Source organism: Fundulus heteroclitus, unplaced genomic scaffold, assembly GCF_011125445.2.
Source record: "Fundulus heteroclitus isolate FHET01 unplaced genomic scaffold, MU-UCD_Fhet_4.1 scaffold_39, whole genome shotgun sequence".
In the NCBI taxonomy this organism is placed as follows: domain Eukaryota; kingdom Metazoa; phylum Chordata; class Actinopteri; order Cyprinodontiformes; family Fundulidae; genus Fundulus; species Fundulus heteroclitus.
In genome coordinates, this window is record NW_023396803.1 from 2,158,325 (window position 1) to 2,230,413 (window position 72,089).

General features: G+C 41.5%; 2 protein-coding genes and 2 long non-coding RNA genes across 6 annotated transcripts; 1 reads left to right on the forward strand and 3 right to left on the reverse strand.

Moving 5' to 3' along the window:
- Positions 1 to 7,171: 7,171 nt before the first annotated feature.
- On the reverse strand, positions 7,172 to 9,005 carry LOC118560114. The gene is made up of 2 exons (XR_004929076.1): positions 8,696 to 9,005; positions 7,172 to 7,265 (listed from the first exon to the last, which is right to left on the reverse strand). It is a non-coding gene; the product is annotated as an uncharacterized LOC118560114 (long non-coding RNA).
- A 12,544-nt stretch (positions 9,006 to 21,549) lies between these two features.
- On the reverse strand, positions 21,550 to 24,448 carry LOC118560116. Its single transcript, XR_004929079.1, has 3 exons — positions 23,144 to 24,448; positions 21,762 to 21,852; positions 21,550 to 21,687 (listed from the first exon to the last, which is right to left on the reverse strand). It is a non-coding gene; the product is annotated as an uncharacterized LOC118560116 (long non-coding RNA).
- A 41,734-nt stretch (positions 24,449 to 66,182) lies between these two features.
- On the forward strand, positions 66,183 to 67,539 carry LOC118560137 (protein ALP1-like). The gene is made up of 2 exons (XM_036130884.1): positions 66,183 to 66,290; positions 66,464 to 67,539. The coding sequence occupies exon 2, from the start codon at positions 66,465 to 66,467 to the stop codon at positions 67,434 to 67,436; it is 972 nt and encodes a 323-aa protein (XP_035986777.1). The 5' UTR covers positions 66,183 to 66,290; position 66,464; the 3' UTR covers positions 67,437 to 67,539.
- A 49-nt stretch (positions 67,540 to 67,588) lies between these two features.
- LOC110367666 (ras-interacting protein RIP3-like) lies at positions 67,589 to 70,976 on the reverse strand. 3 transcript variants are annotated; one of them, XR_004929109.1, is made up of 4 exons: positions 68,608 to 69,025; positions 68,442 to 68,504; positions 67,872 to 68,149; positions 67,589 to 67,783 (listed from the first exon to the last, which is right to left on the reverse strand). XR_004929109.1 is itself a non-coding variant. In XM_036130885.1 (4 exons), the coding sequence occupies exons 1-4, from the start codon at positions 70,135 to 70,137 to the stop codon at positions 67,622 to 67,624; spliced, it is 507 nt and encodes a 168-aa protein (XP_035986778.1). In that variant the 5' UTR covers positions 70,138 to 70,976; the 3' UTR covers positions 67,589 to 67,621. The 3 variants fall into 3 exon arrangements, 2 of the variants coding, with proteins under 2 accessions (XP_035986778.1, XP_035986779.1); XM_036130885.1 differs by lacking the exon at positions 68,608 to 69,025 and adding an exon at positions 70,134 to 70,976; XM_036130886.1 differs by having other exon boundaries at positions 67,872 to 67,969.
- Positions 70,977 to 72,089: the final 1,113 nt, after the last annotated feature.

The window sequence follows — 72,089 nt, forward strand, 5'->3', positions numbered from 1 at the left end:
TCTTATACTTTTTTTAGCCAGAGCGATTTGTTCGGGATCATTTTCAAAGAGGATTTCTGAAATTTCATAAAAATGTCCTTTAGATCATAATTTTTACGCCTTTATTAAACTTTTTCCAGCAAAAACCGATAGCAGTCTTCTTCCCCTATCCTTTACGAAATAAACACAGAAAATTACGTCTCTACCATTTACGGTTCCGGAGAAATCGTGCGTTGTTCGAGGCAAAGTTCTCCATTATATCCAATAGGCAGACTTGGACACCAAGTGTCTGCACTTCTTTTAGACTGGCCCGCTGCAGCTGTGTCAGTGAGTTTCCATGACGACGGAACTCTGAGGGCCAGTGGAGACGTTCCATTGAGATACAATGGCAACTTCATCGCTCACTGCAGTGTGCTGTGATTAATGTAGAAATCTGAAATTCGCACAGTCACTTCCTCTTAACATTTTAAATTTTCATGTGACTTTTCATCATGTGTCAGTTTTCTGTGCCATTTTTGGATTTCCATGCTTTCCTATTGGCCTTTGCTTCTAACAGGACCTGGCATGATGCCCAGACATGACCAATTGGCCAATACAGCACCACCCACATGTGGGAAATGGCACTACACACCATTTTGGTCAAATGTTGAGTTCTGGGCCCAGATGTGGTGAGGCTGAGTTTCTAAAGGAGGCCAATCTGTCCCATGAACTTTTGTCACGTTTGGTGACATTAAGTATTGGCACCCCCTATTTGAGCACTTCCCAGTACAGGATTTGGACAAAACTGAGAGAGTACAATCACCTGGTGATACTGAACACATTTTGTTAGCGGCTAACAGTTAGCATGTTGCTAACCGAAGTAGCTTTAGAGTCTCTTCACCAACTTCTGCTTCACAGAGTCTGTTCTTCCTTTAGAGAGAAAGCTCCACAAGAAATTTGGCTACGTTGCATAAAGCATCTCCAAGCTATGAGGTGTCAAACATCCAATTTTTTTCAATGGGGGACCAAACCCCTTATGGTCCCAATACTGCATGACTTATATGGCGCTACAGTATAGCTCAGATGGAAAGTTCAGGCTTTGCATGCAAGAGGTCGTGGGTTCGAAACCCGGCGTAAGTGACTAAGATTTTTGTGTTATAATTCACACAGTGTGTATTTAAAACATGTATGCTGATCCCATGAAGTATTTTTTTGTACTACCCGCCATTTTGAGTTACCATGGCAACATTATAAATGACGTATTTTCTCCCTATTTGAGGCTCATCCCAGTACAGGATTTGGACCAAACTAACAGAGTACACTAACCCAGTGATACCAAACACCACCATGTAAGCGGCTAACGGTTAGCATGTTGCTAACCGGAAGTAGCTCTAGGAAGCCTGTACAAACTTCTGCTTGACAGATTTGGTGAATTTTAGGATTGTCTCCCATTTTAGGCATTTCTCAGTACAGGATTTCAACCAAACTAACAGAGTAACACCACCCCCAGCTGATACTGAACAACCATGCTAGCGGCTAACCGTTAGCATGTTGCTAACCAGAAGTAGCTTTAGGAAGGTCCTACCAACCAACTTCTGCTTAGCCAGGGTTCTTCTCTTCTGCTTTACAGACAGAGGAGGCTGCAGCTGTCAGTGAGTCTCCATGACAACGCTGCTAGCAAGAGGCTCCTAGGAGGTCCATTGACTTACCATGGCACCTTTCAACGGCCTCTGCGAGGGCTGTGAAGACCGTAGGAACCTGAAATTCGCAGTGTTACTTCCTGTTAGTATTTTTGACGGTACGCTACGCACCAAGAGGCAGGCGCCTTGCTAAATTTCTTCAAGAAATTTTTCTCTAGTTATTCTTTATTTTCTTCCTGCACGATTAATACGGCCAAAACTTAGCGTGCACCCCCAAAATATAGGCATCAAAACCTGTGGCTCGATCTCGAGATGTGTGCTACTACTTTGATTGGGATTTCGAGTTACCATGGCCAACAAAATTAGCGAAAAACCAACCCCCAAAAAACCCATGATAATCAATGGAGTCGGGTAGAAAGAAAGCCTCAAAAAAGCCTCAAAATGACCATTTCAAAGCTGTACTGTGTCGCCATGCTTTCACCTAGGAAACACCGTTTAACTTCCAGTTTGTAGATATATCTGTGACCTACTCAGAAGTGAAAAAACGGGAATGTGGATATCTTTTATATCGTCTCTCTTCACAGTTACTCCTCAAAGCTCATGTCCAAAAATCAGCGAAATCATCGTTTACAATGAAAGTCAATGACGGAATTCTCCAACTGCTAAGAGTGGGGCCACTCTAGCTTTTTTAAAGATTTCAAAACTCCCGAACAACTTGACCTTACTCGCTCATTTTCACTCTACGTAGACAAATTATACATCAAAACGTAGGTATTTTTGTCAGGATTCGGGAAATGTAACCCTCTTGGTGTGGCATTTATAGATTTTTCGCAAATCAACCTCAGAGCGACACAAACCCGAAACCATCCCCCATTCATTTCCTATGGAGCGGTTTTGAAAAATGACGTCTAAAAATCCAAAACATCACATGTTTTCGCATCGTCGCTACTCCTAAACCGTTTTATGTACAGACATGAGACTTTCACACATGAATGTCCCAACCCTTCTGGCACTCACAAAAAAGGAATTTTGTGGATAACTGTTACGGTTTTTCCACAGGAACAATTTGTTCGGGAAGTAGCGAATGTGCAAAATCCTGAAATCACTTTGGAGCTGCATTTTCCCACATCATCCACTTTTTTACATCGTCGCTGTGCCCTACACCGATTTTTGTAAAAATATGAAAATGAGCTACATGGTCCTCAAAAGCCTGCTGATACTCACAGTGAAAGAATTATTTTGATATCTCTTATACTTTTTTAGCCAGAGCGATTTGTTCGGGACCATTTCAGAGGATTTCTGTAATTTCATAAAAATGTCCTTAAGATCATAATTTTTACGCCTTTATTAAACTTTTTCCAGCAAAAACCGATAGCAAGTCTTCTTCCCCTATCCGTTACGAAATAAACACAGAAAAAAATTACGTCTCTACCATTTACGGTTCCGGAGAAATCGTGCGTTGTTCGAGGCAAAGTTCTCCATTATAATCCAATGGGACTTATTGTGACCAAAGTGTCTGCACTTCGGCCGCTGCAGGTGTGTGAGTGAGTTTCCATGACGACGGAACTCTGAGGGCCAGAGCTAGACGCTCCATTGAGATACAATGGCAAACTTTCATCGCTCACTGCAGTGGCTGTGATTAATGTAGAAATCTGAAATTCGCACAGTCACTTCCTCTTAACATTTTAAAATTTCCATGTGACTTTCAGCCATGTGTCAGTTTTCTGTGCCATTTTGGATCAAACCACTTATGTTTCCAATAATGCATGCCCATATATGGCGCTACAGTGTAGCACAGATGGAAAGTGCAGGCTTTGCATGCAAGAGGTCGTGGGATCGATTCCCGGTATGGAAAACTTGGAGTTTTGTACTATAATCCTCACAGTGTGAATATCAAAACATGTGTGCTGATCCCATGAAGTATTTTTTGTACCACTCGCCATTTTGAGTTACCATGGCAACGTTATAAATGAAGTTTTTTCTCCCTATTTGAGGCACATCCCAGTACAGGATTTGGACCAAACTGACAGAGTACACTCACCCAGTGATACCATACACAACCATGTTAGCGGCTAACGGTTAGCATGTTGCTAACCGGAATTAGCTCTAGGAAGCCTGTACAAACTTCTGCTTGACAGATTTGGTGAATTTTAGGATTTTCTCCCTTTTTAGGCACTTCTCAGTACAGGATTTCAACCAAACTAACAGAGTAACATCACCCGGTGATACTGAACACAGCCATGCTAGCGGCTAACCGTTAGCATGTTGCTAACCGGAAATAGCTTTAGGAAGGTCCCTACCAACAGCTGCTTAGCCAGAGTTCTTCAACCTTTACAGACAGAGAGGGCTGTAGCTGTCAGTGAGTCTCCATGACAACGCTGCTAGCAAGAGGCTCCTAGGAGGTCCATTGACTTAACATGGCACCTTTCAACAGCCGCTGCGAGGGCTGTGAAGACCGTAGGAACCTGAAATTCGCAGTGTTACTATCCTGTTGCTATTTCTGACGGTACGGTACGCACCAAGAGGCAGGCGCCTTGCTAAATTTCTTCAGAAATTTTTCTAGTTGCTTTTTATTCTTCTGTCACCGTTAATACAGCCCGAACCGTAGGCTGTACCCCCACAAACTATATATCAAAACGTGCGTCTCGACGGTGCGAAGTGTGCTATTTGTACTTGACGCCATTTAAAGTTACCGTGGGTGACAAAATTCACCAAAAACTACTTCTCAAAACCACTTCCTACACACAGTTGACCTCACAAAAATGCAGAGCTCAGCATGGCACTTTTTTCGGTACAGTGGGTTTAGGTGTTGGGCTGGTGCACCAAAGGTCGCAGGTTCGCAACCCGCCGAGGGTACCCAATATTTTTTTTTTTTTTTTACAAGTAACAAATAAATAATTTGAACAACTGATATAAATGAATGAATGATGAAAAAATTGCAACAGCAAGAACTACCCCCCGGCCAATACAGCACCACTCACCTGTGGGAAATGGCACTACACACCTAACCTGACAACAGCCAGCTGCATGTATCGCTCCGCCTAGCTCCACTCACATACATCTGGGACATGGCTCATTGAAAGTGATTTCCCCAACCAAATTTTTGGTCTGGCCAATCAGGACGCAGGGCGGGTGTTTCATGGATGTGACGTAGTGGAGAAGCCACCGTGAGATTCCAACAACAATGGCGGCTCGCATCGAGGAAGCAAGCGTTAGCATTGATGCTGCTATTTCTTCCGTGTTGTCCAATCTATCTGATATTGTTTCATTAAAAGAACATCAGAGAACGCCTCTGAAGGCTTTTGTTGGTTTTCCCCGACCGGATTTGGCAAGTTTTGTTTTCCGGGGCGCGGACGCGCAACGCGGACGCGCCCCGGAGCGGTTAGCGGTTAGCGCGAACCATATTGGGGAGGCCTTTAGTCCTCGACGCGGTCGGCCCGGGATTGACTCCGACCTGCGGCGCTTTGCCGCCTGTGTTCCCCCCCTCTTCCTGTCAGCTCACTGTCAATAAAAGGTGTGCCACTACAGTGTTTCCCGCAGGAATTTGCTTATGCGAGGCGGACCGGCTCGCGGAGCTGGGGGGGGGGGTGGACGACACGTTTACGCGGAGCGGGGGGGGGGGGGGGTGTGGTGGACGACATTTTTTCCGCGGAGCGGGGGGGTGGACGACATGTTTTCCGCGGACCGGCTCGCGGGGGGTGGGGGGGGGGGGGGGGGGGGGGGGGGGGGGACAACGTTTTCCGCGGCCGCCTCGCCAAGATTGCGCTGCGGGAAACCCTGCACTAGAGCCGCAAACACATAAAAAAAAAAAAAAAAAAAAAAAAAAAAAAATGTTTTTTTTTTCCTGCGTCGGTCTCATCTGCGTCACGGGTTAGAGTGGTTGAAATAGCACGTCGGTAAAGATGACAGACAAGTGGCTTATCCAATCATATGCAAGGAGTTTTGATAAGGCCCAGCCTTCAGTAAAGGCAATTGCTATGGAGAGGTCCCAGATGTATGTGAGTGGAGCTAGGCGGAGCGATACATGCAGCTGGCTGTTGTCAGGTTACTACACACCATTAGCAGGCCTAATATGGACTTTTCAGCTCTGCAATGTCTCACATCAAAAAACGACAGTTTTCCTGAACGGTAGGTTTTGATGAAAACAAATCCTATACATATCACGCACATTGTGTCATAAACAGCTGCTGACCCTCGTATCTGGCTGATCGGTGCAGCATCTCTCCAGCACTTGTTATTTAGAAGTTTTTTTTAATTTATTTTTCACCAAACTTTTTCTTCCAAAACTGCACCGCGTTGCTGATATACTAAAAGTGTGGAGAGGCACATTCCTGCTTTACACTTGATTTTTGTTGTTTAAATATTAATAAATATGTAAAAATAAATGAAACCATTACTGTCCCCGTTTCCTAATTTCATCTTGATGAGATGTATTGATTTTTATCCATGAGCAAGAAATGTCCCCAGATTTGATTTTAGAAATCTGGTCACCTTAGTATATGGAGCAGCAGCTAAAACAAATTTAATGAAAATAGAAAGAGTAATTAATAAAGCAATGAGAATTTGTACTGGTTCAATAAGATCAACACCAACTAAAGCAATGCAGGTAGAGTTAGGAGAAGTGCCTTTAGATTTAAAGTTCAAATAGAAAGGAGTGCGTCTAGAGCAGTTTTATCGTGTATGATGGTAGTTTATCATTTTTTTAAATATATGTGGCCGGTCAAAATCGCGCTAAAAATTTTCCAAGTAATAAAAATCGACAGAGTTTTACAGTATGCTGGGCGCCTCCAGGATCCGGGAGTCCAGTTACGTGACGAAAAACAGCTGTGACGTCACAGTGGTCAAACGTCTTTGATCGGCTGTCAAGAACCACTATTTCACGCACTGCTAAGTACTCTGAAAGGATTGTTAAAAAGTCATTAAAATAATCTATTGTACTGCTGCCAAGTGTCAAAACGGCTTTGGATCAGGAAAAGGAATGTTTAGTTATCCGAAGGACCCAGTTTTGTGTCAAATATGGATCTGGAAAGTAAATAGATTAGACAAACATCAACCGGACAATCTGTGCCGTCCAAGCCGATACAGCAAACTATGTTCTGATCACTTCACGGCAGATTCTTCTGTCATCAATCCTGCTCTCGCAGCATCAGTTGGATTCAATATACCAAAGTTACAGCTTAAGCCAGATGCCATACCTACCCTGAATATGGGGAAACCCGAGCACACGGGCATGTTGAAAAAAAGGTTGAACGTCGGCCTATGACAAATGTCAACGTGTTCAAGTAAAAATTGAAATATATAACTTTTAAAATTAAAAATATATAAAAATCAAAACTAAATTAAATATATTAACATTAATATAGCTACCAAAAATGTATTTGTTGAATCTTTTTTTTCCATCAAGTCTCTACACCTGCTTTTCCATGCTAAAGAGAAAGAGGGGTACATCCTAGAAAGGTTGCTAGTTCATCACAGGGAGAAATGCACACAAACACAATTTAGAGTAACCCGTTTATTTGGACATATGGGAAGAGTCAGGAGTATATGATTCATTTTTATATTTATTATTTTTATTTTTTTGTCCTCTAGTTCTCCAGTTTTCTTGAACGTAACATTGCTGGTCAAGGACTGTAGGGTCTTCAGAGGCTCCAGGTCCACAGACTGTTTCTGTAGAAACAGAGGGTTAAGATGTCAATTCATGTTTGCACTGCTAAATAAAGACAGACTTTTAAAAATCAAATCCTTTCCAAAGTAAACCGATTTAATTCACATGTTAGAAGTGAGGACATTTATAAATCAGACAAAGACATTTTTATTTCAATATCTGCTTATAGAGCTGCCCATAGACATAATATAAGAGTAGACGCGTCATTGGGCGGGTTCTGCCTATGCTGCGATGCGTCAGAGCGTCCGCCATCTTAAATGTGGCAAATCTGCAGTTACTCAGTCACTTAAACAATATCAGAGGGACTTTAATCTCTGAATATACTTTGTATTCGTAGTATTTTTTTGTAATATTACAAGTTTATTTTCGTATCCCTTTAGCTTCATTCTCCTGAATTTATTCTCCTAAAGAATAAAAGTATTTAAAATAATCTAACCTGGCACTGTAATTTCCAGGAGTGAAATAATTCTGCAAACTGTGACTATTCTGGAAATGTTCCCTCTTAATTCTCATAATATGACGTTTTTCTCATAACATTATATGACATAACATTTACTTTATTGACCTAGGACTTTTTTTCTCTTATTATTAATTTTACCTCTTTAATACTCCCCCAAACAGTCTGTTCCTAAAGGTTCACATGTGACACGGTTTTATGAAATGATATATAATATATATATATATATATATATATATATATATATATATATATAATATATATATATACACACACATATATATATATATATATATATATATATAGAAGGCAGATACAAGTAGTGAAATCAGCCAGAATACACTTTCATGCAGCACAGGAATGAGGCATCTTTTCTGATCCACGTTCACAATAACAGAACTCTCAACATTTTTCTGCCACATACAATATGGCGGTGACGTTGACGTGCGAACCTGCGCACTATGACGCGTCTACGTATATATGTCTGTGGATCTGCCCCCATGTATTTGTCCTTATTTTTGTACAAAAATAGTTTTATATTCTTTACAAATATCAAGCCTTTGACTCGAAATTTTTTTAAATAAAAACTGACTGAATTGATAAAAAATGAAATAGTTAACAGCCAGCGTGTGTGTGTGTGTGTGTGTGTGTTTATACACACACACACACACACACACGTTTTTGTGCAGCACTTGCATTCATGATCACAAGTTGCCACATTTGCACCTGTAAAATATAAACAATCCCAATTCATAATAGCTCACTAAAAAATCTGAATTAGTAATGGTGAAATGGCTAATTTTAGTTTGTCTACTACAGTACGAGGTTGCTTAAAATTTAAAATCAAAAACACAAAAGAAGTAGCTTAGCGTTAGTTTAAATTTAATTTGACATAAATCCAATTCTATCGACATCACTCTTAGATGGGTCACTACTTGCAAGTAAAAAAAAAAATCGTAGAATCAAAAAACATACCGGTCAGTATTTGTTAGTCGTTGGGAATGGTCGTCAACATCCTCTTCACTTGCGGCCTGCTGGCGGCCTGCTAGCGTGGTCATCATCGCTACTCCTCCCCTCTCCACTTTCCTCGGTGTTGTCCCGGAATTTACGCCTAATTATCGGCTCAAAAGCATATGGCTGGACACAGCACTCTTCGTTTTTAACATCCAATTGGCTAGCTTCGTATTGCTCGTTTAAGGTTAAAACCTCCTTCACATTGTTGAATGAATATCGACTCGCTATGTAAAAAGACCGCTTCCTGACTACGCTGACGTCACGGCATCCTTCTTCTTCTTATTCTTTATGTTTTTTTTCTGGCGGTTGGCACGCAACGAAACGGTGCATTACCGCCACCAACTGGTTTGGAGTGTGGATCAGAATGACTTATTTATACTACCTGAAATAAATTAAACCAAACTACCAAAACAAAACAAACACCCAAAAAAAAAAAAAAAAAATTAAATCCTATCAATTAAATTACTTAGTCTAAGATAATGAAACACAATCCCATAACACTCATCTCTTGAATAACTTCTAAGCATTTCTATTAAATCAAATTTTTATTCTTTTCCTTTTTAAATTTTTAACCATTTCCCTTCTTTCTTCTTCTAATTTCTTACAGTATGTCATAATATGTTCAACTGTTTCTTGTTCCCCACAATACTCACATCTTCCAGTGTTATGCTTCCCTATTTTGAATAATGTTCCATTTAATCCTGTGTGCCCAAATCTAAGTCTTGATATGATTGTTTCTTCCCTTCTGCTCCTCCCTGCACAACTCATTTCTCCCACTCTCCTCTGAATCATGTACAGCCACCGTCCTTTCCTCTCTTCCTCCCATTGCTTTTGCCACCTTTCCTTCATCTTCTGTTTAATAATGCTCTTTACTTCCACGGCATCCTACAGCGCCTCCCCGTAACTAAGACAGCGGGTCACGTGACTGAAAGAGAAATTTTGCATAGTCTGCTATTTAAGTGAGTTACTTTGTGCTATAAACAACAAATTTGTTTTTTTTATCACTTGTGATATATTTAATTTTGTACATACTATCAAATGAGAAACTATAAGTATGTGGTTTTCTATTTGAACTTTAAGGAAAGATCAGCTCATGGTTACATATTGGTGTCGTTTATATGGATGTGGAAATGAAAATATAGCAAAAAGTGTTATTAAGGAATGTTGGGAATATAATAATTTTAAAGGTAAGGGTTTTGTATGGATAATAAAAGATAAAACAGAAGAATATAAAATTGAAAATACATGGTTTAACTCACCTACACCTATAAGTAATATCCCTATTTGGTTATTTCCAAATGTTGAGATAGATTTTGATATAAGGGAATTAAAAAAAGAGTGGGTAGACAGTAGGAAAGGTCAAATGGCAAACAATTATATTAAAACCAAATATTATAGCTATTTAGATTTATATACAGATGGATCTAAAGATGATAAAGGAAAAGTAGGTATAAGAATATACATTCCAATGATGAAGATAAGTATTGGGAGGAGATTACCTGATCAGATGTCAGTATATACAGCAGAAATGATGGCAATAATTAGGCGCCTATTTATAGGATTACAATGCATAGAGGAAGTACAACCAAATAGAGTAGTTTGTTATGTTGATTCTTTGGCAGCTCTTTACAGTATCCAAAATATGAAATCAGAAAGAGAAGATTTATTATTAGAAATTCGTCAAACTTTATTCAGAATACAAAAACTTTATATAAATGTAACATTCTGTTGGGTTCCAGCAGACCAAATAGCTAAAAAATCAATTACAACAAATAATATTAAAAATATACCCGTATGGGAAAGGAGAAGCTAAGACAATAATTAAAAAAGAAATCAAGAAAAATGGCAAGATAGATGGAATATGGATAAAAGTGTAAGAAATTATTATAGGGTACAGAAATCTATTAATACCAAGCGTGTGATTAGAAAAAAATCGAAGAGAGGAGACTATGGGTTAAATACTGGGTTAAATAAAACATTATTTTTATTAAAGAAAAGTGAAACAGGTGAATGTATAGATGTAAAGTATGTAAAGTAATAGAAAATGTAGAACATATTTTATTATATTGTAGGAAATATGATGAAGAAAGGATAAGATTAAAACAAAAGACAAGACAAATAGGAAGGGAATGGAATTTGAAAGGATAAATAGGAACAACAGGAGAAGGGATAAAGGAAATACAGAAAGCTGTTATTAAATATCTTAAGAGTGTAGGACTATACTATAAGATTGAAGAATATATGGGTATATAGATAGATATGTATGTATGTATGTATGTATGTATGTGTGTATGTATGTATGAATACATGCTGCTTGGATGCAGACCTTCTCCTGTCGGCTGGTTTTGACAAAGACAAATCCTTTTTACACTCAGAAGATTTGATTTAAAATCCCCAAGTGATAAAAGCCTACGACCAAGGAACTCGGAAGCTTTGCCTTTGACGGTTACGCGCACCACCAGGCGGGCGCCTTCTTCAACTTCTTCAGAAGTTGAACGATTCTAGTTGCAAACGCTATGGCAGGCGCCTAATAAAGAGTCTGTTTAGAGGTGAATAGTAATAGGCCCTGCCCATGCATTTGCATTGGGAGGCAGTGTTGTGCGAAGCACAGCACTGCCTCCTCATTGCACATGCAAGGCAGGCGCCTAATAATACATTTAATTTATACTGCACTTTCTATCAAAAGATCTCCAAGTGCTACAGGGGGGGAAAAAAACATTAAAAAGCGTTAAAAATAAAACATCTAAAGGAGACCAAAAGCTTTGCTAAAAAGAAATGTTTTAAGGCCTTTTTTAAAACACTCAGTGGACTGAGGTGCCCTCAAGGTGTCAGTGAGGGCATTCCACAGATGCGGGGCAGCAGCACAAAATGCCCTATCTCCCATTGTCCTGAGTCTGGTTCTGGGAATGTGGAGGAGGTTTGAGTGAGTGGAGCGAAGGGAGCGGGTTGTGTTCTGTGGGTTGAGAAGTTCTTTGAGGTAGGCGGGGGCATGTCCATGGATGCATTGATGTGTGAGGAGGGAAACCTTGTACTCAATCCTGGTGGAGTTGGGAAGCCAGTGTAGTGAATGGAGAATGGGGGTAATGTGCTCATGTTTCCACACTCTCATCAGGATCCTAGCTGCAGAGTTTTTAATATACTGAAGCCTCTGCAGACTTTTTCTAAGGATCCCAATGAGAAGTGCGTTGCAATAGTCCAGTCTGGAGGAGACAAAGGCATGAACCAGCTTTTCTGCATCTGGGAGGGAGAGAATGGGACGGAGTTTGGAAATATTTCAGAGGTGATAGAAAGAGGTCTTGCATAGGTGATTTATATGGGCTTCAAAAGTGAGTTGGGAGTCCATTTTTACACCAAGAAATCTAACTGTTGATGAAAGCGGGATGTTACTGCCAGAAAAGGTGGTGCTGGTTATGGATAATGATTTGGTTTGATGAGGAGTTCCAACCAGTATGGTTTCGGTTTTTGAGCTATATAGTTGAAGAAAGTTTTGCTCCATCCATACATTTATCTCCTCCAGACAGGTGGTGAGTTTTGATGGGGATGACTGTGAGGGTGAGGTGTCAGCTGTGACATTAACATAGAACTGTATGTCATCAGCATAGCAATGAAATTAAATATTGTGGCAGCTGATGATTTGGCCAAGGGGAGTGAGGTAAAGGATGAAGAGGATGAGGCCAAGGACTGACCCCTGGGGGACACCACATGTACCTGTGTGTGGATGTGATTTGGAATGGCCTAGGGAGATGTATTCTGTCCGGTTTGTGAGATATGATCTGAACCAACTGAGAGCAGTGTCATGTATCTGTTCACTATTTGACTCAAACAAGGAAACTATTCAAGCGTTACTGCTCTGCTTGTATGACAACAAGATGGCCGTTACGTATGCATCTAAATTTAGTAATTCGATGTCATTTGAGGAATTCCATATACCAGGGGTTTACAATCCTCCAAACCACTCTGAAGCAGTCTCCGCTCGCCAGGCTTTTTATTGAAAATTGGAACGCCCTAGTTACACAGGATTTCAACTGCTGAGGGAAGGGGAACAAACCAGTTGAAATCTATTAGGCAGGGAACCAATACACAACAACAGCATTCATTGTTATGGGAGTAACTTCTTTATCTTCCACAGGCAGCTGCAAGATACAATTGGGTGCAACCTGCAACTGCTCGCATGCTTGTGTTCTGATATAAGGAGAAATAACACTTCAGTAATAAGTATAATATAATATTGTAAATGGTCAAGAATGTTATTAGTAAAATATAAGATTGCATAGTCATTTAGTTATTATAAGTGAAACATAATATAACTAGAATATAGATTAAAAGTAGAATAACTATAATAAATCCAACATTACCCTCCTGTTTATTCACTTTAAGCTATGTTTCATCCTTTATTGGTCTCTTCTTGTCAGATTTTCAACCATAAATTCATTCACAACTTAAAGGTTACACCCAGAGGTCATCACAGTCGTCGGGATCAGGATACAGGTCTGGAAAATTAAGAGATGTCTCTTCGTCTTCATTTTCAGAATCAGCTGGTGATTTTTCAGTTGCAAGCAGCGCATACATTTCCTCTTTTACGGGCTGTATGGCTGTTGTTATCTCTCTAGTGCACAATGCTCTTATAAACGGAATACAGCAACATCCACATAAGGTCAGAATAGCTGCAAACACAGCAATAGACATTAAAATTGATACCACTAGCTGTTTGTATTTTCCAAACACTTCTCCAAAGCCATCCCACATAGATGTATCAACTCCAGAATGGTCTTTCATTTTGCTGTTTAAGGAATGGAGGCCTTCTAGGGCCTTTGTCAAGCTGCCATCTGCCGCAGTGTTATTTGGAATAAAGGTACAACACTGTTCTCCAAAGATGGCACAGACACCTCCTTTTTCTGCTAGGAGCATATCAACAGCAATTCTGTTCTGGAAAGCCATTATAGAGGTAGCTGACAGTTGTTCATGGATGGCTGCAAAACCTTGTTCTGTTTTATTACCTAATCTCTGAACGTTATAATGGATGTAGTTGATTCTGTCTACGTTTTTATTTATAGTGCACCACCAACAAATAAAAGATTCAAATCCTGCTGCAATCTGATTTACGATTTTGTACTCATCTGGAACTCCGCGGGGAACTCCTATGCTATCAATATAAGTTGAATCGTCCTCACTCCAACCTTGTACTGCTCTCTTGTTTCTTTTTTGCCAAGTGTGTGGAAAAACACTTTTCACCGCGGTCAATAATTCCCGTACTGTAAGTGGAGTTATAGAAACTGGCAAAATCAATGTCACAGATGCACAAAGGCCAATGGTGTTATAAGGGAGTTTGTCAAATAATCTATTATCACCACACCACCACCAGATGTCACTACGTGCTACAGGTTTGAAAGTTATGTTTACTGAAAGTATTTCTGTACACTGGGTCTCATTTAACTTTCCTAATTTTTTGCCTGATCCAGTTCTATTTACACATGTGAAGTTACCTGGAGCCACATGTTTTGAAAACAGCGGTTTTCCTTTATCTTCAGTAGTTAGAGGGTAAATAGTGTCCCAGAATGTACAGTTTCCAGAAGGCACTGTGTTATTCATTATTTCAGTCAGACATTCAGGAGTCATTGTTGCTGGTACAACCTGTAGCAAGGGTCTGGGACCCATACAAACTAAACAACCTGTGGATACAGTATGAGCAGCTTGTTCCACCATTAAAAGCCAACTATTGCTTTTTCCGGACATTCCTGTGGTAATTTTGAACCAATCATCTGCAGTAGGATCTACATATATGTGTGGAGTTATTGGAGAGACAGTTTTTTGTCCTAAAGTAACTTCAGGCATCATTATTGTTGTCAGGTTTGGGCAGAAAAACAAGGTAATGCACGGATCTGTCTGGTGAGGGCGCCAAATACACAGGGCTAAACCATGACAGGGAGGATCTTTAAATTTTCTGAAACTGGCTGGTTTTCCAAAAGGTTTATGGGTGGTATTTATCGTCAGGAAAATAGTATTACTGGCATCAGTTAGTTTCACCTTTCCTTTCCACTGTCTGGCAATGTTACTCGTACCATATGTGTTTTGTCTCCACGTATGATCTGTTGTCTCAAACACATTTTCCCAGTTGTGCCCAGTCTGTTTCATTCCTGTGCCATCTAAATACCATTTGTAACCTTTCCAATCAGAAGCTTTGTAACCTCCTATCTTGAATTGGTCTTTATTAAAACTAATCACAGTCCGGATCTTATTATTCTGATAACAAAAATATAGCTCTTCAGTTCTTTTGTCATCTTTCGACGCTTTACATGGATTTTGTAATAGTTTCATAATTTGGGAAGGTTTAGGATTGTAGTAGCCCACTCTTCTTGGTTCTCTGGCTTTTTTAGTTCCATAAGGAATTTGAGCTTCCCATAGCCATATAACTACTGCTGCCACGGTTAGGATGGCTATCCCCAACCACACAAGTCTTTTCCCTTTTTCAGTTAGCATTCTGTTTGCAGATTGAAATCCTTCCTAAAGACCCCTCGGCAGAGGTGTGGACAATCTTCACCGATTTGAGACGATTGTATACTAGAAATACAACCCCCTTTGTACAACGGACTTACTCTGAGGGTCGTTGAAGAATTACAATACTACAACAGATACCACAAAGCAATCACTAGGAGGCAGACTAATACAGTCAAATTGAATGATATAATGGAAATTGTGACTTTATGATTTAATGATTCTTTTGCAATGTGTTAAGTGAATCCACGTGCTCCGCTCTGCAATCTTTACAGCAGTTCCAGTGGTCAGCAAAACCTGGAAAGGTCCTTCCCACTTAGGTGCATGCCAATGTTTCTTCTTTATGCTTTTTATGAGAACCCAGTCCCCTGGTTCAACTAACTGGTTTTCTTGTGGAGACACAGAAGTTGTAACACTGTCAGTTTGTTCTGTCACTTTTTTCTGTTTTTCCAGCATTTTTCTCATATAGTCTGCTAGAGTGCTTTCATCGTCAGTTTCCCATTTGTTCTCAAAATAGGGCAGTCTATATGGTTTACCAAACACCATTTCATAGGGTGTCAGGCCATTTGTGCTAGTAATGTTTATGTGCAGTTTAACAAGGTCTAGGCACATAGTCCACGGCCTTCCTGTTTCTTCCATGCACTTTCTTAGTCTGTTCTTTATTGTTCCGTTAGTTCTCTCAACTAACCCTGTGATCCATTATCACTGTAGATTTTTTCTGGTATCCCATAACGAGGGATAATGTCTTTACATAAAGCTTTTGCCACTGTTAACGCATCTGGATGTTTTGTGGGAAATAGTTCTATCCATTTGGAAAATGAATCAACTATTACCAGACAATATTTTTTCCTTCACTAGGACTTAATTCAATAAAGTCCATGTGTAGATGTTGAAACGGATAATCAGGTTTTGGAAACTGACCTCTTTTTGGTCTCAGGTTCCCCTGAGCATTGTTTTTTGCACATATCAGAAATGATGTACAAAATTTTTTTGAATAAGAATTAAACCCATAGGTGGTGTATACTTTGTTTATTAACCCCATAAGAATTAAACCCATAGGTGGTGTATACTTTGTTTATTAACCCCACCATCCCTCCTGTTGAGACATGGGACTTCCCATGGCTCAAAATTGCTGCCCATTTATAGAGATTTTTAGGCAGAATGGGTTTATTTGCTGGTCAGGTGTACAAGCCATCTGTCTGTACAGCACCATTGCGCTGCCACAGTTTTATTTCTTGTTGTGGGGCCTGGTTTTGCATTTCCCTTAAAACATCATGAGTTAAAGGCTCAGGGTCCATAGAAAGTGTGCACACGAAAGTGTCTGCACGGTTCGAAGGAGTTCTTTTAACAAATTTGCATGAGTTACTGGTTTTCCAGTCGATGTTATCATGCCTCTATTTTTCCAATGTTGGGCAAATGTGTGTGTGGTTGCAAAGGCATACAGGCTGTCAGTGTAAATGGTTACTTTTTTTTTCCTTTCATGAGTTTACAGGCCTCAGTCAAGGCCACTAATTCTGCAGCTTGGGCAGAGTAGTGTTGTGGCAAAGAAAAAGCTTTTAGTACTGTGTCAGCGGTGACTACAGAGTAGCCAGTTCTTGTTTTGCCTTTGTCATCCTTTTTGGATGAGCCATCTACAAACAATGTTTCTCCCTCAGTCAGGGGAACGTCCTTCAGATCAGCCCTGCTTTTGGCTGTCTGTTCGGCTAAAGCTTGACAGTCATGATGCTCGCCATCAAATTATCTAATTTAGAGAATGTGTTTACATTAAAAAAATACTTTGGGATCTCCCCTTTAATTTTTCCAAATCCTTTTTTGTTCCTGTTGATTTCTGTCGCTCTGCAAAGTTTAACTTCTGTGGTAAAACGATTTAAACCAGTAACATTCTTCATAAATTCTTAAACATCAGCAACTCCATCTGAGGATAACTGTAAAACTGATACATGACTAGACGTAGGGCTGATAAAATCTGTCTAATCAACCGGGTTGTACTTTTACCAAACAGCTTTAAGTTCCATTTTAACTTTTAACTTTTGGTTCTGCTAACTGGTGATTCCTAGACCTACAATTAGCAGAAGTTGTTAGTGAGCTAATTCCTGCTTTCCTTAGATCAACCAGATTTAAGTCTAGTGTATTATATTTAAACTAGGGCTTTCAAACTATTAAAATTTTAATTTCAATTAATTTCGTATTCTATCTTTTTATTTCTGAAAGTATAAAAGCTCATTTGGGAATTTTAATATGCACTTTTGCAATAAACCACACTAGTTAAAATTATGCTTATACAAAAACTATTTTTCTTTTTAAGTACTTTTCAGAATTGGAATGACAACATTCTGGTGCCATAAAATGATGAACTATAGCCAATAATGAGCTAAATCACAAATTATTACGCCCTGATGTTTACACAATGTATAAACAAAATGAGTGAATAAATAAATATTTCATGCTGAAATATTTTTTAACTCCTAAACACAGATATAAGTTTTATTATTCATTTATTATTTACTCTCTTTCTCAAACACATATTCCTGAGCAGTCCCTAAGTTTGTCAATGCAGAGACAGCAAGTCTGTCCCTAGAGGGGAGGGCTGCGGCCTGAGCAGCAGGCGGGACATATCAACTATCAGTGACCAATCCTCGGCTGTTTTCAGCGATGTTGGGGCTGTAGGTGTAGTAACAGATGACACACATAGTTGGTGGGTGTTTCTAATAATGTGTTGTTCCTGGGGGTGTCACCAGGAACCGTTAATTCTCCGCCCAACACATTCAGATGTTGGTCAGGTTTGTTTATCATATCTATTGTCCTGCTTTAGGTCAAACTGTCCCCCCGAGGTTCGCCTCAGCTCAGTGTAAAAAGTCTCCCCCACACATATTCCATCCAGCTCCACTTCTCCCATATAATCTCCCCACATGCTGTTTGCCAAGTTAATAAAGTTATAACATTACAATATAAAAGACCCTACTCTATTATTTTTTACAGCTGTCATGAATCCATTGATATCCATGCTGCACAATTCTATTTATTTTCACTAATATCCTGATCAAATGCACCGTAATTCTCTTACGCTTCAGTTGCTATTCTCAGCTCTGTCATACGCACAAATCTACAAACACAGACTTACACACAAAAACCCATTAGCGCACAGACATCAATCTCCGCGGATCCAAGCAGTCTCTCCCCCACTCACTCAAACAAAATGATCTCATTTCCACAGACACAATATGTTGTACAAGACAGACAGACAGCTTGCGCGTAGTGTTCTGCGAGACGTCTCTCTCTTTCTTTCTTTCTTTTTTTTTTCTTTTTTTTTACGAAACCTTGTTCTAAAAAACTCCCAGAGTGTTGCTCTGTATTTCCCCTTTAGATTTCCCGATTTATTAATGATAGCTTCCTGGAATTTTAGCTATTTTCTGTTTGTTAAGTCACCTCTTAAACCTGAATTGTATTATTTTACCCATGTAGCTAAATGTTAAATTTGATCAGAGTGGGTCCTGCTGTTTTTATCCAGACTTGGGTCTGGGCAAGACCTTCTTTTGCCATTTGCTTCTCCTTGTTTTTGCATTAAAATTTTATTTTTTCCTGTAGTTCGTTTATGTCAGAAGTGGATAGTTTGCCATTGAAGTTGTACTTTTTTATCCAATAACATAAGGGCACCATTGCTGCTTTATCTTCTTTCTCAACAACTTTCCAATCTTTACATGTAAGTTCTTCAAGCAGCTCGCATTTTTGTTCACTTTGTCCCTTTCCCATTTTGGTGAATGTTTGGACCCAGTGGGTTGCAACACCTGCTGTGTTCTAACACTGGGTTTATTTAGACAAGATGACGATTAATAACTGTTTGTGGTAAAACTCACTTCAACCTTCAAGGTGGAGTTTTCTTGCCTACATGCATCCACAAAAGCTCGTCATATTTGTTCTTGCCTGGTTTGGTATGAAATAAAATACCTAGTGGTATTTGTATTTCCTCACACACACACAGTCACACTTTTGAGCTCTTACTTTTAATCTAACACAGAGGACGCCGCCGTCCTTCACAGAATTTAACTAGTTAGTTTAAACTAGAGGAGTCTGTCCTCCTGCGGACTTTAACTGTTTAGATTTCCTATTTTTTTAAAACAGAGGACGCCGCCGTCCTTCACAGAATTTAACTAGTTTGTTTAAACTAGAGGAGTCTGTCCTCCTGCGGACTTTAACTGTTTTTTATCTGCTACCTGATAGTGCCTAGGATTGTCAGGGTTTTATCTTGTTTCTCAGAAAACAGAGGACTCCGCCGTCCTTCACAGAATTTAACTAGTTAGTTTAAACTAGAGGAGTCTGTCCTCCTGCGGACTTTAACTGTTTTTTATCTGAAATGTTCACTCATTCCTCTTTAACGAAATTCTACTCACAATTCTCTGTGTCTCTGGAATTCTTCAACCTTCGGATCCCAGCCCGTAAAGGAGGGACCAGTCCCGGAAAGGGTCTTAGTGCTGTGGCCACAGACTTGCTGGAACCTCACTTTACCTGCTGGGATCGTTAGGTATGTTGAAATCCGGCTCGAAGGACCATTTAATGTTAGGTTTAAACACCAAACATCTTATTCAGCAACCTGCACAAAGAAGACACAGAGAATTAGTTAAATTTTACTTGCATGGAGAGTGCTCGGAGACTGCTCAGTTTACAATCCTCCAAACCACTCTGAAGCAGTCTCCGCTCGCCAGGCTTTTTATTGAAAATTGGAACGCCCTAGTTACACAGGATTTCAACTGCTGAGGGAAGGGGAACAAACCAGTTGAAATCTATTAGGCAGGGAACCAATACACAACAACAGCATTCATTGTTATGGGAGTAACTTCTTTATCTTCCACAGGCAGCTGCAAGATACAATTGGGTGCAACCTGCAACTGCTCGCATGCTTGTGTTCTGATATAAGGAGAAATAACACTTCAGTAATAAGTATGATATAATATTGTAAATGGTCAAGAATGTTATTAGTAAAATATAAGATTGCATAGTCATTTAGTTATTATAAGTGAAACATGATATAACTAGAATATAGATTAAAAGTAGAATAACTATAATAAATCCAACAACATCCCAGTTGGTTTTACTAAACCATCTCAGATGTTCTGCTTTCAAGCAATCCAGGATAGTTAAAAATACACAAATTATGGACTTTTCTTTGTCCTCTTCCTTGCATCAATGGGGACCAATGGTAGATTCTACAAGGTACCCACAAAGTTTGCAACATTACATTGATTTGCCGTTTGACAGTGTGAGCCAATGATCCTCAAAACAAGGCTCTACAGTGCTTTACAGTGTCATGCAGGCAAGTATTAGATCCACAGCCCTTATAAGGACAAGTGAAGGTGTTTGAAGCATGTCATAGTCACACTTAGCATCACCAAGAATCTTTCTAAATGTTGTAATAAACATCTGTACCTATATTCACAAAGAATCCTAAGACTAAAAGCAGCTCTTAGTGACGTCATTTTAGGAAAAATCTTTCTTAGATTTTTACCTTGGTAAGATAAAAGTTGTTCACAAAGCATCTTAGTCCTTAAGAGAGCTCCTAAAGTGACAAAATGTTAGGAGTGCTAGGGAGGAATTTTAGCGAGTAAGATGGTGGAAACAGAGAGAGCTGATTGGCTGATCTACCTCCTAAAAGATCAACTTTATCATCCCCATAGGGGGGAATTGATTTGTTTCAGCAGTATGACCTGTTAAAGGCGTGGTTCTAGTAATATTTCATTGAGATAAATAAATAACAGAAAAAAATTTTGAACTATTGAATAAGGTGGAGAAATGTACAAACAGTCCAGATCATTTTTTAATATTATTTGCAGACTTTTAAATGCTTTTAAATAATAAAGATTTAAGAAAAATTGGAAAAAGTGGCAAAAAAATATTTACACTGACAAGAATTGACCACATCCAGTTGTGGTCCCCGCAGGTTCTTTGGTTGAAATACGTGGTGTTCTCTAATTGTAGACTTTAGTGAGTTCTGTAGTATTAAAAATACTCTTGAAACAGAAACTATACTTCAACATATTTAATCTAAAATGGCAGAGGAATGTTTACAATTTTGTACTGACATGAATATTTTTTCAATCACATTGATGGAGAAGATCATACTATAATGTAGACATGACCAAGCTGACCCATTTACCCCAAATTTATCTAATCTAAGTATGTCAGCCTCTGAGTCTCCAGTGTCTGTGGTTCATCTGTGGTTTCTGTTAACTGTTCTCTGTACTTCCAGCATCTGTAATCTTATAATCCGTAACAGCAAAAATAGACACCAGACAAGATAAAAGAGAAAATATTTGCTGTATTGTACATGATGTCGCTAGCCTAAATGGTCATCTTATTAGGAACAAAACAGATGGACCCAGTGTTCAAACCAGACAAACAGTATAGCGAAAAAAAGTTTATTTGAACTGAAGGGGGACAGGCAGCGCAAACGTCAGCGGCAGGAAACTCTGAGGACAGAGACAGCAGGTTAGTGACCACGTCTATCTGGAGGTGATTGATCACAAACGTGAGGGTCACTAACCTCTGCTTGACAGTGCCGGCCCGAGCCTCTTGGGGGCCCTAAGCAGAATTTGATTTGGGGGCCCCCCTCCCACCACGCAGAATCACCTATGCTAGAAGAAGATTGATACAAATGTTGCGCTATAATGTTATAGCAAATATTATAATAGAATTGTTTTTATTGATTTTTCATATTGAAACAAAAGACATCCCATTCAAAACATACAGAACAAAAGAGTAGGACTCAAAATTTACATCACAAAAACAACTCAAAAAACACAGACAAACTAACGACAAGACAGATCCTACTACTACCATACACACCACCTGTGTTCCAGACACTCTTGGGTTAAAACTAGATACATATAAATAATATCATTGTGGTTGTTATAACCATTCATACCTGAGGGGAAAAAGGGGGGGGGGGCAAATCTGCTAGTTATGCTGAAGCAGATGAAAATTCAGAGTGTAAATAAGAAATAAAATGTTACCAGACCTTGAAATATCTCTTAGTGTTGCCCTGTAAAGTAATTCTAAGATGTTCCAACTTTCGGTGTGCCATCACCTCCTCTACCATCTTTTGTGAGTTGGCGGTGCTGTCTTTATCCGATTAAATAAAATCATTTTCCTGACCAGCAATAAAGAAAATGTCATTGCTTTCCTTTGGACAGTTGTTAATTCTGTTTCCCCTGGTGCCACACCAAAAATGGCTACCAGAGGAACAGGTTCAATAATTTTCTTGTAAATGGATGAAAAGGTTTTGAAGATTTTGATCCAGAATTCTTTGAGCCTGGGGAGAGACCAGAACATTTGAGATGTGTTGGAACCTGTTTACATCTAGGACAAGTCGGATCAGCTCCCTGGTAAATGTTTGCCAATTTGTCCCTCGTTAAATTAAGTCTATGTACCACTTTAATCTGTGTTAGTCCATGTCAAATACTGACGAACAATGTATGTGTTCTACTTTTTGATATGTCCAGCCAGGGGCGGATTTAGGAAATTTGGGGCCCTAGGCAAAGAAAGGGGTGGGGCCCTCTGAATTGTGAAGACAACACATAAAACAGACCCATTATACGGATACAGAAATTTTAATAGAATATACATACATTATTTTTTTCTACCTTTTGTCCCTCTCTTCTTATCTGTTTTCTTGTTGTTTTCCTCTCTGTATTCGTTTGTCCCTTTTTTCTAATAGACAAGCCATGATCTGCTTATCTGTTCTCCATTTTTCATTTGAATGAAATAATAGCTGGAAGTAAATCTGCACTCGTCTCCATTTCTTGGAAGGATCCTGTTCTTCACCTAAAGTGGTCCTCTCAGTACTATTGAGCAGCGTGCACGATCAGACATCTTATTGGCCAGAGCTGGGTCATCTTCAGTAAGTACACTGTGATGACTGCTTACCAGCAGAGTGGATGATGCTGGACTCTCTTAGTCTGGTGGAACAAAATCATTATCAAAGCCTGGCTGGATAATTGTGGAACTCTCTCTGTCACAGCCCATCTCTGTCTCATTCTGAAAACAAACACAGACAACACAGTACAAGGCTTTTACCCAGTGGTTAAATGTATATCTACTCAATTGCTAAAGTAGAAATTTGAGGATTTCATGCAACTTCAATTTTGTCTACGTCACTGTAACTCAGAGGAACATGCTGCAATTTCTACTCTACTACTAAACCTATTTATATGCTGTTTACATATTTCAAAACCAAAGCTGTAAAGCAGAGTGAGAAGTTGGTAATGACTTCCTTATGTTTTTTGAATGTATAACTTAAATTATTAAGAACTAAAACACCTGCCAAAACTACCTGTAAAACCTAAGGGGGATTTTAGAAAGAACACCCAAAAGCCTGAAGTTTTCCTGAAATTCAACATGAAAAAAAAAAAAACACCTAACTAACGGATTTCTAATTGTTTGTAGCAAATACAAACTAAATTTGAAACTTACTTTAAAATGACCCATCTTCAATAAGTTAAATAAATACTTATCAATATAGGGGGACGTCCCTTTTGACGGTTTAACACTCACCTTTCATCTCCATGCAACGAATCCTCGCCAGCAGCTGCCAACGTCACCGCTGAGTTTGCTGCTGCTGCTGCAGTGCAGAAGCCATTGGCAGAAACTTTTGGTAACTTTGAGAGCAGATTTCTACTTTGCTCCTTCTTTCTCTTCTTTCTGAGCACCGCTAGGGTAGCTTCTTTTCTTTTTCTTTTTTCTCTTCTCCTCTGCTCGTCTTCTTCTTTTGTTATTTATTGGCGGATGGCAACCAACTCAAGGTACATTTACCGGCACCTACCAGACTGGAGTGTGGTCTTCAATGATCCCAGAGGGAAATTAATAATACATACCTCAATGGTATGCTAGAATGCTTAAATTAACATCCATACACATACACACTCTAAATACAATTAAATAACCCAGTGTTTTTTAAAAATCTAATCAATTGAATTCTAACAAAATTTGATTTATTTCCTAAAAGATTTATCATCGAAAATGATAAATTTTCTCTCCATCTAGTACTGACTATAAGTGCTGACGTTCCTCTGAATACTTATTACATTCATATAACACATGTTCCACTGTTTCCATATGATTACAGTAATTACAAGTCCCTGTTTCATGTTTCCCTATTCTGAAAAGAGATCTATTAAGTCCAGTGTGTCCAATTCTAAGTTGAGATATGACTACCTCTTTTTTCCGCCTTCCATTCATACAGTTATTACCCCCCACATTCTTTTGAATTTTATATAAATCTCTACCAGTGTCATGACTATCCCATTGCTCCTGCCAAACCTTACTCATTTTATTTTGAATAATGGATTTACCCTCACCTTTGCTTAACGGAATACTTAAGTTAATAACATCGAATTTCAGGGCCTGTTTAGCTAATATATCCCCTTATTCATTTTCTTCTATACCTACATGAGCGGGAATCCAGACAAAACAAACAAAACATTTCTTATTATGTAGCTGAACTAATAATTGATATATGCCTAATAATACATCTAATCTACAAGATTTGCCAGATTTTATACTTAATAATGCAGCTTGACTATCTGATGCAATTATATATTTACTTTCTTTCGTAATACAGTCATCAAGCAGCCATTCTAAAGCTAACATAATGGCAATTAATTCAACTGTAAAAACTGCTAGATGGTCTGTTGTTCTCCTTTTAATCATGACTTTATGGTGTGGGATATTCACAGCTGCTCCTAATCTGCCATTATTAGGATCTTTAGATCCATCTGTATATATAATTATACTATTTTTAAATCTTGCAAAATATTTATTAACTATAACCCATTCTGGAGTCTTTCCCTCAAGTGCAGATCAATGTCTGGTGTGATAAATAACCATGGTGGAATTGGTGACTGTGGAACCGTAAATCTGTACTTGAACTGAGTCAAACCCAAATTTTGAGCTTTGATGTCCCCAATCCATCCAAAGCTGTTACAATTAGATGTATGATGTTCCCAACAATCCTGCAGCACCACCTTAGTTGGATGACCATAATTATGTCCCTGTAGATTTACCCTGTACACATACATTAGCTTCATTCTTCTTACCTTAAAGGAAGCTCACCAGTTTCAACTTGCAAAGCAGCTAAAGGAGATGATCTGAAAGCTCCACAACATATTCTTAACCCTTGTGTTTGTTCACTGTCAAGTTTTCTCAAATGACTTTCAGCAGCTGCCATATATGCTATACATCTATAATCCAAGGAAGATCTCATGAGAGCTTGATAAACTGCCAACAGCACATCTTGAAGCTCCCCATTCCTGTCCAGAAAGACATCTCAACAAATTATTCACTTTTTTACATTTGAACTAATTCTATGTGCTGTTTTCAAGTTAACTTTTCATCAAAGATGACCCCTAAAAACCTCACTTTATTCACTTGTTCAAGCTTCTGATTATAAAGATCTAAATTAACTTCCTTATGTCTTCTATAAAAACAAATAACTTGGGACTTTGCAGCTGACATTCTAAATCCCCATTTATTTGCCCAACCTTCCATTTTCAAAACAGCATCCTGCATCTTTTTCTGCAAAAATATGAGATTGTGACCCCTTACCCACAGAGCTCTGTCATCTGCAAATAAAGATTTCCCAATACTACCATCTATCTCATTAAAAATGTCATTTATCATAATATTAAAATTAATTGGGCTACACACACTGCCTTGAGGGGTACCATTCTCAACAATATATCTAGTAGAGAAATTCGCCCCAACTCTAACTTCTATTTCTCTACCAAATAAAAAATCTAAAACCCAGTTATAAATCTTACCACTTATGCCAAGTTTTTCTAATTTAATCAATAATCAATCAATAATTTCCTGTGACAGGAAAAGGAGAAGGTTGTCAGCCTATGGCGAAAGTTTATTATTTTGCATCACCCTGCGTATTCCCCCCAGTTCAGCAGCATTCCTCAACATTATTGGAAGAGGCTGGATTGCCACATCAAAGAGCAGGGGTCACAGAGGACACCCCTGTCTTGTTCCCTCGAAAGAGAGGGAATGGGTCAGATATTATATTATCGTTCTTACCATAGCTTGGGGATTCGCATATATTAACTCAATCCACGAACGAAATTTAGGACCAAATCCCAATATCTTAAGGGTGTTAAAAATGGTTTCCCAGTGTCCTGTCTAGCAATGGGGCAATAAGAATTGATGTCTTAATGCCAAATAGAGCTCGACAGATTTTGCTTTCACAAGTGGAGCAATCAGCTTTCGCATAGTGCTCCGCTTGATTTATGCACGTAAATGGTTTTATTGTGATTCCTGCTGGGAGAATTTCAAGTAATGTGGACACTACAATGGGAAAGTAGGAGAGTAGAGGAAGAACAAGAAGAGAAAAAAAGAAAGAGAAGAGGTGAAAGAAAGAAGAGATAAAAGGGAGGGAATGATAAAACGTCTTCAGTCTGCTTCATCACCTGAAAAGAGAGATGTAAAAAGAACAGTACAACCAAAGGACATAGTATAACAGATACAATAGAGTAACACCTTGATACCATTGCTAAATCAATCAATCAATCAATCAATCAAATTTTATTGTCAATTACAATTTGCATTGCAATCGAAAAGTCAGTTCCAGTACAACCGTCCATCACATAATAAACAAACAAACATTTTGGGGGGAGCGATTGACTGAGGCCTTGCGTTGCCAAGGAACGCAGCCAGCCAGTCGCTGCTAAATAGCGCAGCCGTCAAGGCCACATTCCTCCAAACAGCCCCGAACCCTGCCTACACGGAGTTCACGAGGCGCTGCCCTTGAACTGTCGAAGGAAGTGCAACAACATGGGGGAAAGAGGGGGGGAGAAAAAGAGAGACAGATGTTTGCCTATTTATGCTCTCACCAATAAAGAGACAAACAACCGACACAAAAAAACCCTCATAGCACGAAAAGCACAAATAACACATTACAACGTGTATGCAGAAGGTAAACATTTGAGACCTGTCGCGTTTGCTTAATTTATCAGTTTTATGAGTATCAGTTATGCGTGTGTGTATGGGCGAAGGTGTTTTATCTCCGTGAACACTCTCCAGAGGCCATTGTCCTTGATGTTATCAGCCGGCCCACAGTTCAGAGAAGCATCCTCAGGTGTCAGCGGGGGAGGGGGGTAGCCAGGGGCTTTTCTGAGCACTCTCCGTCATAACAATCCAGGAGTAGAGATAGGGAGGGAATCCAAATATGTTATTTGTTATGAGACAAGCTGCACTGCCTTTCCTGTCAGGTTTTAAGTTATTTGCTGGCTCCACATAAATCCAATTTTCCAAATTATTGGGCTTTTTCACGCTTCACTTTCAGATTTTATCCCATCTCCCCTTGAGTTCAACCACCAAAGTCAGTCTGCATTCCAACACAGGCAGCTTTTCGGCTTCGCTCCATTCACCTGCCAGGTTTGTCCGTTCACAGCCTTAGTGAGCGCTTCATGCAGCTGGCAGCCTGATCAAGGCCAAATGGCTCCGACATCCGCTGTATTTGCCGATACTTCAAAAACCCACAAAAACCAATAAGTAGAGATCCCAGTATCCTTAATCCAATGTGAAAATTTCAAACGTCCAGGAATGACAAGGTCGAAAGACACACCGTTTTCCTCTAGGAATTTAGGGTGTATCTCACAAAATAAGTCAAATCAGGACCGGACGGGTCCCCCTTCCGTTGCCTACCCATCGAAAAAAAATGTATCAATAGTATTGAGAGACCAGCTTACCAGATCCATGTTTTTCAGAGTTCGGTTGATATGAAGAAAGATCATATGTATTATTATTTAAACTGACATGTATAATGTGATACCTGAGAAAAGAAAGTAAAAAATGTAATAAAAAAATAAATAATTACGGGCTTTAGTGAACATTTAATACCTGGAACCCAGCACCTGTTATCTTCAGCAGTGTACATCACATTAAAAAGGTGACGGAGATTACTGGGAAGTTGTTTACCAGCAACAAATCCTGTCTGGTCAGGATGTATTATTTTACTTATAACAGGCTCAATCCTTGCTGCTAGTACTTTGGTCAATATCCTATAATCACATCCAAGTAGACTCACTGGACGAAATGATTCACATTTAAGTGGATCTTTATTTTTCTTAAGGATCACCGAAATCATAGTCTGTGACTGTAGCAAATATTATAAACAAATACAGTAAGGTTATGAATTAATATAAAATAAATTAATTAACGATACATAAAATACAAACTGTCACAAAACAAATTAAATAAATTCTTTCATCATCATTCTGTCATTCATTTACATCACTTGTTTAAGTTATTTAATTGTAAAATAAATAAATAAATAATAATAATAACAATAATTTGGGGGGCTCTGGCCACCCGGGGGCCCCAAGTGGCCGCTTAGTTCGCTTGTGCCTCGGGTCGGCCCTGACTACCTAGGCACCTCCTTAGTACTCACCTGCCGTTCCGCAGGTCATCACCAGCGGGTATCAGAAGCAAGCCTCAATATTGCTTTCCACCAGGCTTAGACGTGCTCTGGTGAGACGTGTTGAAAATTTAGCCAAAATCCAATGTTCCTGTCAGAAGCCATACTCACTTTCTGTTTGGTGGTAAAGGATTAATAAGGACTTCCAGTCGTGTTTTGAAAATGTGGCCATAAATTATTATCTGCACTGTCAATGAGGAGTAATCAGCAAGGAAAAAATTGACTTAGCACTCAGTGGGCGTAGCTAAAATGATGTCATCAGGTGACCGAGTCAACCTCTCAAATAGCTTTTGGTAAGTTAAAAAAAAGATCATTCATATCTGGAAGCAAATTGGATCATGCCTGTGTAATTTAGAGCCAAATGTATGCAAACGGAATGCTATGGAAATACGCCACTCAGCCGTGTCCTGAACATCGGGCCTAATGAGAAGAAACCGTGCGATTACAATAGGCCTTCGCAGCGTTTAGCTACTCAGGCAAGAAAACCTACAATTATAATAGGCCTTTGTAATGCTTTGTTACTTGGGCTTAATAAGAAGAAACCATGCGATTTCAATAGGCATTCAAAGCGCTTAGCTGCTCGGGCCTAATAATGTTTTTGCATATATATCAAGCGGACCGCAAAAGCAGTAATACTCCACTTGTGAAAGTAAATCTGTTGGGCTCTATTTGACATGAAGAAAGCAATTCTTAGTGCTACACTGCTAGGCAGGACCCATTAATAAATACATAAATAAACAAACACATGCATGAAAGAATAAATAGTTAAAAATAAAAACTACATAAATAAATAAAGGAACATTTTCCAATTTTTGGGGGGTAGGTGTTTTTTTATGAGTGTGTCAGAGTAATTGTAGTTTAATTGTTTGCCTTTTACTGCAAGCTGTAAAACAAATTGCCCTACTGGGACAACTTCTTGAACCACGAACCTTGTATGATTTAGTGACCTCTGCCTAGCTGAGATTGCACAGGGTCATGTTCATCGTTGGACTGTGCACTGCTGCAAACTTAGTGACTTTGTTGCTATTTATGCCAACTTTGCAGACCCTTCTAGCCACTTATTGTTCTTCAAAAAAGCAACTAGTGATAAATCCAGCAACTTTTTTCACTGTTATTGGTGACTTTGGTGACTTCATGTTGTTGTGCCATAAAAGCCATGATGAAAATTAAGTCAGATAGAATTCTGAACATGTATCAAAAGGGGGTTGTAAGCAAAAAGGAATTTTACACATTCAGGCTGAGACAGCCCCTCACAGCAGGGAAGCTGCTATGAGAGCAGATTACACCTCACAGCTCCCTACACTTCACTTTCTCCCTGGGAGGAGAGGGGCAGGGGAGACCAGCACCCCCTGCGAGCCACACAGACAATCTCTCTCAACCTGCCCACTTCTTCCTGGGACTCTCAACGAGAGAGAGTCCACCCTGGGCAACCCCCGAGCATGTGGGTCTTTCGGGCCTCATGGGGTCCGAAACACCCACAATCTGAGTAAAATTGTGCCTCTCTGAAACTCAGTTTATGGTGTTCTGTTGGGACAGCAATTGGGAGAAACTCGTGGATAGGAGGACCCGACTGAGTTCAGAGATTCACTGACCAAATCGAAGCTAAGTTGCACTCTGACTGCTGCAAAACCAGCCGCGAAGTAAAGAATGACGAAACAGCTTTGTCAGGTGTTGCAGGAAAGCGGACGTGAGACGGTGAATCGGTCGCCTTCCCTCACCAGCAATCACATGAGATTGCTCCAATTCGAAAAAGGGCACGTACACAGATTGGGTATTTATCAGAAGGGCATATTAATGCAATGTTTGCGTGGAATGAATGCAAAAAAATATTTTTCTATATTACAAGCTCTAGACAAGCCCACAAAAAAGTTGAGGAAAATTTGACAAAAATGTAGAAAATCACACAAAACTTAATGTTCACAAACAAAATGGAATTTCTTAGAACTAGGGCTGACAGCATCCCTGAAGCATTTTTTTTTACTAGGGCTGATTGTGTGCAAAGTACCATATATCAGTAAAGTTCATTGAAACACAGCCCGCCTTAATCTTGGTATTGTAGATTCAATAAATAAGTGTTTTTTTGTTTTTTGCATTGCTGCAAAAACTGTGAGTATAAAGTGGTTGTCATTTCAAAAGGACATGTACTGTGTAAAGATGCACCCAGAAAGATACACAGTAGCTAACGCATGTGCAAGTTTACCTTAGCATCTGAGAGACTAATGATAATCAGATATGAAATGCTAATGTTCTGTTAAAAGACAAAAAAATACAGCTGCCAATTAACTCAATGTGATAACTCCAGCTAATCATACCGTAGAACAGGGGTGTCAAACTAATTTCTATATGGGGCCACTTTGGCATCATGAAGTCATTAAAAGGGCCGCTTGCATGTGTAGAGACGATACTTTTCATTTCATAATTTCATTCCAGTTCACACAGTAGTATTAAAAAATGCACAGTAACATAAAAGTAGCACCCTTAGGCCCAGTTTATACAGTTTATCTGCAAAAAAAGTTGATATTGGGGTGAGTTACACTTACAGGAGGCACAGTTTTAGCCACTTTATACACTTTAAAAGGATATATGCCTTTTTTTTGGCTCTCGAGGGCCGGATAATTTACCTTGACGGGCCGGATTTGGCCCGCGGGCCTTGAGTTTGACACCTGTGCCGTAGAAGATGGCTGATACCTCCACAAAGCCAAGGAAGGTCTTCAGGAGCACCCCTAGCACTCCAAAGGACCTCAGTTTCCTCATCAGGTACAGTCTGCTTTTCCTGTAAAAAGCATTGGCATTGGGATTCCATTATTCCATTATTATTAAGGTGAAGAACACCCAGGTACTTATAAAAGTCCATTATTGCAACATCAGTCTCCTGGATGTTTACCTGTGTCAGCTTCTTTGTTTCTCCTGCATTTAACTTGAGATGGTTCTGCTGGCATCAGCCTATAAATCTCTGGATCCACTGTCTGTACTCCTTTTCCTCATCTGTAACGAGACCTACTATGGCATAGTCATCAGAAAACTTCTGACTCAGTTCCTTGTATTGCTACTGTGCTACAGATCAACCTATCAGGAACAGCCCTGTGTCGTCACATATTTTGGTCAACCAGTGAGGTAATCAAGTACGCTCTGCGACAACTGGTGGTCCACTCCTTTCCGCTCCAGCTTGTCTTTCAGAATTGTGGTTGGATGGTGTTGAAAGCGTTGGAGAAAGCAGAGAACATGATCCTCACGGTGCTCCCAGTGTTCCCCAGGTGGGCCAGAAATAATTGAAGCAGGTAGATGATGGCATCATCCTCTCAGATACCAGGCTGGTAGGCAAACTGCTGTGGCTGCTGAAGACCTCACCTGGGAGCAAAGATGCTTGAGGATCAGCCTTAATAAAGGTCTTCATTTAGAATTGGATGCCCAACCCACACGCCTTTGAAAAACCAGCAGATAGCTGTCCTTTAGTTTGTGCCAGAAAGTTTAGCTTCATGTAGCAGTCCTCCAGCAGTGTGTGACGGTACATAGGAAATACAGTCCTGGATCCAAGGCCCCTGGGTCACCATTAACCCGTCTGCATTTTTAACAGATTTTCCCCACTAAGCGAGACACCAGCTGAGATGCCGACGCCATAGTCAGAAACGTGGCATTAGAGACATCAGGTACCCTAGTCAAACGTTTGCCATGGTCCAACTCGGACGACATTAAATCTTACTGAAACTTCTGGCGAAGGATAATTGTAAATACAGTAAGATTGTTATTCATGCTGGCAGTAATTACACCTAGTTATGTCAATTGGAGGTCACTTACATTAGTGTTGCTTCAGTGTGTAAGTTTGCTAAGACAATGTCAGACTTCGTAATCAAGTGAGAATGCTATTCAGCATTTTCAGTTATTGTTTTCCTGTTTTTCTTTATCAGGTGAGAATGCTATACAGCATTCTCACTTATTAAGTTCCTTCAGGTCTTGATTATTATTCCGTACGTTTTTCGGCATCTAACTACTCCTGCATACTTCAACCAATTTAAACAATTTTCATATCAAAACATTCAGCTTGTTCACAACATTACTGCTATGTCTTTTGGTAATTATAACTTTTATAATATTTAAAATATTTAACTTTTTGTGAGTTTTTGCTCTCATTGAAATTGAATGGAGAATCCTTCAAATTCTTCAAATCTTTCAGCTTTTTGACAGCTTACTGCTTCAGCCTACTTTCAGCTAGAAACACCATTCAACTTTTAAAATGTTCAAATAACCTTCAGCTGTCTTCAGCTACTTCGGCTTTTTCATATCTTTTACCATTTTCATACAGTACCTCCTTAAAATAATTTTGCATTTTCGTGAAATTCAGAAAAATGAATGTGTTGCTATGGTTGCTAGGGAGGTCATTTAGAGTGGCCACTCTGCCGTTCCTATAGATTTTCCTTTTCTGAACAACTTCTTCTCACTCGCTCAATTTTCACTCTATTCACATAAATTATACATCAAAATGTAGGAATTTTTGTCTGGATTCTGGAAATGTAACCATCATTGGTGTGGGATTTATAGATTTTTCGCAAATCACCCCAGAGCACCACAAAGCCTAAAAGCTCTCCATCTACTGCAGTCTGTGCCTGCAGTAGATGAACACCTGCAGGCCTGAGTGAGTTTCCATGACAACGGAACTCTGCTGGCCAGAGGTTACTGCAGGTCAGGGACAGGCTGCCTTTGCTTAGCATGGCATCTTTTGATGCTCACTGCAGGGGCTGTAATGAACGTAGGAATCTGAAATTTGCATAGTCACTTCCTCTTAACATTTTTAAATTTTCCAGTGATTATCAGGCATGTGTCACTTTTCTGTCACCTTTTGGATTTCACATAGTTACTACTACTACTACTACTACTACTGATACAACTACTGATACTACTGATACTGCTACTACTACTACTGCTACTACTACTACCACTACCACTACCACTACTACTACTACTGATACTACTACTACTACTACTACTGATACTACTGCTACTACTACTGATACTACTGCTGCTACTACTACTGATACTACTGCTGCTACTACTACTACTGCTGCTACTACTACTACTGCTGCTGCTACTACTACTACTTCTGATACAACTACTACTAATGATACTACCACTGCTGCTACTACTGATACTACTCCTACTACTGATACTACTACTACTATCACTACCACTACTACTACTACTACTACTACTGATACTACTCCTACTACTACTACTGATACTACTACTACTATCACTACCACTACTACTACTACTACTCCTACTACTGATACTACTCCTACTACTGATACTACTACTACTACAAATTCCTTCAAATTCTTCAATTTTTTCTAATTCTTCAAATTCCTTCAAATTCTTTAAAAACTGATACTACTACTACTACTACTACTACTACTACTACTACTACTACTACTGTTTAACTGGTTTAGCTCTTTCAAAACATTCTTCTCTTCCTTCAGCTTTTGTCCCTTCATGTTCAAACAGTTTTTTTGTTGGATCTCAATACTTTTCAGCTAGTTTTTCACTTCTGCAGGGATCTTCTGCACCTTATGCTCAAAAGATCTTCTGCCTCTTTTCCTCAATCATTCTGCAGGAAAGTATTCTCACTGCTGTTTCGCAGGAACAGCTTTTTCTAGTTTTATCTTGTCCCTTGCCTGTTCTGACCAGTCATGACATGTTTAGCCACATGCCTTCATTTAACCGCTGGTTATCTAGGTGGTGCTGTTATGAATTTGGATGGACCCAAAAGACAACCCGAAAACAGGTCAGTGACGCTTTGATGTTGTTTATTAAAAGGAAAGGTTTGCACGGCTCTTGCTGTGTGCGGCTCACGCTCACCGGCTGGCAGCTCCTGAAGGTGAGACGACAGGTTAGTGATCAGCAGAGCCAGATAGAACTGTGGAGTTGAAGCTAGATCACTAACCTGGTTGTGGGCAGGCTCGTCGGGGCTACTTCTGGTCCCTGAGTTCGGCAGAGTCCGTGCTGGGATAATCCAAGGCCGTTTGTCCTAGTGCAGTCCAGGCCCGATAGCGGGAGGTCAATTGATCAGGCAGAGGTTTCCGAGGGCGAATCCAAAAGGAGGTTCCAGGTCCAAGTCCAAGTCAAAATCCAGAAGAAGAGACAGTTAAAGGGGCAGGCAATCTCCGGTACTCACGGGCTGGTTTGGTCAGAACACAGGTGGGCAGTCCAAGGTCCAGAGGCTGACAGGCAGAACTCAGGCGGGCAGACAAATCCAAAGTGGGGCAAGGCTGGTTCAAAAAACAGGGCAAAGACAGGTCGGGCTTCGGACAGACAGACAGGTTTTCAAGATGGCTGGAAGTTCTCACCGAGATGGCTCGAGACGTTCTGGCACTGGAGGCTGAGAGGGACGGAACCTTTATGCTGGTGGGGTGGAGCCAGAACAGGTGATAGCAATTAGCAGCCCCAGTGCCAGGAACGTTACAGGTGCCCTAAAAACGAACATGGCCTACATTAAGTACATTTAAGCATAATATAAACAAGCCAATTGGAATATTATGATTGGATTAAGCTCAATCAGAATGAAATTGTATTCCGAATGAGAGGGTAGTTCAAGCCGACTGATAATCATGAATGTAAATGCTTCTCAGGATCAAATTATTCTGAATATGGCAAACTGGCACATGTGCGTCTAACATACACTTGACATATTTCCATGTTGTTGCGTGGCGGAAAGACATCAAGGAAGCAGGAGCTCAAAAAATACATCAGGAAGCAGGAGCTCCAAATTCTAGTGCAAGTCCGGCCTGGGCGCTCGGAAGACAAAAAAACTTGTATAACACTGGCTTTTCTACTATTTTTGTAGTCCAGCAAAAACGGAAGTTCGTCGTCTTTTGTGTCCTTTTTAGGGAAATTTGATACCTGCGCATGTCAGGGTTGTTCTATTCTAATAAAGCCAGGTGCATAAAAACGCAGATTATGATTGGATTAATCAATTGTGTGCCAAAATAAATAGTACAATCCAATTATGTATTGCTTTTTAATCCAAATACATTTCAATCCCATCGTGAAATTATGTACATGTAAACATAGCTACTGATAATTAGTGAACTTTCTGGGGAAAAACATGGTCTGAAAACCCGACATCCATGTCACTTTGGATGGTGCAGCTCTACTTTCTAGGAAACTGGCCGGATTTATTAGTTCTCCAAAATACTGACTGTCATGGTTTAGTTTTGATTCGGCTTTTGTTTACCATTAGTTTTCAGTTTTTCCACCTTGTTTAAGTTTTAGTTATGATTTGACTTTATTTATTGTTAGTTTTTAGTTTCCTCCTCCCCTTCCACTCTGCCTTCACTTCACTCCCCTTGTAGTCAGTCACACCTGTTGGTAATTTATCAGACGCATTTCACCTGCTAGCCTTCCTATTTAAGCCTCCCTCTGTTTCACTCTAGTGCCGGTCCATCATCAAGTTACACCCTCTCCGTGCTAGTCTGCCTGTTACCCTAGAAACCCCGTCGTCTCTGCTCCTTTAAGCCCTCTGCCTCTTGTGGATCCTGCTGTGCTCTGGCTAGCTCTCTGCCTCCTGTGGATCCTGCTGCCAGTCTCTGCCTTTAAGAACTCTCGCTCCGGGCCGTCAGCTCCTGCCATCAATCACTCCGGTTCCTGTGCTAACCTGCTCCTCTGACCTCATCATCCACCATCCATCAATCTTGCAGTAAAGACTCTCAATTTTAGTCCCGTGTGTGTGGTTCTGAGTTCATCCATAGACAAATTCTGACACTGACAACCCTGGGTTCAGGGGCCGTAGTTTAACACACTTCTCTGCAGCTTCTGTACTGTTACCCACCCTTCTCCGCAGGTATTAATTTGCTAACAGGATTGTGGTGCGAATACATTGGCTTTAAAGCACATTGCATATGTGTCTTTTTCTCTGCTTTTACGCAGCACCCTGGAAATTGAAGATGTGTCAGGATCTTGGCACTAATGTCTGGTCTGATCACTTATTTCACACACCTGTTTAACTCCGTCCTGTTCACATTACCGCTCACCTGTTCCACCTGCATATGACAGTATATATTCACCCTCAAGACCAGACAGCAGTGCCAGATTATTTCAAACCTTAGGTCAGTCATTTTCCAGCATACTTTCTGATTCTGATTTCCTGATCCCAACTAGTTCTGTCTACCGACCTCTGAGCCTGCCTGACCCCTCAAACCTGATTGCCGGATCCGTTAGCATGACTCCTACCGGACCTCCGAGCCTGCCTGTCCTCATTTACTCTGTTTTTCTGATTGTGTACCGTACCCGGACCTGTGACCTGACTCCGTCTTGGATCTTCCTCTTCGGATTTCTGACTACCTGGCTCTGACCTTGGATCTTGTCCCTGACACCGACTCTGGATTATCCTTCTGATCATCCTGCTAACCGTTGGTCTCACGGCTTCGACCATCCGCCTGGCTAACTACCACCGACACACCAGTGTCTGGGACGCCCAGAGCAGCCACCGCCACGCAGCGTTAATAGCCAGCCGATTGGGATTTATACCGGTCACCAGAGAAAGACTGGATATCAAGCAGCAGTGCTGGCCCGAGGCATAAGCGAACTAAGCGGCCACTTAGGCCCCCACCCCCCAATTATGTATGTATATATATATATATATATATCAGTGACGTGCGGTCAGGGGAGGCAGGTGAGGCAGTGCCTCACCAGCCATCATGGAAAGAAAGAAAATATATAATCATAAAGTAATTTAAATTGTTATATTCATCCGGTGGTTTGTACAAAAAAATATTTATTTTTCATGTAGCTTCACCAATTTCGATTTTTATTTGTTCAAAATCGCTGAATTTTCTTATTTTCCCATTCAAATGCTTGGAAGCGCTGCCGGTGAGGCAGCAGCGAGCTCTGCCTCACCTTGGATTGCGCAACCCCTGGCTCTGCGCTGGCTGCTAAGCGGAGAGAGCATGTTGCTGTACGGCGTCAATAAAATGGTTTAAACAAATTTAATATGTGAACTTATTTCCAATAATTTAGCTTATGTATATAATGTACAGTGCTTTTCGTCACCAACTGTGTTTGTGTAACGAGTTTCGTGTGATGAGCGATTATAAACGGCAGAGAACAGGTTCGAGGTGAGGCAGGCAGTTCTCTTGCCTCATGGCAGGGGGCGCTCAAGATCCCAGACGTTCGTCTTGTTCACTCCTCAACTGCAGAGTAAGTGACAGCGAGCTAGGCTAAACGATTCGGGAAGCAAGTCAAGTGCAGCGATAGATTATAATAGAGATAGTGATTTTTTTCCTCTCTTGCATTCATCCCTCAAAAACGGTGAGGGATGAATGCAAATCTCCTGGACAGCTTCTCAACTTTTTGGCCGAGAAGGATCTTGTTGTAACTGTTCCTGAGGCGACAAAGTTGCTCCAGCTCACGGTGCCAGCTACTACAGCGTCAGTGGAGCGGTCATTCTCAGCCCTGAAGAGACTGAAAACATACAGCAGGAACAGGACGGATCAAGGAAGGCTTTCTTCCCTGGCAGTGATCTCCATTGAGACAGAGAGACTTTTAAAACTGAAGAAGATAACGAGGACTTCTATCGCAAAGTGACTGATGTTTTTGTGCAGAAGGAGCGACGCATGGACTTCATTTATAAGTAACGGTAAGACAGTAATAACATTTATTTTGTTTTGTTTTTTAAGGAAATGTGTGTTTTGTGAGCTACAGTTTGTATGTGTAAGGATGAAGAAGTGAAACATAACCTGTAAACTGCTGTCAATCTATGCATCTATTTGCAAATCTGATTCTGATGACGTCAGTGCCTCACCAGCTATGAACCTCACCGCACGTCACTGATATATATATATATATATATATATATATTATTTTTTTTACAATTAAATAAATTAAACAAGTGAAATAAATGAATGACAGAATGATGATGACAGAATTTATTTAATATGTTTTGTGACAGTTTGTATTTTATGTATCGCTAATTAATTTATTTTATATTAATACATAACCTTACCAGTGTTGTATAGTAACGAAGTAAAAATACTCACTACTGTACTTAAGTATATTTTGGAGTACTTTATACTTTTCTCAAGTATACATTTTTTTGATTACTTTTACTTTTACTTCACTATATTTCCGTACTTAATTGCATACTTTTACTCCGATACATTTTCAATGTTTGGTTTAGTTACTCGTTACAAAAAAAAGTGTCGGTTTGGCTCAGCCAGACCTGCGTACATGCACAGGTTCGCCCGGATCGCCTCCGTTTGAAGCGCTCGGCGTGTCATTTCAAAGTTGCTGTGTGCCAGCGGGGGCGGGGCCTGGTGCTCCACGAAGCCAATAACTAACGCGCCTGGCGTTTGATTGACATGGTAGAGACCCCCCTTTAACTCCGCTCTCATTGGTTGTGCTGTCTTAAATTCTGCCTTCCCTCTTCCTGATTGGCTGTTTTCTATTATGTGTGTGTGCGTGCATGTGCGTACGTGCTTGGAGCACGAGATTTCAGTTTTGATTTTAACTGGTATACTAGACTACGAAACTAGTCCCAGTTAAGAAACTAAATATTATCTACACTAAAATAGGTAAAAGCTGCTCAGTGCAGTTCTGAATAGAAGCAGCAGAGAGAGTTTAGAATTGTTGAACTTGAGAAATGTAAGTAACCAACGTTAAAATCTCAAAATAGCATTTAATTCTGAAGTATAACACATTTCATCAACAAAAACCTAATCTCCTCTATAAAACTAAATATTCTGTGCCAGGCAGGAGTTCTGAAGACTGCTGGAAAGATGGAAAAGCAAAGACTGTAGGTCATAAAAATTCAGATTCTTAGCCACAGCCGTGGCCATTATTTCATTGTTATTGTTGCTTTCATTTATTTTCGACCATTTGCTACTCTTGTTTAGACCTTTGCATAGTTATAATAGTATGATTAGGGTTCCACAAAATAACAGTGTTATTCATTTGACTATTTCTACTTCTAGAATTAGGATAAAGACAAATAAAACAAAGGAACACAATTTACATTGGTTTTATTGTTCATAGATTTCCACACTGTCCATTAATGAATTAGTATAAACCAGGGCCGGAGCTAGCAGATTCAGAGGGCAGAGAATTCCCAAAGTATCTAACATATTCTACCTCCTGCAGTGGAAGGGAAAAATTGTTATGGGCTGGCTGATATACAGCAGGTCAAAAAAAGGCCATATTTTGGCTGCAGTGCTTGCTGTTCTCTTATGAAGAAAAGATAATCTAGTGCACTAAATTCAATAGCTGGGTTGAAAATATCCAGTATAAAATACAGAGATTTGTGTGTGTGGTGTGTTGGCGGCAGGTGTAGAGGGGGGCACCAAAAAGACTGCAAAGCTGTCAGCTGGCCTGCCTGCAGGTGTATCTACTAGCAGGGTTACCACTTCCTGTAGGTTAACTAAGCCTGGTTTATCACTTCACCATGTTCTTAGTATACACCCCCTTTGCCTGCACTTGGTTGTGTGTTGGTTTTGCTTGAAGAAGGAAAACTAAAAAGCTTACAAAAAAGTTGTATTTTCTGTCTAAAGTTGGTCTAAATTTCTCCTGCACTTGGTTGTTTATATTATTTTAAGTGAATTTGACTTTCAAAGTTTACCAAAATCTAAAAAATGTCATTCAAACTGCATTTGCTTTGTTTTACTTTTTACTTATACTTCTCATTACATTACTTGAGTACATCTATTTTTACAGTAATTTATTAGGTATTTAGGGGGTGAGGGGGGTTCTGGTTGGGTGGCCCCTGGGGCCTCTGGCCCTCGGGGTCCATGGCCGGTGCCACTTCAGCGTAGCTGGCTGCCAGCGGAGCCCACGGGCTCGCCCCCGCGGCTCTTGGGGGCTTCGGCATCGCAGTGGCTGGGGGATTAACTCCATCTCTCCTCTTTCCCTGGGGTGGAGGGGGGGGGTTGCGGATTTCCTGTGTTGGCCCCTCTTGGCACCCTGCTTTGGGGGCCACTTTGGGAGTCCGGGGTTGTTGGGTCCCCTGGCACCTGCCTCGGTGCTCGGTGAAGGCGGGCCTTTGGTTCTTCACAACCACTATTGAGCAATTTTCTTCTGGATAAATTTCACATACACAAGTGCATTCTCACAAACACCCACAGGTGCTGGGTTCCAGGTATTAAGTGTTCACTTATATACAGAAAGCCCATAATTAATTTATTTTTTATAATTTTTTTTTACTTTCTTTTCTCAGGTATCACATTATACATGTCAGTTTGAATAATAATATATATGATTTAGCAATGGTATCAAGGTGTTACTCTATTGTATCTGTTACACTATGTCCGTTGGTTGTGCTGTTCTTTTTACATCTCTCTTTCCAGGTAATCAAGCAGACGGAAGATGTTTTATCATTCTTTCCCTTTTATCTCTTCTTTCTTTCACCTCATGGCTTGTCTCTAGGGTTAGAGACAAGCCATACGGCAGCTGGTCTCGTCCCACAGCCTGGTGGACGTATGGAGGAGGATGCACACAGGCTCCAGACAGTACACATCGTCCCACATTATGAAAACTGCATCTCTTTAGCTCGTATTGATCGTTTTTATTGTTTTAAACATCATTTTAATGTGTTTAAAACATGTCAGATTTTACCGGTAGCTTTTACAGACCACTCTTTGCTTTTAGGGGATGTTTTTATTACAAACATTTTACCTAAAAGCGCCTACTGGCATTTTAATCTGGCTTTAACATCTGATCATAGTTTTAGAGAAGTTATTTTTGGACTGTTTTTAGACAGAGAAAGGGGGATTTTACTTGTCTAAGGCAGTGGTGGTGTAACCCACCCTAAATTTGGAGAAAGAAAGAGAAAAAAAAAAAAAAGAACTTAAGTAGGGATAGTATGATATTGTGATCAATAATTGTCACAACACAAAGTATGAGTTTTCTATGTTCACCTTATAAATCAGACACCAATAGTTGAGGTTACGCCACTTTGTGTTAATAAATTCAAATTTTCAACACTTTTCAGCAGTGGTAAACATTTTGCGGTAATGCCCACTAGGTGGCCACTGTGCAGCGCTGGTGTTCTTTCTGAACCTGTTGTGGAGGGAGAAACAGCGAAAGCGTAGCTCTGAAAGAAGAAGAGAATAATATCCCTAAGAGTGAATTATTTTATTCTTTCTTTTGATGGTGGCGTCTGAAAACCTTTTTCTGTTAACATAGGTAAGCTCATATATCATGGTTATTCCTAACTTTTATCCTGTACAAGTTTTAAAGACTGCTGTTCGCGTACAGTTGAAAGGAGGGGCACCATCTTAATGGCTGCTGTACTGACTACTTCTAGAAGTGTCGGTCGTGTGTTGATGTCAATGTAGTTGCTAAAACTGTTTCATTTTATACAAATTATTAGTTAAGACATATGTGGCCAAATGTTAAATTTCATTGTTGTGCTGACTTTAGAGTTGTAGTTTGATATAAACGTAAAAAAAACTGCAGCGCTGTATTTTTTATTTTATTTTTTTGTTTCTTTCTGAACCTGTTGTGGAGGGAGAAACAGCGAAAGCGTAGCTCTGAAAGAAGAAGAGAATAATATCCCTAAGAGTGAATTATTTTATTCTTTCTTTTGATGGTGGCGTCTGAAAACCTTTTTCTGTTAACATAGTTAATGGCTACTGAGAGATTGAGTGGCGGACTGTGAGCGAGACAGTGGGTACGACGGAGGAGCGGGGTGTTTCCATTTCCGGCGGCCATAGCAGGAGAGAGAGAGAGAGCGTGGTGGACAGCGGGCTGGACTCTGAACTTCAGGCCTGAGTTTGGAATTTCATCTTTACTGTCTCATCAAGGATTTTTTTTTGTTTTCCTCTTGTGGTGTTGGAGGATAATATCGGATTTCAATTTTTTTTTACTGAGCTCAAAATAGGTATTGGGTTGTGCACAACTAAACTAAATTGACTATTGCTGCAGCAAAATTTAAACAGGTACTTTTGTTTGTTCGTTTGCTTTATTTTTTTTTCTGGCCAGAATATATGTCATCATTATTATCTGACATTTTGGATCAGTAAGTGACCGTGTCTCATTTATTGTTGGACATTGGAAAATAATAAAAAAAATTTTAAAGAGTTAAAGTGCAGTTGTGTTTTCATTTCTCTGTGTGAGGTCAATAATCATCGACAGCCAAAGACTAAATGATTATTAAGTGCTAGTTCATTTGATATCTATTTTATCTTTAATCCCTCGGACCAGGACATTGCTCAAAGTATTTAAGTAGTGATCCCAGACCTTGAGGTTATTTTTTTTTACAGGTAAATGTTGGAGGCTGATCAGAACCTGGTTACAGTGGGACCATGGAAAAGTTCAAATAAAACAACTTTGTCAGCAGCACACTCTTAATGTCACTCGTGACATCACCAGATCTATTAGCGATCTGGAGATGAACATAGTGGAACGAGAACATCTAAGTGAGTCCACAGGAAATCGAGAGCATAATGAAGCTCTCAAATCCAAAAGGCTAGTTTTAGCCAACCTGCTGGAGTCTAAAGTCCAAGGCGTGTTGGTCAGGTCTCGGGTTCAGAACATCACAGAGATGGATGCTCCCTCTAGCTTCTTCTTCAGCTTGGAAAGGAAACGCGGGCAGAGGAAGGTGATCCATTCCCTACTATCTGACACAGGGCAGCAGGTGAGTGAACCAGGCCAGATTAGGAGGAGGGCTGTAGAGTTTTACTCCTCTCTGTTTGACAGTGAGTATATGGAGAACAAGGAGCTGTTTGGGGAGTTCTGCAGTGGGCTGCCCCAGGTCTCTAAGGAGACCAACGTACAGCTAGAGCGCCCCCTGGGGGTACAAGAGCTCCACACAGCCCTCCTGAATATGCAGCGCCAGAAGGCCCCAGGCATCGATGGTCTTACAGTAGAGCTTTACAAAGCCTACTGGGACATCCTAGCGAAAGACCTGCTGGAGGTCTATAATGAGAGTTTGGCCGCTGGTTCACTCCTGCTTTCGTGCCGCAGGGCAGTCATCACCCTCCTGCCCAAGAAAGGGAATCTGCAGGACATTAAGAACTGGCGCCCTGTGTCTCTCCTCTGCACCGACTACAAGATCCTCTCCAAAGCCTTGGCTACTCGGCTGAGAGAAGCTATGGAGCAGGTTCATCCACCGGGACCAGACCTACTGCGTCCCTGGCAGGTCCATGGTAGATAACATCTACCTAATTTGGGATGTTTGGAGGTCTCCGGTTCATTGGGTCTAAGAATGGGCTTGATCTCATTAGATCAAGAAAAGGCGTTTGATTGTGTCGAACACGGCTTCCTGTGGAAAACTATGGAGAGGTTTGGGTTCAGTGCCGGTCTGATCGCAAAGATCCAGGTGATGTACAGTGGCATTGAGAGTACGCTAAAGATCAACGGTGGTCTGTGTGCTCCTTTTAGGGTACGTAGAGGCGTTCGCCAAGGCTGCGCTCTGTCCGGGATACAGGACTGGCAAAAATAAAAGTAATAAGCCAAAGGCTAGACTTTTAAACTTTTTAATCTGTGAGGCAAAATGGCTATTTATTTGTCCCGTAGAGACAGACTGCAAGGAGGACCTCACCTTGATGCTGTGGCTCTGTGGAAGTGCAACATAAAAGCCAGGATAAGGCTGGAGTCTCACTTCCACAGAGCCACGCAGAACATGGAGGATTTTATGCAGTTTTGGGGTTTTAACAAGATTTTATGTGAAGTGTCTGAGGGAAGAGAACTTCAATTTAACAAGCTCCTTATTTAAGTATTTTATGTAAATTACGCTTGTTTTTTAACTAAATTGCTTAATTGTTTGGCCTTTTGTAAATAAAGTTTTGTTAAAAGTCTTTTTATTCTCTTCTTGTTCTTCCTTTACTTTCCTACTTTCCCATTGTAGCATCCACATAACTTGAAATTCTCCCAGCAGGAACCACAATAAAACTATTTACATGCATAAATCAAGCGGAGCACTATGCGAAAGCTGATTGCTCCACTTGTGAAAGCAAAATCTGTCGAGCTTTATTTGGCATTAAGACACCAATTCTTATTGCCCTATTGCTAGACAGGACACTGGGGAAAAAAAAGAATAGAGTATCTTTGTTTAACACCCTTGAGAGATTGGGATTTGGTCCTAAATTTCGTTCGGGGATTGAGTTAATATATGCAAATCCCCAAGCTATGGTAAGAACGATAATATAATATCTGACCCATTCCCTCTGTTTCGGGGGAACAAGACAGGGGTGTCCTCTGTCAGCCCTGCTCTTTATGTGGCAATCCAGCCTCTTCCAATAATATTGAGGAATGCTGCTGAACTGGGGGGAATACGCAGGGGGATGCAAAATCATAAACTTGCGCTGTACACTGACGACCTTCTCCTTTTCCTGTCACATCCTGCCACAAGCATTTTGGTGGCTCTCCTTATTGAAAACTTCGGGAGGGTTTCGGGTTATAAAGTTAATCTAGAAAAAAGTGTTTTTCCCAATTAATGAACAGTCAAGGAGACTATTATTCCAGGCCTATCCTTTTACAACCATGAAGGACAAATTCACATATTTAGGTGTTACGGTAACAAGCAAATATAAAGATTTATTTAAGCACAATTTTAAAGTTACAGCGGATAAGGTGAAATCAGATATGGAAAGGTGGTCATCTCTCCCAATATCATTGGCAGGTAAAATAAACTCTTAAATTGATCGTAATGCCAAAGTTCCTGTTCTTATTTAAGACAATACCAATTTTTATTCTTATGCCTTTTTTTATTAAATAAATGTACATCTACCTTCATATTGAAAAAAACAGTCCCCCGGATAAGAAGAGAGTTTCTAGAGAGACAGAGAGGAGGGGGGCCTAGCTCTACCAAATTATATGCATTATTACTGGGCAGCTAATCTACATAAGTTGCTATTTTGGGTCTCGCAGTTAGATGATGAGAAAACCCCAATATGAGTACATATGGAAAAATATGCATCCAGCCCAATTTCCCTGCGTTCCCTGATTTGTGCCCCTCTGGCCCTAAGCAAGCACCTACACACAAATAACTCTGTTGTACGTAACTCTGTCAAAATCTGGGTCCAATTCATAACTCATTTTAAAAACAGAAATGCCTCCTGTCTGCTCCCGTTTATGGCAATCACCTGTTCTCTCCAGCTCTGGGGGGAACAGCGTTTAAGGAATGGCATAGAGCTGGGGTGAAATCTGTTAATAATTTGGTTAAAGATGGTGTACTTATGTCTGCTGCTCAGCTGGAAAAGGAATATTGAATCCCCTTAAAAACTAATTACTTCAGATACTTTCAGATTCGAGATTTTGTGAAAAAGACTTTCTAATCTCTTGAATCACCACAGAGTGGGTGGATAGATGGGCTATTGGATATGAATCTGACCACTAAGGGGTCGGTTTATATGCTCTATGTAAATATCCAGAGGGTGGCTTCCCCATCCCTTGCCTACATAAAAAGGAAATGGGAGAAAGAATTAGAGCTGGACATATCAAAAAATTAATGGAGGTGGGAAGTAGAACACATACATTGTTTTATGTGTTTGACATGGACTAACACAGATTAAAGTGGTACATAGACTTCATTTCACGTGGGACAAATTGGCAAGAATTTACCAGGAAGCCCTACATGTAAACAGGTTCCAACATATCTCAAATGTTCTGGTCTCTCCCCAGGCTCAAAGAATTCTGGATCAAAATCTTCAAAACCTTTTCATCCATTTACAAGAAAATTATTGAACCCGTTCCTCGGGTAGCCATTTTTGGTTTGACACCAGGGGAAACAGAATTAACAACTGTCCAAAGGAAAGAAATGGCATTTTCTTTATTGCTGGCCAGGAAAAGGATTTTATTTAATTGTATAAAGGCAGCACCGCCAACTCACAAAAGATGGGTAGAGGAGGTGATGGCACACCAAAAGTTGGAACATCTTAGATTTACTTTACAGGGCAACACTAAGAGATATTTCAAGGTCTGGCAACCTTTTGTTTCCTATTTAGAAATAAATAGGAAATTCTGTTAATGAAAGTTATGAACAGAATCGGTGACAAAGGGCAGCCTTGGCAGAGTCCAACTCTCACTGGAAACGAGTCCGACTCTACTATATTTGCTCCACTTGTGAAAGCAAAATCTGTCGAGCTCTATTTGGCATTAAGACACCGGCTATGCGGACCAGTCGATCCCCACAAGATCCCTCGGGGGACACGGTCGAATGCCTTCTCCAGATCCACAAAGCACATGTAGACTGGTTGGGCAAACTACCATGCCCCCTCCAGAATCCTGCTGAGGGTGTAGAGCTGGTCCAGGGTTCCACGGCCAGGACGAAAACCACACTGCTCTTGCTGAATCCGAGATTCGACTATCCGACGGACCCTCCTTTCCAGAACCCCTGAATAGACCTTATCAGGGAGGCTTAAGAGTGTGATTCCTCTATAGATGGAACACACCCTCCGGTCCCCCTTTTTAAATAGGGGAACCACCACCCCAGCCTGCCAATCCACGGGAACTGCCCCCGATGTCCACGCAATGCTGCAGAGCCGTGTTAACCAACACAGCCCCACAACATCCAGAGCCTTAAGGTAGTCAGGGCGAATCTCATCCACCCCCGGAGCCTTGCCACCGAGGAGCTTTTTAACAACCTCGGCAACCTCAGCACCAGAGATGGGAGAACCCGACCCAGAGTCCTCAGGCTCTGCTTCCGCAATGGAAGACGTGTTGGTGGGATTAAGGAGGTCTTTCAAGTATTTCGCCCACCGACGCATAACGTCCCGAGTCGAGGTCAGCAGCACACCACCCCCACTATAAACAGTGTTGGTAACGCACTGCTTCCCCCTCCTGAGACGCCGGATAGTGGACCAGAATTGCTTCGAAGCCGTACGGAAGTCTTTCTCCGTGGCCTCTCCGAACTCTTCCCACGCCCGAGTTTTTGCCTCGCCGACCAGACGAGCCGCCTGCCGCTTCGACTGCCGGTACACATCAGCTGCTTCCGGAGTCCCACAGGCCAATAAAGCTCGATAGGACTCCTTCTTCAGATTGACGGCTTCCCTCACCACTGGTGTCACCAGCGTGTTCGAGGGTTGCCGCCGCGACATGCACCGACAACCTTGCGGCCACAGCTCCGACTAGCCGCCTCAACAATAGAGGCGCGGAACATGGTCCATTCAGACTCGATGTCCCCTGCCTCCCTCGGGATGTGTTCAAAGTTTTCCCGGAGGTGGGAGTTAAAGCTCCGTCTCACAGGGGACTCTGACAGACGTTCCCAGCAAACCCTCACAGTACGTTTGGGCCTGCCAGGTCTGACCGGCTTCCTCCCCCACCATCGGAGCCAATTCACCACCAGGTAGTGGTCGGTGGAGAGCTACGCCCCTCTCTTCACCCGAGTGTCAAAGACATGCGGCCTCAGATCAAATGAAATGACAACAAAGTCGATCATTGAACTGCGGCCTAGGGTGCCCTGGTGCCAAGAGCACATGTGGACACCCTTGTGCTTGAACATGGTGTTTGTGATGGACAATCCATGACGAGCACAGAAGTCCAACAACAGGCCCACCTGATCTGAACTCGAGTGGTGTTCTGTTCTGAATGGGATGTCTTTTGTTTCAATAACAATTTTATTATTATATTTGCTATAACATTATAGCGCGACTTTTGTATCAATCATCTTCAAGCATAGGTGATTCTGCGTGGTGGGAGCGGGGCCCCCAAATCAAATTCTGTTTAGGGCCCCCAAGAGGCTCGGGCCGGCACTGCAACTTTCGCTAATGATTTGTGATTAACAAAAGCATATGAACTTCCTCATGTTGTGCAATTGTATACTGTTTAAAGTTACTTAATGTTTATTAAATAACCCTCTGTTAAGTATTGTCTGGTGATGATCAGCTCTGAAGCTGATATCAAGACAATGGTTGAAAGGGATGAATTCGAGCTCTAGCGATCTTTTAACAGCAAAACCTGCACACACATATCTGTTGAGTAGGACAAGATGTTGTTATCCCAATAGATACCTAAGGCACCAATGAGACACTGTGGCCATCAAGTGGGTGATGGCAACCCTTGGGTTCTCAAGTGGGCGCCCTCCTTCTTGGGTGTTTCGCTGATAGGCCCACGACGCCTCCAGAGGGTTCAGCAGTGAATCCCAGCGTCACAGGTTCACTCCCATCAACCATCACACACTTGAGCCCCAAGCAAGGTCCTTACTCTTGGTCTACAGCCACTGGCTCCCCTTTTCAGCAGCCTTGGAGAGGTCCTTGATTGCCAGCCTGTGGGCCTTCCCTCGCACCCCCATCCCCCTGAGTAGTCTAGATGTTGAGCTGGTTATGAATCCCCTGCAGCCTACTTCCACTGGGCGTACCTTCACATTCCATCCTTGTTGTTGGGCTTCTGCTGCAAGATTGCTGTATCTCAGCTTCTTCCGCTCAAAGGCTTCCTCTACGGCACCCTCCCAGGGTACCGTGAGCTCAATGATGTACACCCGCTTGAGTGAGGAAGACCACAGAACGAGGTCTGGACGCAGGTTGGTGGATGCAATTTCCGGTGGAAAGCACAGCTTTTTGTCCAGGTCTGCCAGCATTTTCCAGTCCTGTGCTCTGCCCAGCTGCCCAATGTCAGCCCTACTGGTGATGGTGAAGGAGGCTTGACCCTTTCGAGCAAAAAGTGTTAGCTGCTGGTGGGATGGAGGCGGGGGGAGCGCATTTGCACTCATCCGCTGACATTCCAGCACTGTTGCAAGACTTCTGAGCACCTGGTTGTGTTGCCAGGTGTAGCAACCTTGGGTAAGGCTGGTCTTGCATCCCACTGAGATGTGCTTTAGTGTTGCTGGGCTTGGGCACAAGGAGCATGTGGGGTCATCGCAATACCATTGGCTTAGGTTAGCAGGTGACGGTAAAACATCATGAGCAGCTCTGATGGTAAAGCTTGCCCTGAAGGCCTCCATCTCCCATAGATCTTTCCAGGAGAGCTTTCTTTTCTCAACTCCTTCCCATGCCATCCACTGCCCTAGCTTCATCTGTGCCACAGCTTGTGTGCGCCTTGCTCCTTCCTCTTCCCGCCGTACCTCTTGGACCACCAGCTTGCGCTTCTGAGCTGGATTGGCCTTGCTCCAAGTTGGTCTGCGAGTGCCAAGGCCAAGACCAATCCTCCCCTCCTGAACATGTCCCACGATGTCCCAGTGTCGGAGTGTTGCCTTTGCCTGCTCTGTAGCAGCTAGCGGGGTCCACTTCCTACCAGTGGCCAAGATGGGTGCTGCTTGGGACACAAGTGGGTCCCTTGAGTCTTGGAGCGTCATTTCCAGTCTAACCTTGGCACACTTGTACTTGTACTTTTCCACCTTTGAGAGTGGAACCCCAGAGGAGACGTGGCAGGAGTCCATACTGCATACACCAGAGCTTGAGCTTGCCAGGAAGCAAGGTTCTGTCGATGTTCTTTAGGGTGCTGGCTATGTCCTTCCTGAGCTGCTTTACTTGCTCTTTGTCTTTGAGGGAGGCATCATACCATCGCCCCAGGCTCTTGTTCCGTCTTCACAGGCTTCTCAGTGACCGTTGGAATGGGTTCATCATCAATGTGGAAGCAGTAGTCTGTCAGCCTCCCCTTGAAGATGCTTCTGGACTTGCTTGGCTTGATCTTCATGCAAGCCCCCTCAATGTTCTCTTGGAGTTTTCCCAGTAGCCGTACTGTGCAAGCCTTGTAGGACCCTCAGACAGAGGCTGGTGCATCCCAAGGACAAAACCCCCAAACCTAAGATGAGCGGAGAGGTGTAGGCAGTTCAGTGCAGTGAGGAATGTTCTGATCTTTATATTGGAGAAACCAGACAACCTCTCCACAGACGCATGGCTCAACACAGGAGAGCTACCTCCTTGGGACAAGACTCTGCTGTCCACTTATACCTTAAGGACAAAGGACACTCTTTTGAGGACCAAAATGTTCACATTTTGGACAAAGAAGACAGATGGTTTGAAAGGGGTGTGAAGGAAGCCATCTACTTTAAGAGAGAAAGACCAACCTTAAACAGAGGAAGAGGCCTTAGGTTCCAACTCTCAAAAACTTGCAACACAGCTATAGGATTAATTCTGGCCAATCATCACCTTAACTCCCACCCTTATTCGGATGATCAAAACATTGTTCCTTTAAGCCAAGCCAATAACAACCACAAGGACTCCTCGTTACAGAGGAGTGGACCAGTTTTGGTCCAATCTGCTGGCTTAATGGCTTTAACGACTGCCCATTAGTAAGGGGTGGACCTGTTTCGATTGAATTTGCATGTTATCTAACCCATTGCAAGGCCTTTGTTTGGCAATGGTATAAAGCTTGTTACTCCACAATACTCCAGACTTTTTGAATTGAGAAAGCTTCCGGGAGAGGAAGCGAAACGTCTTCAACTACGGAAAACAAGTCCAGTTGCTTTGTTTTTTTTATTTTTTTTTGGAATTTTCCTAGTGTCGTTCATCTGTGCAAGTTCTTTTCAGGTGTTCTTCTAAGACACCCTTTGACACAGAGAGACTTCCACTCTTCTCCTTTGTGAAGAGACTCTTCACAAATTTGAAGGGGTCTTTGTAGAAGCGCGATCTTGCTTGCTCTTTCCTTCTGCGCTTCTTCAAGAGATTCTCTGCTCTTTTCGGAGTTACAAGCCTGCCCCTGATCTCTTCCTGCAGTACGTTTATTCCGTCCTTTTCCTCCTCGGAGGCCTTCCTCCACTGCTTCTTCAGGTGCCTCCTCTCCTTCACTAGCCTCTCTATCTCCGTCTGCCTTCGGGACTTGGTGGAGATTGCCGGAGTAGATCGTTTGCCTTCGACCACTCCGAATCGCTTCGATCGATAGTCAAAGATCAGGTTACCCATTCTTTCCAGCTTCTTCAGGGTGGTGCCTCTGACCGCTTGTAAGATGTTGCAGAGATCAGTGTTGACCTCCCTCCACAGTGTTTTGTCGCAGGATTTTGGTACACACATAGAATAAAGGAGTGTCAACTTCTTTTCAAGTCCAAGAATTTAATAACAGAAATAAAATGAACACCCAAAGAACATCACTATGTAATGCTGTTTATCTGAATTAACACAATATTTCGATTAACAAAACCTCTCTACTAGGCTAGTGAAACGTAACTAAACTACTAAGCAAAATGAAGATAAAAAGAAGCTAAGCTAAGGAACTATTTACATGCAAAAACAAACCAAAGACAAACAAAAGTGAAATGAACTTAGATAGAAGACCCAAATCTTCAGCCAAAAACACAGAAGTGGAATTTAAACTGTTTATTCTGAACTCAGGACTTCAGGAGAGCATCCGCCGAGGGCCAGGGATAACTATGAATGGAGACGTAGGTTAGTGGCTTGAAGGAGTTCAAAAAAGGAATACATGAAACCAACAAAAGCCACTGACCTTTTCAGAGTCCTTCCTTCAGCGGGAACTGGCAGCTTTAACAGAGCGGACTGCTCCTTTAACAGATGTTGGGTTGCCAACAGTAGGGTGACTTGGCACAGAGAGGCAGGCTTGAGGTCCTGGAAGCCAGACTCAGGCTTAATTAACAGGGGGGCTTAATTAACAGGGGGCTAGGCAGGAGGCAGAAGTCCAGGGGCAGAAACAGGGTCGTTGTCCAGAAGGCAGAAAAATCCGACAAGGGCAAGGCAAGAGGGAAAATCTGTGAAACGAAGACGTGGTCAAGAACTTTGTCAGGTAACAAAGTTACCTGACAAAAACGCTGGATACTGCTTGCTTGTTGACTGGTAATTATCTGGCCCTGTCTGCCTGCCACAGGCTGAGTTATAACTGCTTGAGAACAGCTGAGAGGCATGCTGCTGGTTGCACTGCAGTGCAGCAGGCAGCAGCTGGACTTGATTGCTCACAGGGAGAGCAGAGCAGGCAGACGGGCCAGAATCATAACAAAAAGTGGTTGATCATAATCAGAATAATTTGGTGAATCCTTGTTCCCTTTTTTTCTGATAAAAGAAAAACATGGAGTGGAGTTAAAAACATTTGGCATGTGTTTCAATCCATTCACAATGCAAAGCCCAAGTTAAACATAACATTATTTGATGAAATAATATTCTGAGGACCGGTTTGTCCTGTAAAATCATTTAATTCAGTCACTTGCCTTTGTTTATGCGATTCTACCTCCGGGCGCTAGGGGTCACTGCAGCAATCGTTGCTAACCTCGTTAAAGTCTATAGTTATCAAAATTGCCTTGAAAACCGGCATTAATATACCATTTTAATGTGGGAAGAAGGCTCATCGAAGGATGGCGGAGCCAAACGATTAAGCTTTGTGCTTTAAAACGACTCCTTTTGAATGTCCGGGACCGAATGATAGCGAGGCTAATAGCATTAAGGCTAGCATGAGCTACCTGTTAGCCCTTTGTTCTAAAGCATTATGTGTCCAACGAGTTACAGACATTTCCAAATAAACCTTTTTACTTCACCCTCAGCTCGCTGCCCAACCTGTTGATGCCTCATGTGTGAGTTTTGTCCACTTTGGCCGTTCCAGGAAGGACGTAAAAGCAGGGAGAATCGTTGGTTTCTTCTTGGCAGGCTAGCGCTTTGCTCTGCAGCACCATGAGCTAACCCACAGCATTTGTAGAGAATGGAGGCCTGTAGGTCCTCCAGACAGCCTCTGACCCTGGTTGCAGTCACGATTTGAGCAGGGGTTTTCCTCAGCATACAGCTTTTAGCTCCATCTGGGTTCGCTTTGTGGTAAGGGCTGAGGAGTAATACAAAAGATCTGTATTGGCAGGCAGGATCTTTCCTCCTGCTACCGGTGATGAGGTTAAGACAGCAAAATTAGCTCTGCATTTGCCCGAATATGTTCCCCGGGCGACGAGAGACCTCTCCAGATGCGGCCTGTGTGTTCTTTCAGGCTCGTGCAGGGCCCATGGCCCAAAGTAATTTCCTGGTCTGATCCAGGACGAGGTGGTCTTAGCTGCTTGGTTTCAGGAGTCGCAGAAGAGAAGAGGGAGTCTGGAGAGGTGTGCTGTGACTTTTATCTGTAGAGAGTGGTCACAGCTGACATCCTGCTGAGAGAGAGAAGGGGCCGTCCTTCCGGCCTGTCTCCTTATGTTTACAGCCAGACAGAATTCTTTTGTCAAACTTATCCACTGTTCAGAATTCAGTCTGATCTCAATTAATTTTTCATGGCGGTAATATAGCATAACACTCGTGTGGGGTCCTAGTTTAGACCCTTTTTAAGCTACAGTGGTAAGTCTGCTCAAAGGGATGGCCTCTCCCTTCTCGAGTAAGTAGGCCCTTAATCCGTCCGTCCGTTGTCTTCCGCTTATCCGGGGTCGGGTCGCGGGGGTAGCAGCTTCAGTAGGGAGGCCCAGACGTCCCTCTCCCCAGCCACTTGGGCCAGCTCCTCAGGAGGAATCCCAAGGCGTTCCCAGGCCAGCCGGGAGACATAGTCCCTCCAGCGTGTCCTGGGTCTTCCCCTGGGTCTCCTCCCGGTGGGACGTGCCCGGAACACCTCTCCAGGGAGGCGTCCAGGAGGCATCCTGACCAGATGCCCGAGCCACCTCAACTGGCTCCTCTCGACGTGGAGGAGCAGCGGCTCTACTCTGAGTCCTCCCCGGATGACTAAGCTCCTCACCCTATCTCTAAGGGAGAGCCCAGACACACTACGGAGAAAACTCATTTCAGCCGCTTGTATCCGGGATCTCGTTCTTTCGGTCACGACCCAAAGCTCGTGACCATAGATGAGGGTAGGAACGTAGATCGACCGGTAAATCGAGAGCTTCGCCTTTTGGCTCAGCTCTCTCTTCACCACAACGGATCGGTACAGCGCCCGCTTCACAGCAGACGCTGCACCAATCCGCCTGTCGATCTCCCGCTCCATCTTCCCCTCATTCGTGAACAAGACCCCAAGATACTTGAACTCCTCCACTAGGGGCAGGACATCCTCCCCAACCCGGAGAAGGCACTCTACCCTTTTCCGGTTCAAGACCATGGTCTCGGATTTGGAGGCACTGATTTTCATCCCGGCCGCTTCGCACTCGGCTGCGAACCGCTCCAGTGAGAGCTGTAGATCACACCCTGATGAAGCCAATAGGACCACGTCATCCGCGAATAGCAGAGACGCAATCCTAAGGCCACCAAAGCGGATCCCCTCAACACCTTGGCTGCGCCTAGAAATTCTGTCCATAAAAGTTATGAACAGAATCGGTGACAAAGGGCAGCCTTGGCGGAGTCCAACTCTCACCGGAAACGAGTCCGACTTACTGCCGGCAATGCGGACCAGACTCTGACACCGGTCGTACAGAGACCTGACAGCCCTTATTAAAGGGTCCGGTACTCCATACTCCCGGAGTACCCCCCACAGGATCCCCCGGGGGACACGGTCGAATGCCTTCTCCAGATCCACAAAGCACATGTAGACTGGTTGGGCAAACTCCCATGCCCCCTCAAGAATCCTGCTGAGGGTGTAGAGCTGGTCCAGTAGGCCCTTAATGTTGCAGCAAATTGTGTTAATGCGCTTTCAACAACTCAAAATCCAAACGATAGTGGCCATACAAATATAAAAAGAAATCAGTAACCTGGGGAGATATCCCAACAATATATTTGTAACAGGGAAAATAACCTGGAACAGTCAGGAAAAAGAGAAGCAACCCGTATTATATTCGTCCTGATTCATCCTTTTAACCCAATCAATATTCCAAGCTCCCGAAACCTCTCAAACGCTCATTCCCTATCCTGACCTCTCCTAAAAGAAACCGTTGTTTGTATCCAGGCAGCATTTCTTTAGTTGTTGATCCCTTCTGGGCACCGCTGGTCTTCCAAGTCATGCTTCTGATCTTCTCCAAGCTGCCCTCCGTTGGTTTAATCACCAACCCTGGGAGCCCTCTCTGCCATATCCTTAGTCGCCTCCTCTGCAGTGTTGTAGACCCTCGTTTCACCATATGAGACGTTGGCTTTTAAAATTATTCAATTTGTATACTACTAATTTTATAGACTAACTTCTGTCGATTTTACTTTGTTTTAGTGATTCTCTGATTAATCTTTTATTTTAGTATGTGCCTGTTTTATTTTTTTAGTTGTCATTGATTTTATTATTGGTTTAATGCTATCATATGACTACTGTTCATTTACTCTGTGTACACTTTGGTCCTGTTGATGTTTTAAGTCCTCTATAAATAAAGCTGGTTTGGTATCCTCCTGCTCCCATACAAATGTACCAGTGCTTATAATACGTTTTCACATCTAACATGTTGAGCAAGATAAAATTAACTTGTCACCTCAGTATGTCAAACAGTTATTTATAAGGTAGATAATCAACTTTATCTCATTAGTCTGAGATAGCAAACAGAACACATAACACAAACAATATAATTAGGTTAAATTACCTCCCTGACTTTATCCCTTAGTTGTCTCCTGTAATATCTCGCTCTCTTTAGGGTGGCAGAGCAATGACTGCATAACTGCTATGTTTTTTTCTTTGGAGAAACATAAGCGTAACTATGATTAATGAGTTGCTTCAACAATATATTTTCATTGTTTAGAGTCCATCTAGGATATAGAAAAACATAATCTGATACTGTAAAACATCAAAGAAAGCCTTGTAAGGCCAAAGTGTTTCACTTGGAATCAATGACTACTGTTGAAGCAACAAGCACACTACATTCAACTGCCCCTTTATTAGGTACACCATACTAGTACTGGACACATTTTGCTGTCAGCATTGCCTTAATTATTTGTGGCATAGATTCAACAAGGTGACAAAAAAATTCCTCTGAGACTTCATTCTATGTTGAAGTGATGGTATCACACTGCCGCTGTAGATTTGTCGCCTGCACATCCATGATAAAAATCAACTGACTGTTTGATTGAGTTAGGGTGGAGGCTCTTGGACTATAGTGAAATTATTTTAATGTTGTAGATGCCAATTTGAGATGATCGCCCAATCATTTAATTTCCACCTGTTCAATTCACCAAAAAGCCTTAGCCCGTCTGTAAAGATGGGTAAACAGGTGGATGGGGTCCGCACAAAAAAGTCTATCTTTCCAAAACACATTCCTCCATCTGTGTTAACAGAGCTCTCTAAAACCTCACCCTCCTGACCAAGGACAGCGGAACCGGTAGGGCTGGTAGGGTCGCGGCCCTACCTACTTTTGATGATCAAACATGTAAAATAATATATATAAATAAAATTAAATTATTCAATAGCTATTTTTTCAAATGCACAATAGTCTATGGCAGCAGCATCATTCTCCAATGAGAAAGCGATAAATCATCCCATCTAAAAATGTATAGGGTAGTTCACTGCTATTGTTTTCATCCGGGTTTTTCGCGCATGCGCGACTGGTTGGCAAAAGGCGAACACAATGGCGGACGCAAACAGAGAAACTGCTCCAGACAGCCGCAGAAGCGGCTGCTGCTGCTGCCGCTGTCTCGAGCAGCAGCCGCTTCTCCGGCCCGTGTAGAGATCGCCACCTCCCCTCCGCCGCTATTTAAGTAGCACAATGACTAGAGCAGAATTAAGTTGTATTTACCGGAGATGAAGTGTAGACTGCAAATTCTGTCGTAGTACGATGGCTCCCCCCGTCCATTGGGAGTGTCTGCCTGCGCTCTTTTCATTGAAAACATCCATTTCTTTCTTCGTCCTTCCTCCTTCGGTAAACGACAGAAACGTACATCCAACGATTTGGAATGCCTCTGTGTGCAACCGGGAACACAACAAGTCGTAGGCATTGTTTAGATTCCAAAAATAAACTAACTAAAAGTACGTTCTAAATCACCCGTTTTGTCATGTAGTAGATGAGAACAGTACTGTTTGTGTCTACACGCCGGACCTGGACGTAGCGCTGACGTCACGCGTGAACTACCCTATTGGCTGATTGTGTCATGTGATGTAAACAAAATGACCGCTACTTCGTTTGCTTCGTTAGCTTAGCTAGCTTTAAGGCTGTGTCCACTGCAAGTGCTGAGAGGTGTTTCTCGTCCCTCCGTCGTATCAAGACCCATCTGAGATCAACAATGACCCAGAAAAGACTAAATAGCTTGATGTGCGCCCACACACACAGGGATCTTTTGACCACAGTGGATGCTTTGAGGATAGCCAGGGACTTCATCCAGCATAAAGGCAGACGGAGACACTTTTTCGGGAATATTTAGAGCAGGGGTGAGTTTGACTTTTCTTTTTAAAGTATTTTTATTCTGTAAATATTGTGTTAGCTGTAATATAATGATTGTAAGTGAAAATAAATACGGGGCGTGTGTGCTGGAACGTCAGAAAAAAAAGTTAAATGGGTAGTTCACTTTCATCCGGGTTTTTCGTGCATGCGCGCCGGACTGATGGGCCCGACCAATTTGAAATGCGTTCCGCGGTCCATGCTCCTGACTCAGTTTATTGTCTCCAGTAACCGTCATGGGAAGCTCACCCAGCTCAGCTGTACCTCGCCCGATTTAAATCTGCCCGCTTTGTGATTTGACCGGAACCAGAAATGCCTGGAAGAGGGAAATGCCCCCTTGGGGTATCTTTGGCCCTTGTCCCATTCCCCACCCATTCCACTCCCTGTTTGCAACATTGACAGAATTCTGCAAGAATTGCTAAACTATAAAAAATACAGCATTATATATACACATACATACATGCAAGATTTCCAGGGATACTGTTAAGGAGTAATCTACCAGGATAAATATGTGGATCACACATGTAATAGTAAAATAAGGTTAAATTCTCTCTCTCTACATATGTGTGAGTGAGTAAGAGAGAGAGAGAGAGAGAGAGAGAGAGAGAGAGAGAGAGAGAGAGAGAGACTGGAGAGTAATGGGCCCATACTGACACGCACGCACATACACACAAACATGCTGACGAATACACCCCCCTGTGACTCACTGCATACGCTGTGCCTGATGTTTTCCCCTCTGGGACAGACAAGAACCTAGCTTTGATGTGCATGTACACGGTGCCCACTTGGGGTACTAGACTTGGATGCCCCCCCCAAGAAAAAAAAAACATCCACCTGAAATGTGTGTGCTTATGGTGTTGTCTGTATGTTTGCTTTTTTTGTGCTGAGGTTTTTTTTTCTTGCATTGATCGAATTGTCAGAAAAACAGTGCGACTAATGCACTCTTTTTTCCCTCACCTATCCTAATGTGTTCCTTTCTCCACTATGCAAGAAGGCGGTGCCTGGCAAGGCTGCAGCCCCAGTCTCCTGTCTACCCATGTACAGCTTTCTTGCTCCGTTTATGGTTGAATGGAGCGAGAAGAAAACGCTAATAAAAAGATTTTTAACCACAGACATCCGCTGCTTTCTACCGTATGAGGTAGATGGATGGACACTTCACAGACAAAACAGCTTTGATTGTAACATGAGAGAAAGCCTTGATAAATCCATGGATCTGATACTGGGCATCTGGGTATAAAAAGCTGAAGTGTCCTTTTGTTTACCCTTCACCCGTGGTGCATGGTTTGTAAATAAAATTATATTTCGGTTTGACCCACTCTGTTCATAGTGGTCCTTAATATTAATGTGTCGTTCTTCAGTTGTTCTGGACTTCCTTTGTCATTTGAAAACTTTTCTTTTCCTTGTCAGATAATAATACACAAGCTCCATCAAACATTAGAAATCTGATTGCTCCATATGTTCCTAATAGAGCACTTCCCTCTCAGGGAAGCTGTCTAATATGAATTTGTGTGCCATTAAATGTGACAAAATAATAAAGAGAAGATATTTCAATTATCAATTATTCATCTAAACACATACATTTAACTTCCACTTTTATTTTTACTTTTCTTCTTCTTCTTTAAGCTGACTTATTTTTAACCCACTTATTTTATGTTATACATTTTTCTTGACGGCTTTATTCTGTGTTTGTATATTTATTGCAAGTGAGGTTTTTTTGTTCCAGATTTCCACCGCAACCCTTTTTGTTTCTTATTTATTCACACAAACATTTTTAAAAAATGTTTTTATTTTTGCTTCATACTGATTTACATCACATTTTTAAAGCATGTATTTACTCCACTGTGAATATTTTTATTTTATTTTAAATTAAAAATACATTTTCTTCTATTTCTGAAACAATGATTTATTTCAGCTTCTAACTTTTTCATGTGCCAGTTTTATTACCCAAAGAATTTTTGGCTGCCCTTTTTTTCCTTCTCCCCTTTTTCCACTTCATCTATTTCTATTTCGTGTTTTTCCACTTAAAATGATGCCGGGGGTTGTCACTGGCAAAGCTTCACAACTATTGGCCAAGGCCTAGCTAGCGGTCTCGTCAGGTCTGGTCTTGGCAAGAACACAGGAAGATCGGACTTGGGGAGACCACGAGCACGCAGAACGTATCTCTATGGATTAGAACAAAAGCGTACTCGTGATGTCATCACACGCACAGTTCTTTAGCCTTTTTTTAACATACAGAACTATTTATACACTACACCATAATATTATATTGAAAACAAATTTAAAACAATATTTTTAATATCTAAAAAGCCTAAAAAAGAATATCTAAAAAATTACAGAATTGTGGGTATAAAACCAGCAATGTTGAATGAAATGAATTTGTTACATGAAAAACTTGTATTGCTTGGAGTACCTGAGTCAGATATTAAAAAAAGTGATAGATGAAGTAAAGGATGATGATCTTTTCCGGAGTTGCAATACTCACAAACTAAAAACAGATCATAAGTGAAAAACTGTCTTTAAGGATAAATTTAAACAGTGCCGGCCCAAGCCTCTTGGGGGCCCTAAGCAGAATTTGATTTGGGGGCCCCCCTCCCACCACGCAGAATCACCTATGCTAGAAAATGATTGATACAAATGTTGCGCTATAATGTTATAGTAAATATTATAAGAATAAAATTGTTTTTATTGATTTTTCATATTGAAACAAAAGACATCCCATTCAAAATATACAGAACAAAAGAGTAGGACTCAAAATTTACATCACAAAAACAACTCAAAAAACACAGACAAACTAACGACAAGACAGATCCTACTACTACCATACACACCACCTGTGTTCCAGACACTCTTGGGTTAAAACTAGATACATATAAATAATATCATTGTGGTTGTTATAACCATTCATACCTGAGGGGGAAAAAAGGGGGGGGGCACAAATCTGCTAGTTGTGCTGAAGCAGATGAAAATTCAGATTCTAAATAAGAAATAAAATGTTACCAGACCTTGAAATATCTCTTAGTGTTGCCCTGTAAAGTAATTCTAAGATGTTCCAACTTTCGGTGTGCCATCACCTCTTCTACCATCTTTTGTGAGTTGGCGGTGCTGTCTTTATCCGATTAAATAAAATCCTTTTCCTGGCCAGCAATAAAGAAAATGTCATTGCGTTCCTTTGGACAGTTGTTAATTCTGTTATTTCAACCAGAGGAACAGGTTCAATAATTTTCTTGTAAATGGATGAAAAGGTTTTGAAGATTTTGATCCAGAATTCTTTGAGCCTGGGGAGAGACCAGAACATTTGAGATGTGTTGGAACCTGTTTACATCTAGGACAAGTCGGATCAGCTCCCTGGTAAATGTTTGCCAATTTGTCCCTCGTTAAATTAAGTCTATGTACCACTTTAATCTGTGTTAGTCCATGTCAAATACTGACGAACAATGTATGTGTTCTACTTTTTGATATGTCCAGCCAGGGGCGGATTTAGGAAATTTGGGGCCCTAGGCAAAGAAAGGGGTGGGGCCCTCTGAATTGTGAAGACAACACATAAAACAGACCCATTATACGGATACAGAAATTTTAATAGAATATACATACATTATTTTTTTCTACCTTTTGTCCCTCTCTTCTTATCTGTTTTCTTGTTGTTTTCCTCTCTGTATTCGTTTGTCCCTTTTTTCTAATAGACAAGCCATGATCTGCTTATCTGTTCTCCATTTTTCATTTGAATGAAATAATAGCTGGAAGTAAATCTGCACTCGTCTCCATTTCTTGGAAGGATCCTGTTCTTCACCTAAAGTGGTCCTCTCAGTACTATTGAGCAGCGTGCACGATCAGACATCTTATTGGCCAGAGCTGGGTCATCTTCAGTAAGTACACTGTGATGACTGCTTACCAGCAGAGTGGATGATGCTGGACTCTCTTAGTCTGGTGGAACAAAATCATTATCAAAGCCTGGCTGGATAATTGTGGAACTCTCTCTGTCACAGCCCATCTCTGTCTCATTCTGAAAACAAACACAGACAACACAGTACAAGGCTTTTACCCAGTGGTTAAATGTATATCTACTCAATTGCTAAAGTAGAAATTTGAGGATTTCATGCAACTTCAATTTTGTCTACGTCACTGTAACTCAGAGGAACATGCTGCAATTTCTACTCTACTACTAAACCTATTTATATGCTGTTTACATATTTCAAAACCAAAGCTGTAAAGCAGAGTGAGAAGTTGGTAATGACTTCCTTATGTTTTTTGAATGTATAACTTAAATTATTAAGAACTAAAACACCTGCCAAAACTACCTGTAAAACCTAAGGGGGATTTTAGAAAGAACACCCAAAAGCCTGAAGTTTTCCTGAAATTCAACATGAAAAAAAAAAAAACACCTAACTAACGGATTTCTAATTGTTTGTAGCAAATACAAACTAAATTTGAAACTTACTTTAAAATGACCCATCTTCAATAAGTTAAATAAATACTTATCAATATAGGGGGACGTCCCTTTTGACGGTTTAACACTCACCTTTCATCTCCATGCAACGAATCCTCGCCAGCAGCTGCCAACGTCACCGCTGAGTTTGCTGCTGCTGCTGCAGTGCAGAAGCCATTGGCAGAAACTTTTGGTAACTTTGAGAGCAGATTTCTACTTTGCTCCTTCTTTCTCTTCTTTCTGAGCACCGCTAGGGTAGCTTCTTTTCTTTTTCTTTTTTCTCTTCTCCTCTGCTCGTCTTCTTCTTTTGTTATTTATTGGCGGATGGCAACCAACTCAAGGTACATTTACCGGCACCTACCAGACTGGAGTGTGGTCTTCAATGATCCCAGAGGGAAATTAATAATACATACCTCAATGGTATGCTAGAATGCTTAAATTAACATCCATACACATACACACTCTAAATACAATTAAATAACCCAGTGTTTTTTAAAAATCTAATCAATTGAATTCTAACAAAATTTGATTTATTTCCTAAAAGATTTATCATCGAAAATGATAAATTTTCTCTCCATCTAGTACTGACTATAAGTGCTGACGTTCCTCTGAATACTTATTACATTCATATAACACATGTTCCACTGTTTCCATATGATTACAGTAATTACAAGTCCCTGTTTCATGTTTCCCTATTCTGAAAAGAGATCTATTAAGTCCAGTGTGTCCAATTCTAAGTTGAGATATGACTACCTCTTTTTTCCGCCTTCCATTCATACAGCTATTACCCCCCACATTCTTTTGAATTTTATATAAATCTCTACCAGTGTCATGACTATCCCATTGCTCCTGCCAAACCTTACTCATTTTATTTTGAATAATGGATTTACCCTCACCTTTGCTTAACGGAATACTTAAGTTAATAACATCGAATTTCAGGGCCTGTTTAGCTAATATATCCCCTTATTCATTTTCTTCTATACCTACATGAGCGGGAATCCAGACAAAACAAACAAAACATTTCTTATTATGTAGCTGAACTAATAATTGATATATGCCTAATAATACATCTAATCTACAAGATTTGCCAGATTTTATACTTAATAATGCAGCTTGACTATCTGATGCAATTATATATTTACTTTCTTTCGTAATACAGTCATCAAGCAGCCATTCTAAAGCTAACATAATGGCAATTAATTCAACTGTAAAAACTGCTAGATGGTCTGTTGTTCTCCTTTTAATCATGACTTTATGGTGTGGGATATTCACAGCTGCTCCTAATCTGCCATTATTAGGATCTTTAGATCCATCTGTATATATAATTATACTATTTTTAAATCTTGCAAAATATTTATTAACTATAACCCATTCTGGAGTCTTTCCCTCAAGTGCAGATCAATGTCTGGTGTGATAAATAACCATGGTGGAATTGGTGACTGTGGAACCGTAAATCTGTACTTGAACTGAGTCAAACCCAAATTTTGAGCTTTGATGTCCCCAATCCATCCAAAGCTGTTACAATTAGATGTATGATGTTCCCAACAATCCTGCAGCACCACCTTAGTTGGATGACCATAATTATGTCCCTGTAGATTTACCCTGTACACATACATTAGCTTCATTCTTCTTACCTTAAAGGAAGCTCACCAGTTTCAACTTGCAAAGCAGCTAAAGGAGATGATCTGAAAGCTCCACAACATATTCTTAACCCTTGTGTTTGTTCACTGTCAAGTTTTCTCAAATGACTTTCAGCAGCTGCCATATATGCTATACATCTATAATCCAAGGAAGATCTCATGAGAGCTTGATAAACTGCCAACAGCACATCTTGAAGCTCCCCATTCCTGTCCAGAAAGACATCTCAACAAATTATTCACTTTTTTACATTTGAACTAATTCTATGTGCTGTTTTCAAGTTAACTTTTCATCAAAGATGACCCCTAAAAACCTCACTTTATTCACTTGTTCAAGCTTCTGATTATAAAGATCTAAATTAACTTCCTTATGTCTTCTATAAAAACAAATAACTTGGGACTTTGCAGCTGACATTCTAAATCCCCATTTATTTGCCCAACCTTCCATTTTCAAAACAGCATCCTGCATCTTTTTCTGCAAAAATATGAGATTGTGACCCCTTACCCACAGAGCTCTGTCATCTGCAAATAAAGATTTCCCAATACTACCATCTATCTCATTAAAAATGTCATTTATCATAATATTAAAATTAATTGGGCTACACACACTGCCTTGAGGGGTACCATTCTCAACAATATATCTAGTAGAGAAATTCGCCCCAACTCTAACTTCTATTTCTCTACCAAATAAAAAATCTAAAACCCAGTTATAAATCTTACCACTTATGCCAAGTTTTTCTAATTTAATCAATAATCAATCAATAATTTCCTGTGACAGGAAAAGGAGAAGGTTGTCAGCCTATGGCGAAAGTTTATTATTTTGCATCACCCTGCGTATTCCCCCCAGTTCAGCAGCATTCCTCAACATTATTGGAAGAGGCTGGATTGCCACATCAAAGAGCAGGGGTCACAGAGGACACCCCTGTCTTGTTCCCTCGAAACAGAGGGAATGGGTCAGATATTATATTATCGTTCTTACCATAGCTTGGGGATTCGCATATATTAACTCAATCCACGAACGAAATTTAGGACCAAATCCTAATATCTCAAGGGTGTTAAAAAAATTAAGATATTGTTTTTTATTTTTTTTGTTTTTTCCCAGTGTCCTGTCTAGCAATGGGGCAATAAGAATTGATGTCTTAATGCCAAATAGAGCTCGACAGATTTTGCTTTCACAAGTGGAGCAATCAGCTTTTGCATAGTGCTCCGCTTGATTTATGCGCGTAAATGGTTTTATTGTGATTCCTGCTGGGAGAATTTCAAGTAATGTGGACACTACAATGGGAAAGTAGGAGAGTAGAGGAAGAACAAGAAGAGAAAAAAAGAAAGAGAAGAGGTGAAAGAAAGAAGAGATAAAAGGGAAAGAATGATAAAACATCTTCCGTCTGCTTCATCACCTCAAAAGAAAGATGTAAAAAGAACAGCACAACCAAAGGACATAGTGTAACAGATACAATAGAGTAACACCTTGATACCATTGCTAAATCATATGTATTATTATTTAAACTGACATGTATAATGTGATACCTGAGAAAAGAAAGTAAAAAAATAAAATAAAAAATAAATAAATTACAGGCTTTGTGTATATAAGTGAACACTAAATACCTGGAACCCAGCACCTGTTATCTTCAGCAGTGTATATCACATTAAAAAGGCGACGGAGATTACTGGGAAGTTGTTTACCAGCGACAAATCCTGTCTGGTCAGGATGTATTATTTTACTTATTTTCTCTTATTTTCCTCAGTATTGCAGAAATGCCCTGTAGATGGCAGCAATGCTGTTTCTTCCCATTCACAAATCGATACCTTTGCTAACAGTGTGACTTCCTCATTGCGTTCTGCATTAGACAATAGGCCCGTTTACACTACACCTAAAAACCGAGCCATGCCAAGACCAGTCCGAGCTTGGATCAGTTAACCGGGATAAAAACGGCCGTTTATACACAAGAGTTATCTCGGTTATCTCGGTTCCTTGGTTGCTCCTTGCCTCCTAGTGGCGATCTGCGGTACTACCGCTCTCTGGGATTGAAGGCGGGACTAAGCAAATCAAAATGGTGGCACCCGTAACTTTCAGGATGTTATGCTGGAGTATTCTTGTCATTTTTCGGCGTTTGCGGAGAGTCAGGCGAAGAAGGCAACCACCGATGAACCTATTTGAGAGAGTTGGATTTTGGAGAGTTGATGATGAGACGAACGAATGTCTACTCCGGGTTTACAGACGCCGGAAACAACAACAGACCCTGAGGTTTATCACGCTGCTAACCAGAATCATCTCGGGAAATCGTGTGGCACGGTAAAAAGCCAGTATTTTTAGGACTGTCTGAAATTTCATCTTTACGGAGGCTTATTTACTGTTGCTTCCATCGACCAGCTGATAACGTTTTATTATATATTATTCGGTTTTATTTTTGTTGTGCTTATAGAACTGTTTGGACGCGAGAGTGGAGCGAACACTGGTGGCTGTATATTGTAAGAGAGACGTTCAACCCTCAGCAATGGATCGAAAACTTCAGGTACTAATTACAGAAAAAATAGCGGATTTTCTCCCATTTTTATATGATAGGCTATTGTTTTGACACTATTATTTGTTTTGATTGATTGCCGAATTAATAAGGTGAGAAATGCACAAAGAACTGTGTATAATAACTAACACTAATATTGTGATTAATTATTTTTTTATATATAGAATGAGCTACAGAACCTTCCAATGGCTTTGTGAGTCGCTCAGGCCTTACATCTCCAAGGCAGAAACCAGAATGCGACGGCCTATTCCTGTGGAGCAGAAAGTTGGGGCTGTATTGTGGTTTCTGGGAACCACATCAGACTATCGCACCATTGCTCACCTTTTTGGAATATCCAGAGCCTCACTGTGCATCTTTGTCAAGGATGTTTGTGAGGCAATATGTTATCATCTGACACCACAGTTTGTGAAGCTACCCACTGATATAGAGGCTACAAATATTATGGAGTCATTTAAAGAAAAATGGGGATACCGTATTTGCATAGGTGCTATTGATGGTTCACACATACCAATTGTCGCACCGAATGAGAGACGAGTAGATTATTTTAATAGAAAGGGCTGGTATAGTATTAATATGCAAACACTGGTAGATGACAGGTATATGTTTAGAGATATCTGTGTTGGATGGCCAGGAAGCACTCATGATGCCCGTGTTTTAGTTAACTCCCAGCTCTACCAGTTTTGGGAAAATGGTGTGTTCCCCCATCTTCAAACAGAAATCGATGGTGTAATGGTACCTCCCGTTATACTTGGCGATCCAGCATACCCTCTCCTACCCTGGCTGATGAAGCCTTATCCAGAAAATGCAGGGACAACAGAAGCCCAAAAAAAATACAACTTCATCCATAGCCGTAGCAGGATCGTGGTCGAGAACGCCATTGGGCGGCTAAAAGGGAGATGGAGAAGGCTTTTGAAGCGAATCGACAACAACACATCAAATGTTCCGAATGTCATTGCTGCCTGCTGTACCCTACATAATATCTGTGAGACCCAAGGAGAGGATTTCCTTGATCAGTGGGCCAATGAGGCAAATCAGCCACCTAGTAACAATGTGGTTGATGGAGAAAATTATCCTGATATTGACAATGCCCACGATATAAGAAATGCTCTGTGTCGTTACTTTGCTAATCAAAATTAGCCTTACCTTGACTGAAGTATTCCATGTTTTGTAAATAGTTTATTACAGTATAGTTTCAGACATGTTTTTGAAATTACTGGTGTGGTGTGTAGTTTGAAAAACGTAATAAAGAAAACAGAAACAATTTTTGAATTCAGAATGATATGTATTGTAAATTTCTAAAACTTGAGTTATATATTGCACAATTACTGATATGGTCCATAGTTTGAAAAGTTAGGGAAAGAAGTAGAAGGCGATGGAGGGTTCAGGGCCTGTAGTTGTGCTGGTTGCTGTGGCAGCCGCTGGACCATCATCTGCATCAGTCGTATCTCGTGTTCCTGTTCCTGTTTTCTCAATCTCTCTTCAGCCTGTTAAAATAAAAAGCATATTAATTTACGACCATGTCAAATATACGTATATTACAATTTTTGAGTTATAAAAGAAATGCATTCTTACTTGAAGTCGATTTATTTCTACTTCGCGTATCAGGTTTAGGTGCTGTTCTTGCTGCTGTTGTTGGTGGCGTTGGACCGACTCCTGTTGTTCTTTAAATGCTGCCAACCAGCGTTCATCAGAATGTCTCTGAGCATTTACGAAAGCCTCTATAGTACCATCTAGGGCTTTTACTAATTTGCTCTTCCTCCTGGTTTTAACTTTATGAGCCTCAGCAGCAGGAGTCTCAACAGTAAATTCAGCAACACGACTACCTCCTGGCTCCTCAGAAATAAAATTAGCTATTGATCCATTCAGAGATAGTTCATCATCCATTTATGTAACAAAAAAGCAAAAACAATTGATAAATACTTAATTTGAAATACATGGTCACTCTTTCAATTTAATCAATTTACAAATAGAGCTACTTCATTTAATGCCGCATTATAAGATTAAAAATATAAATGTTTACATTATCTAGATATAAATAATATAAAGATTGAATTTGACACATTTCGATTTTGCCATTTTACTACTGATACTGTAAAAAAGTTGTAGAAGCATACATGTGGAAATGGTGTAGAGCCTACTTACCATCCTGTGTGCTGCTCAGGTTCTCAGGCTGCTCCTCGTGGTCAGATGTTGCATCATCGTCCTCTAACAATGAAAATGAAAGAAATTAATGAAAAAAATAAAAAGGTACAGAGTTTGGTGATTTTTGATCATCACAATCAAAAATGAATGACTTTCGGGAACTTACTCGTTGCTGTGGTATTCAGCGTAGAGCTCTCTAAAAGCACTGGAGGCCTCGACGATGCACGGTGGCCCAACACTTCATGCATGTCATCATAGAATCTCCACGATTTTCTTCCTCTCCCTGACTTGTTGTTATGATCAATAACCTTTTTGTACTGTATCCTGAGTTTTTTTTATCTTCTCCCGACACTGTTTCGGGTCTCGGTCGTATCCCCTCACCTTCATTTCGTCCGAAATTTTTTGGAAAACTTTGTGATTGTGCTTATCGCCCTCCAACATCGCCTGGATAGCGTCCTCCGCCCAAACTGTAATAACAGCCGCAGTCTCGGCGTCATTCCAGGTCGCACCACGCTCATTTGAAGCCATCTTTAAAATGTAGCGTGGAGATGATTTCGGTTGTTGTTTACTGTTCTTCTTCTTCTTCTTCCTCCTCTCCTTCTGTTTTACGGTGGTTGGCAAGCTACTACCGGAAGAGCATTACCGCCTACTACTGGAGTGTGTGAATCGGGACGTGCAGCAGCCTGATATGACGCGGTCTGCTCATGTGCTCTTCGTTATCAGGTATCCGGGCTAAAAAAAAACAGTCTGAGACCTGCTCAGGAACTAGTCCACAGTTAGCGCGGTCCGGTTATGTTTAGCGCGGTCCGATTCAGTATGAGACAGTGCTTTAAAGCTACGAGGAGCTGGCACTGGAGACAGTGCTTTAAAGCTACGAGGAGCTGGCACTGGAGACAGTGCTTTAAAGCTACGAGGAGCTGGCACTGGAGACAGTGCTTTAAAGCTACGAGGAGCTGGCACTGGAGACAGTGCTTTAAAGCTACGAGGAGCTGGCACTGGAGACAGTGCTTTAAAGCTGCAGGGAGCAGGCACAGGAGACTGAGTCTTTAAGCTGCGGGGAGCAGGCACAGGAGACTGAGTCTTTGAGCTGCGGGGAGCAGGCACAGGAGACTGAGTCTTTGAGCTGCGGGGAGCCGGCACTGGAGACTGGGCTTTAAAGCTGCGGGGAGCCGGCACTGGAGACTGGGCTTTAAAGCTGTGGGGAGCCGGCACTGGAGACTGGGCTTTAAAGCTGCGGGGAGCCGGCACTGGAGCTGAGATTGAGGGCAGGTCCTCCAGGGTCCCCTCACGGGACTCGAGCGGAGGCGGACCCTCCAGATCTCCCTCCTCGTCGCCCGCTGGCGGCGGACCCTCCTGGGCCTCCAGCAGGGAAAAAGCAACAAAAAAGTGAACGTGCTGGTCTGGCGATGGATCCAAAATCTGGCCAGGTCGTACTGTAATGAACTGAGAAAGCGGACCCAGAATTCATCCAGACCAGCAGAGGTTCAGTTAGATCTTCTTTTATTAACAAAAAGCAAAACAGGGAAACAACCAAAAGGGACCGTCAATCCAAAAAACGGCACAAAAATAAACAGACTAATGGGGCAGGCAGGACAGGAACAGACAGGAACAGGATGGCTCAGATCACTGGAGACAAGGGGTCAAAAATCCAAAAGCAAACCAATAAACAAAAACTTGCAGGAGGAGACTCACCCATACTCAAACAGACGACCTGGCACTGATGTCTGGTCACAACAGTTTATATAGAGCTGTGGGAGAAAAACACATCAGCGCCAGATGCAGGCCAAAGAATGTGCTGAATTTGTCCAGCGCTGCCAAGATTCCCCCAGCTTTCCTACCGGCATCGCTGGATGATTCTTTATTTATTTCAGTCATCAGAGTGGAAAGTACAGCGTAGTTGTCGAGGACAGATTTCACTGCACCTGTGCGCACCGTCCATCTCGTTGGGAAGAGAGTGCGTAGGTTAATGTTGCTCGGGGCCATTTCATTTTTTAACACTTGAAACTTGTTTTGTTTGGGGGATTGTCTCACAATCAACTTCTTGCACGAAATCCAGTGCATCTCTGATGACTTTACATTTTTTCCCAGTATTTTGCAAACATAAATTAGGACAATGCGCAAAGCAATGCACATAAATGGCTGCAGGATTGTCCCATTTAAAGCTTGCTGCAAGTCCATTCAAATGTCCAGACATACTTGCAGCCCCATCATATGCCTGTCCACGAAACATACTGGGCAAAATGTTGCAGCGGACAAAAATGTCGTTTAGTGCAGTGAGAATGGTGGAAGCGTCTGCCTTAGGTAAGTCAAATAGGCCAATAAAATCCTCGTGAGGGACATAACTGTCGTCAACCCAGCAGAACAGAACCACTAGCTGCTCTTTGTTTGAAATGTCTCTAGTTTGCTAATATTGCATAAAACTCCCCGCGAATAGGTGAAATAACCTGAGACAGTACCGAGCGAGAAACTGAACTAGAATCGTTCAACTTCTGAAGAAGTTGAAGAAGGCGCCCGCCTGGTGGTGGACATGACCGTCAAAGGCAAAGCTTCCGAGTTCCTTGGTCGTAGGCTCTCATCGCTTGGGGATTTTAAAATCAAACCTTCTGTTTGATAGCATAGACATGGAGACACTCAAGTCTAGTTACCCCAGGCTGTACAGTGGCCTGGGTGTGGTCCAGCAGCCGTATGCCATCAAGCTTAAACCAGGGGCCATACCTGTTTCTGTGAAAACCCCAGGAGGATTCCTCTGCCACTGGTGGACAAAGTCAGAGAAGAGCTCCAGCGTATGGAAGCCCTGGGTGTCATAAGCCGGGTGGAGGAGCCAACGGACTGGTGTGCCGGAATTGTGGTCGTGCCCAAGAAAGACAATAAGGTGAGGCTGTGTGTAGACTTGACTGGCTTGAATCAGTATGTGTGCCGTGAAAAGTAAATTCTGCCATCTGTGGAACAGAGCCTTGGAACACTTGCTGGGGCTAAACTGTTCAGCAAATTGGATGCAAATATGGGCTTCTAGCCGATTCCCCTTACAGAGGAGTCTTCAAAGTATACCACGTTTATCACACCCTTCGGGCGGTTCCACTTTAACCGCCTCCCATTTGGCATTGCCTCCGCTCCTAAACATTTTCAGTGCAGGATGGCTGAGGTCCCAGAAGGGTTGAAATGTGTCATTTGCCACATTAATGACCTGTTAGTGTGGGGGAAGGACCAGGAGCAGCATGACATTAGACTCCATGCCGTGCTACAAAGACTGGAAAAGGCGGGCATTACTCTAAACGTATACAAGTGCGAACTCTCCAAGGCTAAGGTGGTCTTTTTAGGCCATATCATTACAATCGAGGGCATCCATCCTGACCCGAGGAAAACTGTGGCCATCACAGAAATGAAGGAGCCCACAAACGTAACCGAGTTATGGAGTTTTCTTGGGATGGTAAATCAGTTGGGGAGGTTCCTTCCCCAGCTAGCAGACATGGATAAGCCACTGCGCGACCTCCTTTCGAAAAAAAACTCATGGGTCTGGGACGTGGACCAGGCAGCGGCGTTTGAAAAACTGAAGAATGCATTGTCTTCTCCTCCAGTGCTGGCCATGTACGACCCCAACAGAGAAACTAAAGTGTCGGCTGATGCGTCATCATATGGCTTGGGAGGTGT

Coding starts and splice junctions, on each gene's coding strand:
- LOC118560137 (XM_036130884.1), top strand. CDS start 66,465: ATGAGCTACAGAACCTTCCAATGGCTTTGTGAGTCGCTCAGGCCTTAC.
- LOC110367666 (XM_036130885.1), bottom strand. Junction 68,150..68,441: donor CCTGAGCAGCACACAGGATG/GTAAGTAGGCTC, acceptor ATGGATCAATAG/CTAATTTTATTTCTGAGGAG. Junction 67,784..67,871: donor TAGAAATAAATCGACTTCAA/GTAAGAATGCAT, acceptor TTATTTTAACAG/GCTGAAGAGAGATTGAGAAA.